Here is a 60948-nt window from a genome sequence, read left to right as displayed (position 1 = left end):
ATGTCAATTATAAAAAGTGAAACAAATAACTAAACGGCTCATATAGGGTTATCCAACTAAAGCAATAAAATGAAATGTCCTAACTAAAATATAACTTAATACACGAATTATGAACTTGCATCTAAATATTTTGTGTTTGCTACTAAATTTTATAAAATTATAATTTCTGACCAGCTCACATAATAAATACTTCATAAAGTAAAAATAAAAAAAATAAGAAAGAAGTCAATTATAGCTCTAGCATGAGTAACAGACAAATAAAAACAGAATTTGCATGGGAGAGTCTCAACAATGATCCGTTAAATTTTACAGTAATAGAAGAAAATATAAATTTGATTTCAGAATGTTTTAGGTTTCTAGATTTCTAGTAAAATATCCACCTTATTAAAATAATCTTTGTTCCAATATTGCTATTTTCCTTGGAAAATAGATACAAACTCTCACAGAAACTCAACTGCTTGCCCCATAATTTTCTTACACCTAAATTTTATCTTTAGAGCAATACATTTACATATTTAACTCCATGTAAATCAAAACCAAAGTCTGCATTTATTTGCGGAAAGAGATGCTACATGTTCAAAGATAAATATGGAACATTTTTTAAAAGCATTCATGACTTAGAAATGTGTGAATTATAATTATACTCATATACTTATTATAATCATAAAATAACCTGTAGTAAAAAAATAATTGCACATTTAAAAATAATTAAAGTGGCCAGGTACGATGGCTCACACCCGTAATCCCAGCACTTTGGGAGGCCGAGGTGGGTGGATCATGAGCTCAGGAGTTCGAGAACAGCCTGGCCAGCATTGTGAAACCCTGTCTCTACTGAAAATACAAAAAATTAGCTGGGCATGGTGGCACCTGCCGGTAGTCACAGCTACTCATGAGGCTGAGGCAGGAGAATTGCTTGAACCCAGCAGGTGGAGGTTGCAGTGAGCCAAGATCGCACCACTGCGCTCCAGCCTGGGCGACAGAACGAGACTCTGTCTCAAAAAAAAAAAAAAAAAAAAAAATTAAAGTGTATAACTGGACTGTGTGTAATACAAAGAACAAATGCTTGTGAAGAATAACTCATTTACTCTGATGTGATAATTACATGTCATATGCCTGTATCAAAATAATCCAAATAAGCCATGAATAGATACACATACTATGTACCTACAGAAATTTTAAAAAATTTAAAATAAGAAAAATAATACAAGTTTATATGGGAGCAATATTCTCCAATTTATTTGCTGTGTAAAGACACTGGAATTAGAGATTACTAGAAATGTCATTCAACTATGTTCCTTGCCAGTATGAATTCGCTTGTGTACAGTAAGGGTTGAGGGCCGATTAAAAGCTTTGCCACATTCTTCACATTTGTAGGATTTCTCTCCAGTATGAATTATCTTATGTTTAGTAAGGGATGAGGACCAATTGAAGGCTTTGCCACATTCTTCACATGTGAAGGGTTTCTCTCCAGTATGAATTCTCTTATGTTTAGTAAGGGTTGAGGATAAGTTATAGGCTTTGCCACATTCTTTGCATTTGTAGGGTTTCTCTCCAGAATGAATTTTCTTATGTTCATTCAGGGCTGTGGACCGAGTAAAGGCTTTGCCACATTCTTCACATTTGTAAAGTTTTTGTTCAGAATGAATGCTCCTGTGTATAATAAGGCCTGAGGATTGGTTAAAAGCTTTGCCACATTCTTTACATTTGTAGGGTTTCTCTCCAGTATGAATATTCTTATGTTCATTCAGGCTTGCGGACCATATGAAAGCTTTGCCACATTCTTCACATTTGTAGGGTTTCTCGCCAGTATGAATTTTCTTATGTTCGTTCAGTGTTGTGGACCGTGTAAAGGCTTTGCCACATTCTTCACATTTGTAAGGTTTTTGCCCAGAATGGATTCTCTTGTGTAATATAAGAGTTGAGGATTGGTTAAAAGCTTTGCCACATTCTTCGCACGTGTAGGGTTTCTCTCCAGTATGAATTCTCTTATGTTTAGCAAGGTGTGAGGACCTATAAAAAGCTTTGCCACATTCTTCACATGTGTAGGGTTTCTCTCCAGTATGAATTCTCTTATGTTTATTAAGGGATGAGGACCAAGTAAAGGCTTTGCCACATTCTTCACATTTGTAAAGTTTTTGTTCAGAATGAATGCTCCTGTGTATAATAAGACTTGAGGATTGGTTAAAAGCTTTGCCACATTTTTCACATGTGTAGGGTTTTTCGCCAGTATGAATATTTTTATGTTCATTCAGGCTCCTGGACTGTCTAAAGGCTTTGCCACATTCTTTACATTTGTAGGGTTTCTCTCCAGTATGAATATTCTTATGTTCATTCAGGCTTGTGGACCATCTAAAGGCTTTGCCACATTCTTTACATTTGTAGGGTTTCTCTCCAGTATGAATTTTCTTGTGTTCATTCAGTGTTGTGGACCTTGTAAAGGCTTTGCCACATTCTTCACATTTGTAGGGTTTCTCTCCAGTATGAATTTTCTTATGTTCGTTCAGAACTGTGGACCGTCTAAAGGCTTTGCCACATTCTTCACATGTGTAGGGTTTCTCTCCAGTATGAATTCTCTTATGTTTACTAAGTGATGTGGACCTATTAAAGGCTTTGCCACATTTTTCACATTTGTAGGGTTTCTCTCCAGCATGAATTCCTGTATGTTGAGTTAGGTGTGACATGTAAAACGATCTGCCACATTCTGTACATTTAAAGGGTTTCTCTCCAGTATGTCTTATCTTATGTTTGTTTGAATTTGAAAATTTACTAAAAACTTTAACACATGTATTACATTGAAATATTTTGCTCTGGGTAGTTGACAAGCACTGGTAAACTCCATTATTAACTCCTTTCTGCACCTTACACTCATTCACACGTTTACAGCCTTTTCTTAATTGTAAATTCTCATGTCCACATTTCTCGTATCTTTTCAGTATAAGTTTGTGGAATGAATCTTCTATCCCCTGCACTGGTGAAAGGTCTTGGCTGAAAGGAGAACATATAGCTGAAAGAAATAAAAATAACAAATTATCCCACTTACTAGATTCATATGAATATACTTTACGAATGTAATATCGAAAATGTATACAAACTGCATTAGTAAGATAGCATAACAAAATATCACAGGCCATAATTTCTTCACAGACATGTAACAAAGATATACAAACCAAAATACCTTTGTGCAAAATCTGTAAATGAGTTAACTGTATGCAACGCCTCAGGTAAGTACAATACTAAGAACCACATGGAACAGGAAGGAAAGTTTGTTATATTTACCCACCACAGCTTTCCTCCTCCCCAATATAGCATTGTGCCTATAGGAGTAAACTGTCAACTCCTGGCTTCTTACTTAGAAGAAAAATACTGATACACATATCCTTACTTCTGGCTTTCTGGGGTCTTTACAAAATCTGGTTTCTGTCTCCAACAACACAGAGAGCTGAGAGAAACGGTGCTATACTTTGGAAGAACAGCTTGGGTCTGCTAAGACCAAACGTAAATGTTTCAGGAGCAGGCTGCAGTGTTAAATACAGGGAATAGGTAGAAGAGTGACTAGAGACCATAAGAAGAAACATGAATAATCCCTTTTCACTGAAAAACAAACACAAAATTCCAGACAAGACACATCCTTAGAACATGTATGAGAGGCTCCCATTATCTCTATCAAAGACAACAGGTTTCAGACTATGTCAGGACAAGGCAACACTGTAAAGATTGTGACAAATACCTTTTTGTTAATGTTCAAATAACAAACAGATGTTACAATATATACAAAATATTAGGGCAACATGGCCCAATTAAAAAATTTAAAACTTTTCAGAAAACAACCATAAGAAATGAAGATGTAGAAATTTTAAAAAATTAACCTGAAAAATCCTCAATGAGCTAAAGGGGAACACATACAACTAAATATAATAAGACAAATGAGGTATCGATGAAAACGTTAAAATATAAAAAACAAATTGTGGATGTGAAAAATACAAAAGTAATGAGTGAGAAAGTTCCAAAAGTAAAATAAGGATGTAAAAAATGAAGAAGCTCAACAAACTTCAACTAGGATACATACACAGAGATTTATATAAGCAAAGTTTCAAAAGTCAAAGACAGAGAATCTTAGGAGTTGCAAGATAAAAGTGATGTGTCATTTATAAGTGTGGTCTTACATAACCAGTGAATCTGTCAACAAAATTTTTTTAGACAAGAGGGAATTGTGATATAGTTAAAATGCTGAAAGAAAGCTTGTAAGCAGGAATACCATAACATGCAAAACTGTCCTAAAAATGAAGAAAAAGTAAAGCTCTTTCAAGATAACCAAATGTTGAAAAAGTGTATTAGCACAACACCTGCCTTAGAAAAGAAATGCTGAAGAAAGTATCTTCCACTGAAAATAATATGATGCAAGAAAACAAAACATAATCATATGAAAATAAGTAACTTTTTGGGAAAGACATGAACATATACAAATGTAAGGTTCTGTACCATTATCATGATAGTGCAGAAAACATTTTAATTATTCTCTAAAATTTTAAAGAGCATAAAAATGATCATAAACTGTTCATCATAATCTGTTAATAAATAAGCAACATAAAAATATAATTAGTGACATTAATAACAAAGTTGAGGGCAGATGTAATGAGGAAGAATTTTCAAACGCAACTGAAATAACCAGTTTAAAATGTATTATTTTAAGAAATTTTATGTAATTTCCAAAATACCAAAAAGTAAGTATCTGTATGGATACATGAAAAAATAAGTAAAAATCTATCAACACAAAAGTCAAAAGGAAGACAGAAAAGAAAATAAGGGACAAAAATACAATAATCAAGTAAAACAATTAATAAAATAACATGAATAAAATAAGAAGTAAAAATCTATCCACACAAAAGTCAAAAGGAAGACAGAAAAGAAAATAAGGGACAAAAATACAATAATCAAGTAAAACAATTAATAAAATAACATGAATAAGCCTTTCCATTTCAGCAAATTATTTAAATATTTATGAAGTAATCTTTGCATTGGAAATACATGCAAATAAATTTATTTAAGAAATCAAAAAACAAGATACAACTTGTTTTTCTTTCTTTCTTTCTTTTTTTTTTTTTTTTTTTTTTTTTTGAGACGGAGTCTCACTCTGTCACCCAGGCTGGAGTGCAGTGGCGTGATCTCGGCTCACTGCAAGCTCTGCCTCCTGGGTTCACACCATTCTTCCACCTTGGCCTCCTGAGTAGCTGGGACTACAGGTACCCGCCACCACGCCCGGCTAATTTTGTTTTTGTATTTTTAGTAGAGACGGGGTTTCACCATGTTAGCCAGTGATCTCAATCTCCTGACCTCGTGACCACCCACCTCGGCCTTCCAAAGTGCTGGGATTACAGGCGTGAGCCACTACACCCAGCCACAACTTGCTTTTTCACAAGAGTCACTTGAGATCTAATGATTAAAGGAGACTGAAAAAGGCAAGATGAAAGAAAAAACTTTATGCAAAGAACCAAACAGAAGAGGTCAAAATTATATTACCCAAAGTACATCTAAAGTCAAAAACTCCCATTTCATAAAACTTATTTTAACTAAAAGCTCATAAGAGACAAAGAAGAACATAAACTATATTAAAAATGTTCATTTACTAGGAAACCCTGAAAAATGTGTGTATATACATATATTTGTGTGTGTGTGTGTATGTGTGTCTTACATTAGGGTTCCAAATATATAAAGCAAATACTGACAGAAGTAAAGCAAGACATAGAGAGCAATATAATTATAGTAGGATATTTCAATAGCTCAATTTCTGTAATGAATAATCAGAAAAGAATACTCAAGGAAATAGAAGACTTCAAAGCAGTATAAAACAATTATGTCTAATAGAATTGTAGAGAACTCTTAAACAAAAGCAGAATACATACCCATCTGAATAGCTCATAAAATATTCTCCTTGATAGACCACCTGTTAGGCTACAAAAAAGTCTTAACAAATTTTTTAAAATAGGAACTTTACAGATTACTTTTAATGACCAAACTGGAATGAGAATAGAAATTAATTAAAAAAAGAAAACTGGCTGGGTGCAGTGGCTCATGCCTGTAATCCAAGCACTTTGGGAGGCCAAGGCAAGCAGATCACTTGAGGTCATTAGTTCGAGACCAGCCTGACCAACATGGAGAAACCCCATCTCTACCAAAATTACAAAATTAGCCAGGTGTGGTGGTGCATGCCTGTAATCCCAGCTACTCGACAGGCTGAGGCAGGAGAATCGCTTGAACCTGGGAGGCAGAGGGTTGTGGTGAGCTGAGATCACGCTGTTGCACTCCAGCTTGGGCAACAAGAGTGAAACTCCATCTCAAAAAAAAAAAAAAAAAAAAAAAAAAAACCACAAACCAAAAAAATGGACTTTTGTAGAAATTAAACAACACAAACTTTAGCATGCTCTTGTTCAAAGTTTCAAATATGAAGATATCTGGACTGTTCGATGTAATCTACAGATTAAATGCAATCTCTGTCACATTTTTAATTAAATTTTTGCAGAAATAGAAATAGCAACCCCCAAATTATAGGGAATTTCAAGGGACAATGAAGCACCCCACAATCTTCAAAAAGAGAAACATGTTGGAAGCACCACAGCTCATGATATCAAAACATATACAAAGCTAAAGAACTTAAAAAATTTAGTATGGGTATACAGGTGAACAGCTAGATCAATAAAATAAAATCCAGGAAAAATACACACTCTTACACATATGGTCAGATGAAGAGTAATTTCTACACTCATAATTATTGTAGCATTGTTAGTGAAAGCAAATAAATGAAAGCAATGCAAATTTCTCACCAAATAAATGAATAAATTAAAAATATTAAAATATTACTCCACCTTGTAAAAAGCAAAAAATATCACAAGTATAATAAAGATAAATCTTGATGACATTGTGCAACATGAAGTAAGTCAACCATGAAGAGAAACTGTATGAATCAACTCACATGAGATATCTAAAGCAGTTTGACTCTAAAACAGAAAACAGAATTGTTTTTGTAAAGGGCCAGAAAACAGAAAAGGTAGTCAGTTGTTTAATGTGTACTGAGTGTTAGCTTTGCAAGATAAACATATGCTAGAGATACAGTGAGTAACAATGTCAATATAATTAATATGACTAAGCTGAATATTTAAAAATATTTAAGATTGTAAAGTTTATGTGTTGACAATCAAAAATAATATCTAAAACAGATACAGTGGTAAGACGGTTTTTGAAATTATCTTCAAATCACAAAAGTGTGTCTCCCACACATAGAAAAACATAGATTTATAAATAAATGGAGGGTAAAATCAGAAGAATTTCAATGACTACTCACCTAGGCAGGGTAAAATCACCATTGTATACAAACAGAACAAGTATACAACTTATAAACAATAAGGAACAATATGCATACAGATAAACAGAGACTCTTATATTGGAAATACACATCACTGACCTATATTTGATTTGTGCCCCATACTTAGTGTACACAGTGAAATATTGTAGTACACAATTATAATGTAAAATGAAAACATCCTAAGTTTTCTGCTCTTGCAGCCATAAAAAAGAATGAGTTCACGTCCTTTGCAGGGACATGCATGAAGCTGGAAACCATCATTCTCAGCAAACAAACACAGGAACAGAAAACCAAACACCACATGTTCTCATTCATAAGTGGGAGTTGAACAATGAGAACACATGGACACAGGGAAGGAACATCACACACCGGGGCCTGTCAGAGGGGGTGGGGGGCAATAGGAGGGAGAGCATTAGGACAAATACCTAATGAGTGCGGGGCTTAAAACCTAGATGATGGGTTGATAGGTGCAGCAAACCACCATGGCGCATGTATACTTATGTAACAAACCTGCACATTCTGCACATGTATCCCAGAACTTAAATTGTCAGGCCTCTGAGCCCAAGCCTGCACGTGTACATCCAGATGGCCTGAGGCAACTGAAGAACCACAAAAGAAGTGAAAATGGCTGCTTCCTGCCTTAACTGATGACATTACCTTGTGAAATTCCTTCTCCTGGCTCAGAAGCTCCCCAACTGAGCACCTTGTGACCCCTGTCCCTGCCTGCCAGAGAACAACCCCTTTGACTGTAATTTTCCATTACCTACCCAAATCCTATAAAACTGCCCCACCCCTATCTCCCTTCGCTGACTCTCTTTTTTGGACTCAGCTCGTCTGCACCCAGGTGATTAAAAAGCTTTACTGCTCACACAAAGCCCGTTTGGTGGTCTTTTCACACGGATGCGCATGACAAAAATAAAAAAATGAAAAATAAAATTTTCTCTTTCCTGTCCAGTATGATATCAGCCATTGACTTGTCATATATGGCCTTTATTGTGTTGAGGTATATACCATCTATATCTAATTTGTTGAGTTTTTTAAGTCACAAAGACATGCTCAAGCAGGGCGCGGTGGCGCACGCCTATAATCCCAGCACTTTGGGAGGCCGAGGCGGGTGGATCACCTGAGGTCAGGAGTTTGAGACCAGCCTCAACATGAAGAAACCCCATCTCTACTAAAAATACAAAATTAGCCGGGCATGGTGGTGCATGCCTATAATCCCAGCTACTTGGGAGGCTGAAGCAGAAGAATTGCTTGAACCTGGGAGGCGGAGGTTGCAGTGAGCTGAGATCATGCCATTGCACTCCAGCCTGGGCAACAAGAGTGAAACTTCGTCTCAAGAAAAAAAAAGACATATTCAATTTTGCCCAATGCTGCTTCTGCATCCACACCATTCACACTAAAAAATAAAGATGTCTAGCAGCAAACAATTAAAAAGGTGAACATTCTAAACTGAAAATTATAAAACATTGGCAAGAAACTGAAAAAGACATGAAAATTTGAAAAACATTTTTTTGCTTATGAATTGAAATAATATTTAAAAAGTGGTTATACTACAGGATCAATGAAATCTCTATCAAAATACCAATGACTTTTTTCAAAGAAATGAAAAAAAAAACTAGCTTAAAATTTATAGGGAACAACCAAAGACCCCCAAATACCCAAAGTAATCCTGAGCAAAAGAAAAGAAAAAAAAAAAAAACAACAAAGCTGGAGATACTGCACTACCTGATTCGAAAATATACTATAAAGCTATAATAAGCAAAACAGCAAAATATTGGCATAAAAACAGACAAAGAGATCAAAGTATCCAGTGAGCCCAGTAACAAATTCATGAGCCTACAGCCAAGTGATTTTTAACAAAGATGTCCAGAACACACAGCTGGAAAAAGACAGTCTTTTCAATAAATAGTGCTAGAAATATTAATTACCCACATGATAAAGCAGGACTTCAAATAGATATTTACACATGCATGTTCATTCATTGTTATTTACAAAAGACAATTCCTGGAAACAGCACAAATGTCCCTTTAGAGATCAGTATCAGATTTTAAAAATGTGACATATACATACAATTACATATTATTTCATTTTAAAACAGAAGGATATTCTGACACATCTTACAAAACAAAGCCTGAGAACATTACCTTAAATAAAATGAGAGTCAAACAGAAACAGACATTATATAATTACACTGAGAAGAATTATAAAATTATAGAAAGAGTAAGTAAAATGGTGTTCTTCAGGAGCTGAAGAGAAAAAAAGGGCAACTTATTGTTTATAAGGTATTAAATTTTACTTTTGTAAGGTAAAATTAATCTAGAGATCCATTGCAAAATAAAGTAAATGTACTTAACACCACTGGACCGTATACTTGAAAATGTTGGCCGGGGGTGGTGGCCCATGCCTGTAATCCCAGCACTTTCGGAGGCCGAGGCGAGTGGATTACCTGAGGTCAGGAGTTCAAGACCAGCCTGACCAACTTGGAGAAACCATGTCTCTACTGAAAATACAAAATTAGCCGGGCATGGTGGTGCATTCCTGTAATCCCAGCTACTCAGGAGGCTGATGCAGGAGGCTGCGGTAAGCTGAGATCGCACCACTGCACTCCAGCTTGGGCAACAAGAGCAAAACTCTGTCTCAAAAAAGAAAGAAAGAAAGAAAATGTTTAAGTTAGCAATTTTAAGTTTTTAATCACAATTAGATATTTACATCTACCTAAAAAGGTTTCATTTTTCAAAAATCACCTTCAAATAACAAAACTGTTTCTCTCACAGAACATATAATCGAATAGGTGGCAATTTTACAGTTTCTTTGATTACTCACGTACACAAGAAAACACTGGTGACCACTCAAGTGAATAAATAATTTACGAACAAAGTAGGGGCAATATTTATACATGCAAATACCACACAGATAACTTTTATAGGCAATAGAAATATCTGATTTATATGTACATTTTAATTTGCTCAAAGTGAAACCCAATGATTTTTATTTGAATTAAATACCACAGGGTCATAAAAGGTACAGAGTTTAAAATTACCAGGCAAACAGAAAGATTAAAACAAAAGGTCGGGCGCGGTGGCTCACGCCTGTAATCTGAGGACTCTGGGAGGCCCAGGTGGGTGGATCACGAGGTCAGGAGATCGAGACCATCCTGGCTAACACGGTGAAACCCCATCTCTACTAAACATACAAAAAATTAGCCGGACGTGGCCGCGGACGCCTGTAGTCCCAGCTACTCGGGAGGCTGAGACAGGAGAATGGCGTGAACCAGGAAGGCGGAGCTTACAGTGAGCCGAGATCGCGCCACTGCACTCCAGCCTGGGAGACAGAGCAAGACTCCGTCTCAAAAAACAAACAAACAAACAAACAAAAAACCCTGAAGACTTTGGTCTCAGCTGTGTATCCTGAAGCAGCCCTATGAATCAGTTCCACACCCTCACAGCTGTGTTCAAGGGTCAGTACTGCTCATCTAGGAGCCTGTCCAATGACCAGGTTAGAGCATTTTGAAACATCCAGCAAGAGCCACACATCAGGAGCCACACCTGCTCACATTTATATTGTATCAGCACCCCCATCTGCATATATAATTGGATTTTTTTTTGTCTCAGGCCAGTCTTATTGATAAAGTTCTTGAAGAAAGTCTAGTCTTTCCAGAAAATAGAATCCACAACTGTCTGATGGCCTGATAACAGGTCTGCCAAACATGAACTTCACTGCAGACATAGTAGTAGTTATGTGACCTGGCTCCAAAGCATTTAATTGCAATCTCAGTGGAAATATCATCAGCCCAGAGATCAAACAGGAGAAGTATTTACCTCCCAACTAGTCTGTAATGACTGAAAGAGGTATTTGCTCCTTCAGATGCAAGGACATCAAAATAAGGCTTCACAGATAATAAAGGATCAGGCAAACATACCACCACCAAAGGAACCTGAAAATTTTCCAGTAACCACTTACAATAAAACACAGATCTAAAAAATGGCTAAGAAGTCAAAATAATTATCTTAAGGAATGTCAATGAGATGAAAAAAATACTAATTTTTTTTTTTGCAAGAACACATGAACAAAATTACAATTATAGCAAAGAAAGAGAACCAAATGGATATGCTGGAGCTGAAGAACGCAATATATAATAAAAAATTTTAGAGAAAGCTTTAACAGGAGACAGTTATACAGAAAAAAAGTCAGCAAAGTTAAAATTAAGTCATTTGACAGTTCCTAATTTAAAAAAAAAAAGAATGAAAGAGTGAATAAAGCATTTGGGCCACATACTGCATAATAAACTGTAAAAATGTACATATTTTAGCATGTTCAGGGTAGAGAGAGAAAAATCTTAAAAATTTGTTTAAAGATAATGTCCTAAATTTTTCTCAATCTTAGAAGGAATACAGACATTCAGTTTTATGAAGCTTAAAATGTCTATAGCAGAAGGAACTAATAACAATTGCCCAGAACACATAATTGAACTGCCAAAATTCAAAGACAAAGAGAGATTCTTAAAAGAAGCAAGAGAAAAGAAATTTTTCTCATACAAGGGAACCCCTATAAGGTTATCAGCAAATTGCTCAGCAGAAACCATGCAAGCCAGATAGGAGTGAGATCATATATTTAAAGTGCAGATGAAGAGAGAAAATGAAAAAAATTTGACAACGAAGAAGAGTATACCTGACAAAACTGTTCTTTAGAAATGAAATATGAATCGAGATATTCTCAGATTAAACAAGTTGAGGAAATTTATAATCATTTGACCTTACAAGAAATGCTAATAAGAATTTTTCAAGTTGTAATAACGGACTTCTAATTTACAACAAGAAAACATATAAAAGTATAAATCTTACTGGAAAAAAATATATATAGTCAAATATAGAAGGCTATAAAACTGTAATTATGGTACATAAATCCCTTTTAACTCTGGTATAAAAGTTACAAAAAAGTATTAAAATATATATAGCCTCAATAATTTGTTAATGGGTATACAATATAAAAAATTATGTAAAGTATGACATAAATAGTGTGTTGAAGGGAGTACAACTGCTTGATTTTTCTACACACATAAGTTAACTTTTGCTTGAGGCCAGGAGGTCAAAACCAGCCTGCTCAATATAGCAGGACCGTGTCTCTAAAATAAATACATAAAATAAAATACGGATCTCAGAAAGCTATTTACTTAAAACAAGTGGCTGGGTCTGATGGCTTATGCTGATAATCCTAGCACTTTGGGAAGCCAAAGCAGGTGAATTGTTTGAGCCTAGAAGTTCAAGAGCAGCCTGAGCAACATGGCAAAACCCTATCTCTACAAAAAATACTGACAAAATTAGCCGGACATGGTGGCATGTACTTGTAATCCTAGCTACTCAGGAGGCTGCGACTGGAGAATTGCTTGAGCCTGGGGAGGTCAAGGCTGCACTGAGCTGTGAATGCACCATTGCACTACAGCCTGGGTTAGAAAGCAAGACCCTATCTGTATAAAACAGAAAGTTAAATTGTTATCTTAAACTAGATTTTATAACTGTGAGATGTTTTATGTAAGTCTCTTGGAAATTCTAAAAAAAAAAAAACAACCAAAAAACCCCCCAAAAATCTGTAGTAGATACATACAAAAGAAAAAGAATGAAAGCATCTAACAAAAACAAAACAGAACTCAAGAAAACACAAGGGAAGACAGCATGTAAGAATTACAAAACAGAAACTACTAAATGGTCAGAAAACAATGAACAAAATGGCAGTAATAAGTTCTTACCAATCAGTAATTCTTTTAAAAATATATAAAGATTTAGTTATCCAATGAAAACACATTGCTATGGTTTGAGAGTCCTCTCCAAAATTCATGTTAAAATTTAACTGCCATTGTGAGAAAATTAAGTGAGACCCTTAAGTTATTAGGTCATGACAGCTCTACTCTCACGAAAGGATTAGTATCAGTATTTCAACAGTGGGTTAGTCATGATGAGAGTGGGTCTATTATAAAAGTGAGCTCTGGTGTACACCTTCTGTCATCCTCAAGCCTTCAGTCATGTTGTGATGTGGAAGTATGATTCTCATCAGATGGGAATGGCATGCTCTTGGACTTCCTGGCATCCAGGATTGTGCGCTAAGCAAACTTTTATTCTTTATAAATTACCAACTCTAGGATATTGTTATTGAAGCAAAAAATAAAGCATTTACAAAATGTTTGAATAGATTTATAAAATCAACCATATGCTGCACACAAGAGACTTAGAGTTAAGGACACACATACGTTAATAGTCCAAGGATGAAAAAGAATATTCCATGTCAATAATAACTAAAAGAGTGTAGCAGTGGCCGTATCAGACAAAAGAGATTTCTAGGAAAAAAAAAATCTGTCATGAAAAAAAGATCTTCACTATATGGTAATAAAAGGCTAATTTGTCAAAATAATATAACAAATAAAAATATATACATACCCAATATAGAAGCACATAAATATATTGTAAAAGGAAAATAAATTTTGGGGCCTCCAAATCACTAAGCTAAAGGGAAAAGTCAAGCTGGGAATTGCTTAGTGCCAACCTGCCTCCCATTCTATTCAGTCACCTCTCCGCCACTGACACAGATGTGAATCTGATTGCCTCCTTTGGAGAGGCTAATCAGAAACTCAAAAGAATGCAATCATTTGTCTCTTATCTACCTATGACCTGGAAGCCCCCTCCTCACTTCCAGTCTTCCCATCTTTGCTTCAAGTTGTCCCACCTTTCCAGACCGAATCAATGTACTTCTTACATATATCGATTGCTGCCTTATGTCTCCTTAAAATGTATAAAATTAAGTTGTTCCCCGACCACCTGGGGCACATGTCTCCAGGACTTCCTGCCACAGATGTGTGTCCTCAACCTTGGCAAAATAAACTTTCTAAATTAACTGAGACCTGTCTCAAAAATATGAACATATATTAACAGATGTAGAAAAACAGACAAATATGATAATACTAGGGAACTTTATTGCCCTACTTAATACAACACATCATTCAGACAGAAAACAATGTACTTGCATAGCACTAAAGAACTACACCTAAAAGACATATATAGGTAACATTTCACCCAACAGTATAACTTATATTCTTCTCAAACACACATGGAACATTCTCCAGGATACATCATAAATCTGGAGAGCCTCAACATCCCAGCCTTCAAGTGATCCTCTTGCCTCAGCCCCAGCTGGGACTACAGGTATGCACCACCTTGCCAAGCTAATTTTTTTTTATTTTTGGTAGACATAAGATTTCACCATATTGCCCAGGCTGGTGTCGAACCCCTGAGCTCAAGCGATCTGCCCTCTGTGGCCTCCCAAAGTATTAGGATTACAGGTGTGAGCCACCGCACCTGGTCTGATATCTTTATTCTAACACCAAATATATGGAGTTTGCTGAACACCAACCAAACTTCTATCACCAACTGGGTGTCCAACAACTCAATTCTGACAACACCACGGTCAGCACAGACCCCACCGTCTCAGGGCTCAGTTCCACAATATTGCTTCCCTCCACATGCCAGTCACAAGCCCCAAGGACCCATCTATACTTCAGAGCAACTGTCTATAAATCATGGGCTTCCAGAACTCCCTCCCTCAAGTTAAAGGATTTGATAAAACTACTCACAGAACTTAATGAAAAAACTTTACCTATGTTTACCAGATTACTAATATTGGATACAATTCAGTAAAAGCCAAAGGGAAAAAATATATAGGACAAAAGAAAGTGCGGGAAAAGAGGAGGTGGGTTAGTGAATCTTGGTAGTTATAACTATGGTCTCTCCAATCCTTTGTGCCCTATCAAAAAAGCTTACTGCTAATAAATCACCTTTTCATTGACTTTGATGATGCTCCCTCTTTAGATATCTCAAATTCACCGATTCTAAATTCTCATTTTTCCCTCATAAACAAATAATTTTGTCTTCAGTGTTCAGAACAGAATACTTGTTAACCAAACTTTGCTTAAGTTTCTCTCCTTTACCCAGGCCCCTGGACTCTGCTCCACCTTCAGTCTGAGATAGCATACAACCCCTCTTCATGTCCCTCCCAAGAACAGGTTGACGTCAGGGTGAAACATTCTCCAATCCTGAATCTGATTTTGCCATTCTCCATTCTGCTCTCTCCCTCACACCTACTTTCTAATCTTGTTTGCTCCTCCGTATGACAAATAGCCCTTTTCTGCCTCATTTTGGAGATGCTTGCAGGTCTTATGCTTGGTGCTTTCCCCAATGCAATATTCCTCAGAATAAAGTCACTTCTTACCTCATTGGAATTTATTTGACAATATCTAGGAAGAGCCCCATGACAGTAACAATTACACCCTCTCAGAGGACATCACAAACAACCTCCCATCCCAACTCTCACTGCATCTGCCTGTGGATCCTCAGCTTTCCAGAGTTCTGTACCTTCTCAGTGTAAAGGCTCCTTTCATGTCTAATTTGAGCCAGGCTGGTACACCTGCAGGAAAGGTTCCCCAGTAAGTAACAACTGGGCTACTGATTACATCCTTTGACAGTGTCAAGATTGGCCTTACCCTGCAGTTAATGGGCTTAGGTCTGATTCCCAGTCAAGGTTATTCCCTTCATTTTATACAAAAGGAACTCAGTGTTTGAAGAATCCAGCAGAATTCCTCAAACTCAGCACTTATGTTCACAGGAGAAATGGAAATTGGAAGGCACTTACATTTCATACTTCAACAAGAAAAGCCAAAATATCCATTTCAGACAGCAAATGTCATTTAGGTATTATTTCCATAATAACAAATAATTAAGCAATCATTTATGAGCACTTCCAGGAATGTCAAGTCCTAGTCCATAGAATTTAACATTAAACTCAAATATGCAGATAACAGGATAACAGAGTAGACTTATCAACTATTGCAAATTCTCCACCATGCAGAAAAAAGAAACTGATGTTTTGGCAAATCTCTATAAACCACCAATGTATCTACCACGATTTCTTGTGGAAATGTATTCACTTTTCTGCAGCCATAAAAGAAGAAAATTTTTCCTATTTCTTTTCACCCAGTAATATTTTTATAACTAAGCCCTGAGATTCTGTGTGAAATAGCTCCCAAAATGTACAGATTTCAGAAACTTACTACCCTTGCTCAGGGAAAAAAAAAATGAAAATAAGAATTTTTAACAAATGAAATACATCACTAGATTTTTTTAAAATTCACATTTGTATGCCTCTTTGAGAATATTTTTCTATTTTTCAAGCTCTACAAATAGAATGCATTGTGCAGTTAATAAAAATGAAAGCTGAAATAAGTAAACAATCTTTTCAAGATGACAAACCCAGGGAGTGGCAGTACTGGCCGGAATGGTATGTCTGACTCAAGTGGCAAGTTAGGCCATCCTATGATATAGATCCTCCCACCCCCATCCTGCTCATTGAAATACTCAATGACCACCCTCCCAAGGGCCTCTGCACTGTGTGCCTCTGTGTGCCTGGAGTACATTTTTTTTTTGCAGGTCCTTGTATCACCTTGCTAGAATGAACATTCAATGTTGTTGGGGATACTTTTTTCCCCTTCCACAATTCTGAAAAAATCCAGATGGTAGGAATTATTTCTGCCTTTCCCATCAATATCAGCTTTCCATTGGCTGACCAGCAATGTGTCTCTAAAACATGGAAACTGGATTTGGAGAAAGAAAATCTTAATGCCATAAGGATTTGGTGTTTTGGATGAAAAGTAAACAAGAAGAGTGCTTTAGCATCAGGGCACTCAGCTGCTCCCGTGAGGCTCTACCCTATACCTCAGGCTGCCCACCATGAGGATGTGATGCAGTAGCTGTCATTCCCTAGACATTCCAAGAGACATGGCCACCATAGGCATCTGTGGTCTTCCCAGACAGTTCTGAAACCTAGGACCAGGAAAAGACAATAGGATGTATGAGGATGAATTACCTTGTGAAATTGGGAACCTAAACCCAAGGGCATTCTGATAAGGTGTCTGCACCTGAAGAAGACAAAAGAAGAGGCACAAAAGATGCATACTTTCACCACTGTTATTCGACATAGTATTGGAAGTGCCAGCCAGAACAATTTGACAAGAGAAAAAAATAAAGGGCATCCAAATTGGAAAGAAAGAAGTCAAATTATATCTTTGTTTGCAGATGATGTAGTTTTATATTTGAAAAAAACCTAATTAACTAGAACACTATTAGAACTAATAAATTTAGTCAAAATATAGCATTTAAAAATTAGTAGTGTTTCCATATGCCAACAGTGAACAATGTGAAAAAGAAACCAAGAGTAATCCCATTTACAATAGCCACAAATTAAAATTAAATACCTAGGAATTAACATAAGCAAAGAAGTGAAAGGTCTCTACAATGAAGACCAGGAAATACTGATGCAAGAAATTTAAAAAGACAAAAAAAGGAAAGATATTTTATGTTCATGAATAAAAAGAATCAATACTTTCTAAATGTCAATACTACCTGAAGCAATCTACAGATTTAATGCAATCCCTATCAAAAGATCAATGACATTCTTCACAGAAATACGAAAAACAATTCTACAATGTAGACAGAACCACAAAAGACTCAGAATAGCCAAAGTCACTGTAAGAAAAAAGAAACTGGAGGAATCATCCTATTTAACTATAAATGATTCTACAGAGCTACAGTAATTAGAACAGCATGGGACTGATCAGTAAAACAGTAGAGAGAACACAGATATAAACCCATACATCTACAGCAAACTTATTTTTGACAAAGGTGTCAAGAATATTTATTGGAGGCTGAGCATGCTGACTCATGCCTAATCCCAGAACTCTGAAAGGCTGAGACAGGTGGATCACTTGAGATCAGGAGTTTGAGACCAGAGTGGCCAACATGGTGAAACTCTGTCTCTACTAAAAATACAAAAATTAGTCAGGCATGGGGGTGCACGCCTGTAGTCCCACCTACTCCAGAGGCTGAGGTGGGAGAATTGCTTGAACCTGGGAGGCAGAGGTTGCAGTGAGCCAAGACTGTACCACAGAACTCCAGCCTGGGTGACAGAGCAAGTCTCTGTCTTCAAAAAAAAAAAAAGGATATTTATCGGGGAAAGTGCTACAAAAACTCAATATTCATATTCAGAAGAACGAAACTAGACCCCTATCTCTGGCCATATAAAAAATTAAATCAAAATGGATTAGAGACTCAAATCTAAGACCTCAAACTGTAGGGATTCAATCAAGCTGGTGGGAAAAAATATTAAAGATAATTATCTACCGTTGGTGCTTTCTACTTGGAAAGTCCACAATGTCAATTACTCTTTAGTAGTGTTGACTCAAGCCTTTGTCAATTAGTCTTTACTAAATAAATGCGAGTCTCACTAGCTGGTCAGGGTCACAACTGTTTACAGAACTCTCTGGGGAGTCTGTAAGTGGCCCGGACATCCAGCTGGACTGGCAAAACAGAATATCTGTGTATCAGTGTACTTTATTCATCTGTCGTTTGGGTCACGGTCTGTGGGCAGACCCCCGCATCGAACTATGAAACTACTGCAAGAAAACATTGGTGAAACTCTTCAGGAAATTAAACTGGGCAAAAATGTCTTGAATAATACCCCCACAAGCACAGGGAGCCAAAGCAAAGATGAACAAATGGAATCACATCAAGTTAAAGAGCTTCTAAACAGCAAACGAATCACCATAAAGAGCTTCTAAACAGCAAATGAAACAATCAACAAAGTGAAGAGACAACACACAAAATTAGAGAAAACATGTGCAAACTGCCCATCAGAAAAGGAACAACCAGAATACGTAAGGCACATAAACAGCTCTATAGGATAAGATCAAATAATCTGATTATGAATGTGCAAAGAACGTTTATAGACATTTCTCAAAAAAGGGCATACAAATAACAAAAAGGTATATGACGAGGTGCTCCACATCAATATCATCAGAGAAATGCAAATCAAAACAACAGTGAGATATTATCTCACCCCAGTTACAATGGCTCTTATCCAAAAGTCAGTCAATAACAAACGCCAGTAAGGATGTGGGGAAAAAAACTCTAGCATTCTCTTGGTGTGAATGTAAATTAGTCCAACCACTATGGAGCACAGCTTAGAGGTTCCTCAAAAAATGAAAAATAGAGCTACTATATTATCCAACAATCCCATTCCTAGGTATGTACATAAATCAGGACATCAAAGAGATATCTGCACCTCCATTTTATTGCAGCAGTGTTCACATTAGCCAAGATTTAGAAGCAATCTAAGTGTCTATCAACAGATGAATGGATAAAGCAACTGTGGTACAAATACACAACGGAGTACTTTTCAATCATAAAAAAGAATATGATCCTGTCATTTGCAACAACATGGATAGAACTAGAGGTCATTATGTTAAGAGAAATAAGCCAGGCACATGATGGCAAACTTTGCATGTTCTCACACATTTGCTGGAGCTAAAAACTAAATTGATTTAATTCATGGAGATAGAAAGCAGAAGGATTGTTATCAGAGGCTGGAAAGTATAGTGAGGGGTTCAGGGGAAGTGGGGAAGGTTAATGGATACAAAAATAATTAGGGTAAGATTTAGTAGTTGCTAGTACAACAGAGTGACTATAGTCAAAAGCAATTTAATTGTACATTTTTAAGTAACTAAAAGAATGTTATTAGATTGTTCGTAAAATAAAGAACAAATAGTTGAGGCAATGAATAACCATTTATATGATGTTATTTTTGTGCATTTCATGCCTTCATCAAAATCACTGATATAATCCATAGATACATATAGGTACTACGTACTCACAAAAATTAAAATAATAAATAAAATATAAATTTAAAATGAAAAGCGTAAAAACAAACACCACTGGTCCTCGTTTCTTCATAGATATATGAACTTAACACCACGCTGATCACATTGCCTTTGTGAGAATTCCTGAACATAGTTAAGAATTTGTACTACTTCAGTTGAGCACAATGCCAAAAACATGTAGAAGAGAAGAAAAAGCTTATTAGATATGCCCAGCGCAGCCTGACCTCCTCCCAATACAGCATGGTGCAATCCAGGAGAAACTCCCAACTCTATGCTTCTTCCTCAGGAGACAAAGAGAAATGTGGAATATATGTCCACATTCCTGTCTTTTGAGGGACTGTCCGAAGAGGAATTTTGTCTCCCCTGACGTGCCTCCTCTGACGTAGAGTGCTGAAGGGAATGGTGGTATACTTCGGATGACAGCTATGCATATTTCGCATTAACATAAGACGCAATCCTGACGTGGTGCAGTGGCTCACACCTGTAATCCCAGCACTTCGGGAGGCCGAAATGGGCGGATCACGAGGTCAGGAGATCGAGACCATCCTGGCTAACTCAGTGAAACCCCGTCTCTACTAAAATACAAAAAATTAGCCGGGCGTGGTGGCGGGCACCTGTAGTCCCAGCTACTAGGGAGGCTGAGGCAGGACAATGGTGTGAACATGGGAGGCGGAACTTGCAATGAAACGAGATGGCGCCACTGCACTCCACTCCGCCTCAAAAAAAAAAAAAGAAGCAATCCTAAAATCATATCAGAACTGAAGAGACCAGAAGTGCTGAACAACTGTCAAAAAGAGAAACAACATCATAAGCACCATACCTCCTGATTTTAAACACCTATTATAAAGTTATAGTAATTGAAATACTTTATAACTCAATTTTAAAATACCAGTGAAACAGAATAAAGAACACAAATAGTCCCTTGCATATATTATCAAATGAAGAGTAATTTACACATCCATATTCACGGTAGCATTATCTACAAAAGCAAGTAAGTGAAAAGAACTTTTCTTAATAAATAAATGAATAAAGACAATTTCAAATATATAAATAATTAAATATTACTCAGCTTCTTAAAAGCAGAAAATTTTGTTAAATCCACAATAAGGATACATTTTTAAGGCTTTATTTATGTGGAAGAAGCCCAGGCACAAAAGGACAGAAACGATATAATTCCACTTATGTAAGATACCTAAAGTAGTTAAACTCATAGAAACAGAAAGAAGACTAAACTGTGTCGGGGTTAAGTGGAGAAGAAAATGAGTAACTGTTGTTTCATGGACAACCTGTTAGAATGCAAAACAACCCCCCCACCCTTTTTTTTTAAACTTTAAGATCAGAGTATATGTGCAGGTTTCTTATACTGGCAAACTTCTGTCATGGAGGTTTGTTGTACAGATTATTTGGTCATCAAAGTATTGAGCGTAGTTCTCATCATACAACACTGAATTATACAACACATCCTTTCATACCACCTGTAATAAAACTGGAAATCAAAAGCAGAAGCAAAATTGCCAAATCCAAAAACCTGTGAAACTCAACACACTCTTGAACATATTCTTATCTGTGTCAGTTGATTTGATATTGTTAAATGACCATACTACACAGTGATATTCAAATTCAACGTAAGCCTAATGAAAATAAAAATAATACTTTGTGAAAAAGTATTTTTTACAATTCTTAACTTTTACATGGAATTTCAAAGGACCACTGATAGCCCAAACATTCTTAGAAAACAAGAACAAAGTTACATGCACAACGTTTCCTGTTTTTAGAACAGATAACAAAGCTAAATAAAAACAGTGTGGTACTTGCAAGAAGACAAATAGATGATGGAACAGAACACAGAACTCAAAAACAAACCACTGTGTATATGTTCAAATGATCTTCAACAAGGTTGCTATAACCACACAATAAGAGAAAGACAGTCTCTTCAATAGATGGTGTTGGAAAACTGTATATCCATATGAAAAAACTGAGGTTGGATCCTTCCCCTGAACCATATACAAAAACTGTCTTGAATGAGTTAAATATTTAAACGTAAGAATTATAATTATACAATCTTTAGAAGAAAATATAGGAAGATTATGACATTGATCCCAGCAATGTTTTCTTGCATGTAACATCAAACACATGAGCAAAAAATTCAAAAGCACAGAAAAGTAGGACTACATTAAATTTATCTCTCCACATTAAAGTTTTAGTAAGAGTCCCACCTAAGCAGCAGAAAAGCCAAAATATACATATATTTGACAGAAGATAACATCCAGAACAACTCCAAAAAAAAAAACAAAAAGTTACATGACTAATAGACAAGAGATGAAAATGTTTCTCCAAAGATGAAATACACAATTATTGAAAAAAAATTCTAATCTTTAGAAAAATGTAAAGAAAAACCACAATGAGGTATTACTGTGTATTAAGATGGCCAATATCAAGCAAACAAAAAATAATATATATTGTCAACAATGTAGAGAAATTGAAACCCTTGTACACTGTTGGTGGGAAAAACGTGATGCAGCCACCTGAAAAATGTATGGAGGTTCCTCCAAAAATTAAAAATAAAGTTACTGTATGACCCAGTAATTCCACTTCTGAGCATCTATTTAAAGTATGCAATGTATACCTGAAAGAAGTATTTGCACATCCATATTCACTGTATTAGTTTATTCTTGCAGTGCTATAAGAAAATTCCTGAGACTTGGTAATTTATTTTAAAAAGAGGTTTAATTGGCTTATGGTTCTGCAGGCTGTACGGCAAGCATAGCAGCTTCTGCTTTAGGGGAGGCCTTGAAAAGCTTCCAGTCATGGCAGAAAGAAAAGGGACAGAGAGTCATCTCACATGGTGGGAGCAGGAACAAGAGAGCACGAGAGGGAAGGTGCCACATGCTTTTGAAAAATGAGATCTCAGAAGAAGTCACTCACTATGGCAAAGACAGTACCAAAGGGGCTGCTGCTAAACCATTCGTGAGAAGCCAACCCTACGATCCCATCACCTCCCACCAGGCCCACCTCCAACACTAGGGACTGCAACTTGACATGAGATTTGAATGGGGACCCAGATCCAAACTATATCACTTACAAAAGCCAAAAAGTGAAAAAACTCAAACACCCTTCAATAGATGAATGATTTAAAAAGATGTGGCTTATACATACAATGAAATATTCTTTAGCATCAAATGAAAATATCTTGTCAGATGCTACAATAAGGATAAATCTTAAAGCCATTATTTTAAGTGAGATAAGACACCAACAAAGTGACAGTGTATGATTCCACGTATATAAGATATTTTAAATAGTAAACTCCTGGAAAACGGAAGTAGAAAGGTGCTTGCCTATGGTTAGGGTTGTGAAACCTCAGTGGTGCCAAAGATCAAAAAGGGTTATTTGGGAAAAGCAGGCCCTCACCCAGGTGGCCAACTCAAGGGCCCACAGACATGGCTACAGACAAGGAAATGGGGCACCGAGCTTGGTCTTACTGAAGATTACAAAGCAGTTCTGCAACCTCTCTCAAACTCCTTCAGCTATAGTCCAAAAGTGGTCCTTCCCATCAAGTGACCTGCAGGGAAACACACCCAGCCATGGCCCTGGAGGCAGGCCTGCAGATCTTGGCCTCAACTGTGCTCCTTGAAGCAGCCCTGTGACTCAGTTCTAGCTCTCACAGCCACAGTCCATGGCCAGTTGTACACACTCAGGGACCCACATGGAGACTTGTGAAACCTGTTCCCAGGTAGTTAGTAGAAGCCAATCCCATTCATACACATGGTATTTGGGCCATCATATGCAGACAAACTGTAAAACCCTACCCTACTGCCTGCCATATAGATTAATGTCCTCAAGGATATTTAATCTTTCCATGGCCCAGAAAGAATCCATGACTGTCCAAATCTCTGGTAATACAACCATCAAAGGCAGACCCCATATCACTCAAACACAGATGTATGGTAAGTTCTCACTTAATGTTCAAAATAGGTTCTTGAAAACTGCATCTTTAAATGAAACAATGCTGCTATATGCCATTTAAACAACAGACCTAGCAGCACCCTTGTGACACAATGGCCAGGCTAGTCTGGAACTCCTGGCCTCAAGTGATCTCCCCACCTTGGCATCCCAATGTGCTGGCATTACAGGTGTGAGTCACTATGCTCGGTCACTTTACATTTATTTTGATTAAGTTCCTTATTTTTATACTATTGCAATTGGAAACTTTCTCTCTTTTTTGGAAAGTTTGTTGTTACTATATGGAAATGCAACAAATATTTGTATGTAGGGTCAGGTGCAGTGCCTCATTTCTGTAGTCCCTGCACACTTTCAGAGGCTAGAGGCCAAGGAAGGTGGATCACTTGAGCACAGGAGTTTGAGATGAGCCTGGGCAACAGAGTGAGACCCTATCTCAAACAAACAAAAAAACCCCACAAGTATTTTTATGTTGGTCATGTATCCTGATACCTTAATGAATGCATTTATTAGTTCAGTTTTTGTTGTTTCACTCTAGGGTTTTGTATATACGCATAATTATATTATCTACAAACAGTAACATTTTTACTTTTATTCCAAGCTGGAAAGCTTTGTTATTTTCCTTGTCTAATTGTTCTGATACAAACTTTCAGTAATATGTTAAGGTAGAAGCTGTGGCCCTGGAGGCATGCTTGTGGATCTTGGCCTCAGCTTTGGTCCCTGAAACAGCCCCATGTCTGTATATTTGAAGGATCTAACAACTCTTAACAGTTTCTATAAACTATGGCAAAACCCCATCTCCACTAAAAAAAACTATCTTTGGCAAGTAAAGATCTCCTTTTATTGGGTCCCCAGGCTGATAAGATTACCTCTGGGGTTGCTGAGAAGAAAGGTCATAGCTGGGTCACAAGGGTGCTGCTGGGTCACAAAACCCCATCTCCACTAAAAATACAAAAAAATTAGCCAGGCATGGTGGTGCGCGCCTGTAATCCCAGCTACTCGGGAGGCTGAGGCAGGAGAATCGCTTGAACCTGAGAGGCGGGGGTTGCAGTGAGCTGAGATTGTGCCACTGTACTTCAGCCTAGGGAACAGAGTGAGACTCTGTCTCATAAAATAAGTACATAAATAAAATAAATTTTAAAATGTAAAGGATGAGATAAAAATGTATACACTAACACAGTTAAGATATTGATGACAGAAATTGAAGTAGGTAAAAATAAATGAAAACATATTCCATTAGGATAACTAATATTGTCAAGGAATATTATCCAAAGTGATATGGAGATTCAATGTCATCCCTATCAAAATTTGAGTGGCATTTTTCACAGTAATAGAAAACACAATTGTAAAATTTAAGTGTTATCTTAAATAACTTAAAATAACCTGAGCAATCTTGAGAAAGAACAAAGCTGGGGACATCATACTTTCTAATTTCAAACTTTACTTAAAGGTCATGGTAATCAAAAGAGTATAGTATATTCATAAAAACAGATACAAAAACCAATGCAACAGAATAGGGAGCCCAGAAACATATCCATGCATACAAGGTCAACTAATCTTTGACAAGGCCACCAATAATATACAATGCAGAAAGTATAGTCTTGTCAATACATGGTACCAGAAAAACTGGATATCCACAAGCAAAAGAATAAAATTAGACTATACCATAAATAAAATTTTCTTATACCATACCCCAAAATTAACTCAAAATAAAAGACTTAAATGTAAGACATAAAAGCTTAAAACTCCTGAATAAAACATATGGAAAAACCTTGTTGATATTGGTCTTGGCAATTTGGTATGTCATCAAAAGCACAGCAACAGAAGAAAATACAAAAGAGTGGGACTGCATCAAAGTGTACAGCTTCTGTACAGTAAAGGAAAAAACCAAAATTTTAAAAAATCCTACACAATAGAAAAATATTTGCAAGCCATATATCTGATAGTTAATATCCAAAATGTGTAAGAAACTTCTGCAATTCAAAGCAAAACAATAATGATGATAACCTATTCAAAAATAGGCAAAAGGTTAGTTTTGTTTTTCCCACAAAGAAGACATACATACAAGGGAAATCCTGTATGCCACTAGTGAGATATAAATTGATAAAGTCATCATACAAATCAGTAAAAAATAAAAATGAAAGCATCACATAATTCAGCAATACCACCTCTGGGAATACTACCAAAGGAAATAAAATTAGTACCTCAAAGAACAATCTTCAGCCCCATGTTCATTTTAGTTTTGCTTAAAATAGCCAAAAAAATTTATATATATACACACACAGTAGAATACTATTCAGCCATAAAAGAGAAGGAAATCTAGCCATTTACAGCATTGATAGACCTTGAAGACATTACGCTAAGTGAAATAAGCCAAACACAAAGAAACTGCATGTTCTCAGTTAGATGAGGAATCTAAAAATGTAAACTCATAGGAACAGAGAGTAGAATGGTGGTTGTTAGTGCCTGAGGGTGGGAATATGAGGAGATGCTGTTCAAAGAGTACAAATGATTAGTTGTAAGTTGAGTAAGTCTGAGAAAGCTAATGTACATTAGCATTAGATTAGCAAAATAGCATTGTCTTTATAGTAATACTGTAAAGTATGCTTACAATTTGCTACAACAGTAGACCTCAAGTGTTCTTGTGACAAAAAAAAAAATGGTTATCTATGTGAGGTAATAAATGTGTTCATCAACTTGACATTTTGTTTCAAAATGTATATGCATATCAAATCATTACATTGTACAAATTAAATATAGTTATATAATTTTATCAGAAAAATCCGTATCACACAAACACAGATGTATGTTAAGTCCTCATTTAATGTTCAAAATAGATTCTTGAAAACTGCATCTTTAAATGAAACAATGTTGTTACATGCCATTCAAACATAACTTGTTTTTATTTATTAAACTCTGGTAAAATTAGTTTTCTTAAACAATATGTTGCTTTACTTACAGTTTCCAAGAACCTATCAATGATGTTAAGCGAGAATTTCCTATACACATATATGACTCATATAGGTATGTGTATGTGTGTGTGACACACAGTTCTACATATAGATGGATTATAGCTCAATGACAGAATCCCAGGAGGCTTCCTACTAAATAAGACAAAATTATAAGATAATAGTTTATCAAGAAATAAGGTAACAATTGAGAGCTTAATATACACTTAGGAATGTTCTAAGCCGGTTAATGACATAGTGCATTTAAGAAATCTAGAAGGCGGGCCAGGCACGGTGGCTCAGGCCTGTAATTCTAGCACTTTGGAAGGCAGAGGTGGGCGGATCACTTGAGGTCAGGAGTTCAAAACCTGCCTGGCCGACATGGTGAAACCCCGTGGCGGGCACCTGTAATCCCAGCTACTCAGGAGGCTGAGGCAGAAGAACCATTTGAACCCGGGAGGTGGAGGCTGCAGGGCAGCAGAGGTTGCAGTGAGCCGAGGTCACGCCACTGCACTCCAGCCTTGGTGACAGAGCAAGACTCCGTCTCAAAAAAAAAAAAAAGAAAAAAAGAAAGAAATCTAGAAGGTGAGTAGATACTTTAAACCAGTGGTATCCAATCCTTTGAGTGTGAGGACGTTTTTGCTTATCTGTGGTGATGGGTATCAAAAAAATTATTCACAAACCTATTTCTTGTTTCTTAGCTCATCGGCTATCATTACTGTTTGTGTATTTTATAATTTTAAGTGTGTCCCAAGACAAATCTTCTTCCAATGTGGCCCAGGGAAGCCAAGAGTTTGAAAACCTGTGCTGTAAACTATATTGTAATTTGAAAATTTGAATATATATAGAGTTCAAATTACAAATTTCAGTTTATACAAAATAACATTTTGAAGTAAAATAACATATTTTTTCATATTTGGAAAAACGCTTATTGTTCTGATAAAATTGCTGAGTAAGAGTTTTTGTAGAATTACATTTGCAACCTCTACAGGATTAAAAATCACTAAGCAGGGTGATGCACACCAGCATGGCACATGTATACGTATGTCACTAACCTGCACATTGTGCACATGTACCCTAAAACTTAAAGTATAATTAAAAAAAAAAATCACTAAGCAGAAAAGATGCAACATCTGTCCTCGGTGTTCCTAAGATTTCTAAACCAAATCCCATTATGTCCACTACTCACCTTACGTATTTTAGGCATGATGCGAAAATAATATTTGAAAAAATACTTTAACATAGAGGTCCTCAATAATACAAATACTCCTATGTCTCTAAAAGCAATGGAACAGCAGTCAGATTATGCAGCCCATTATAAGCGATAAAGTGGACATTGGCTCTCCTTGTAAACTTGGAGATCACTGAAGAAAAAAAGGAAATTCTTAGAAGATTTAAGAGCATGGGACAGAAGATGACCCTATTTGTGAATAAGAGAAAAAATGCAGCCTTTTCGGAAATTATTTTTATTGGCGCAGTTTCCCAGACTACATTTGAAGGCCTGGCTTCCTTCCTGACCTCTGGCCTCCTAGCCTGTGTCCTCTCCTTCATTCAGTCTCACCTACCTGGGGGTTTGGCTGCTGTCTCATGTATCTTCAAATTGCAGGGCTCTTTTATTTGCTCCAGACAGGTGACCAGGTCTGGGTTAGAGATCACAAAACCTGTTTTATTAAAAAAAAATTAACATGACTATTGCTGGGGATACTCCAATGACCAATCTATTACTATGCTAAGTAGAATAAAGAAATTATGGAAGACTCCAGAAAATTAATCCAAAAATTGTTTCCTGACAGAATCTTTAGAATACTGAAATATTTTAAATCTGTGGGTTCTAAGTTCCACTACCCAGTACTACTGAATCAAAAATAAGTGGTGCAAATTAGATTTTAGATGTGGAAAACAATATTTTACATCACTGAATTTCTAGAATTACTACTATCCTAGAGTGAAGGACACAAATTAGCTCAAGAAAAGAGATGGTTTATGCAATGATGAAACATCCTAAAGATTTTCTTTTTACACCAGCAAATCCCAATTTTTTTCTTGTAGAAAGGCACTGAAATTAATTAATGCAAAGCAGAAGCACCCAAGAGACATTCTGCAAAGAAAGAAAATGAAACTCTGAGGAAGTATTAGGAATTATGTATTGAAGTTATCCTCACCCAGGGAGACCAGGTTCCTGTAGTTCTCCAACATCACATCTCTATACAAATTCTGCTGGGCAGGGTCCAGACATTTCCACTCTTCAGGGGAGAATTCTATGGCCACATCCCTGAATGTTACGAGTTCCTGAAAACACATATTTATCATGTGACAGAGTTCTTAATTTGACTATAAGTGAAATCAGAGAACTAGTTGTGACTTATGGGGCTGACTGGAATTATCTGATAAAATAACTTTTAACACAGTAATGTTATCTAAAGTATTGTATAATTCTGAAGAAAAAGGAGGGCATGCCAGCAATTTTTGTTGCTGCAATGGAAATATGGGCTACACTGATCTGTCCCTACCAAAACCAAGCAAAGCAGGTCCTGTGACCTCCTTGAACAAAGGGTGAACTCACGTCTCATTAAAGTAACTGGAAGCCCTCATGCTTGACCCTGGCCTCACTGTAATGTCACACAAGAAACTTAACAGGATCTGTGGGGAGGGAACAGGTGACTGTTTCTCTTCAAACTGCCATGTGATCCTACTGGAAGACTGGGCTGAGAGTCACTTAGCTAAACATTGCCTCTCAAGCTTCAATGTGCACATAAATTTGGTATTCTAGGCCTCACTGTAAGTAACAAAATTCTGCAGGTTTGAAAAGGGTCCATTAATCAGCTTTTTATAGCCAAGTCTCCCATTAATGCTCATGCTCCTCCTAGACCCGTTATAGTACCACTCAGCTAGAGAAAGCAGACACAGCACGCAGAGTCCCTTACCCCAACACCCTTATCACAACACAAATACTTTTCATCCGAAGACAAGACCAGCAATCAACATCCTGAAACGTGGCATTATCTGCAAGCCCTTTAAAGGTTACAGAGGCTGGAGATGGTGGCAATGTCTGAGTAAGTCTGCATTTGAAAAACAGCACATCCACATGCATTAATGCGATATTTGTGGAGCATGTACTATGTGCTCAGGAGTATGTCACAGAGCACTGTGCTGGGAAGCTCACATTATGTGTGTTAATTCTCACAGCATCCTGGGAGGTGGGTACAAAGTGTGTGATACTTCCCAGGATTTAAATGCAGGGCCCAGCATTTCTATTTTTTCTTCTGTTTTCCTATCATTGATTTTTAAAAAATATATAGAATAATAGCTCAATGTAGATAAATGGGAGAGACACAGAAGAAAGTTTTAAGTACAATTCGGGAATTTTTTATTTTTGTGTTTATAGTTACTTTGAGACTTGTGAAAAATCCACTGAAACTGCAAAGATGGAGAACAGGTTGCTGGATGGGATGTCTCTAGAAATACTGGTTTTAATTTTACATAAAATAATTTAAGTACATTAAATTCAAAGTACATTGCCTTTCTCCATTTATCAGCTTTTGTGTTTCAGGAAATTGGGAGCACCAGCTCTGGAGAGGCAGTAGGAATAGCTACTCCAAACTCTGATCTTCTCTAAGCAGTTCTGTGAGGTATTTCAGTGTGGGGTCAGACCTGGACAAGGTTCAGTAGAGGGGGGATCTGGGCAAAGTTGGGACAGAAAATGGGCCCTAGGCTTCTGCTCTCTAGGCCACTAAGTAGTTTCAGTTTTGTCTTTTCTAAGCCTGCCCAAAAGAAATTTGATTCCCAGAGTTTGTGTAATTTTTATCTATTTTGCCACTTCCCCATCTATAACATACAATAACAAGGAATTTAACCAAAACCCTTTTGTTTTTCCAGACCAATTATATTTGAAGTTAAATATTTATTCTTAGCAAGGCAAAAACAATACAAATAATGACTTCTCTTCTGTCCATAAACAGCCATGCAGGTGGTGGTATCAAAACTCACAAAACAATAAAAGGGAAGTAACCCAAACGAAGCTTAAGTCTCCTGTACAGTTTTCATCTTTGTACTGAATACATGACGCTGAATTCCATCATTTATTAATGTGCTCTAGAATGCAAGTTCCTTGATGGTAGGGACCACGACTATTTCATCTCTTTTTCTAATGTCCATATGAAACACTGACCCAGTCTGCACAGGACATCCTCAAATGTCTCAAATACTCACTGATGCTGCTGAGAGTGTCCCCAGTGACCCTGGGCTGATGCCCCCATAGTGATCCAGGCAGGAGACTCAGGCTGACTTTCTGGGGTGCAAACAGAAAATGGAACTGCCCTGATGGAGCTGCAGATCCTGGATCTGGATGTGATATCCCCTGTCCCTGATCAGCTAACTCTGAGGTAGGCGAAGGAAAAAAGTACTCTACTCCAGTAACACAGGGAGGCATAGTTGGCATTATGGCTCTGGATATTTAGTGGCCTTGACTTCCCACTGCTAAGGTGCTTGTTTACACTTACAGATTCTGCCACAGTATTGTGTTCACACCAGAAGCCTCTTACTCAGCTGTAGCAGGTCACTGGACAAGATCTGGAAAACTCAAAGGGCTCCACTCTGAAAGTGGGGCTTATGTCTATGCTGACCTCTCATGATGCAGAAAACACCTTCTGTGACTTTTCTGTATCTCTTCAACCCAAAGTCTGGCCCTGTCTTGTGAATCCTGGGCAGAAGCCAGCTTTTATGTGCAGATTCTAGGTGAGATCAATGTGTGCTGCATTCTTGAGTTACAGGAAACAGAGTAAAATCAGAGGAAAGACCTTCTCATGAAGCCTCCTTCAACATATTCTAAAGAATATTTTGAGCTAAAGGGAAAAAGCTGGGGTAAACATAAGTAGAGAGTTTATTTGAGCCAAAGCTTGAAGACTGCAATCCTGGAGTATAAAGTTGCCCTGAATATACACTCCAATTAGAAGCAGTTACAAGCATATTTTTACAGGCAAAAAGGAAGTCAGAGAGGAGATTGATAGAAAGGTGTCAGAAATTCTTATTGGTTTATAGAAGTAACATTGGTTAGTGATTGGCCATATACATAGTTAAGCTATAGGGTATGGGTCATAGTGTCCAGTGTGGCATTATTAGGTTAATTTACAGCCACTTGTGGCAATAGCAAGCAATTTCAAAAGACAAATAGTTCAAGGAGGAGAACAGTATGTGAGTGTGGTCTCATTTTAACACATCTCTGGGTCTGATAAATCTAAAAACTTGTATTTCTCAAATAAAAGTTCTTTTATCAAATCTCAGGACATAAATTCAGAATTTGGAACTGCACATTTAGGTCTTGGAGGGCTGGTGAGCTATGTTTGTGGGCCACAATGTGGCCCATGCCAAATGTTTGTGGGCATGTGGGCAAGGGGAGGTGGGAGGGAGCAGAATTTCTCAGGTTTAATCGATGCGTATGTGTGAATCTGGTTAGGTTTATGGGCCCCATATCTCTGAAATCAGTGTCAGAACGGAAGATGCCAGGAGCACTGAAGGCGGTGAAATAACTGACTGCTGTCCTGAAAAGTTATTTTTGTAGAAATTTAACTGCTCTAGAAAGGACTGTAGATGCCAAGAGAGAGACCATTCTGTTTGCAGATTTAGGAAATACTTTGCTGCACTTTGCCGCACAATTGCAGGTTGTGACTGGAATCCTGAGAAAGAATGTTTTCTCAAGTGAAGTCTGCTCGACATTTTGTGTATAACATCTGGTAATTCTGGACAGTGTGTGGAAAATATAACTAAAAGCAAAATCATCTGCAATCCTAAAAAAGTCTCCACAGTAACAGAACTGCAAGAAAATGTTTTGTTGTATAATTAAACCAAAATATGATGTGCATCACAAGCAATCTAAGAAAATGCAAACACAGAAAGTCACCATAATTAGTTCTCAAGTAGAAGCCTTGAAAGCACCATTTGTCATACACAATTTATTATAATTTCATCATGTAATTTGAGAGGTCATCTGGGTTTTCTAATTTTTTCTAATCATTAAAGAAAAAATAAACATCCACATCTTCGTGACAGGATGTAGATTTGCAATGTGGAGCTAGGTACCTGCTGAAGGCAGCCTCCTAGTCCCCTACAGAAACTGTGAAATAGGGTGTATATTCTTGCTATTTACATTTCAAAGCAATAGTTCCCAGGTCCCAGATGAAGACAATTTTGAGCCAAAAAAGACAAATGACCTATTTAACTGATAAAAATGATTTACATATATTTCAAAGAAGCAGAGAAAATATTTAAATATAAAAGTTCTCAAACTAAATGCTTTAAGAAAAAGGAGAAGAGCAAAAATTCTTCCCTCGTTCTAAAGAGAAAGCATTAAGCCTCTTCTAATTTGTGTTTGCTCCTACAACAGCCAGGCCAAAAGGCCTGGTTTCGAACTCACTAACGTCTGAATTCTCATAGGCACCTGAGGGATGGACTTGGGCACACCGTGTACACAGAAAAGAGAATTTGTGGGGAAGGAAAAAGCAGAAGAGAAAGGAGCTATCAACAGCCATGGGTGGGAGGCCGGGCGCGGTGGCTCACGCCTGTAATCCCAGCACTTTGGCAGGCCGAGGCGGGAGGGCTCAAGGTCAGGAGATCCAGACCATCCTGGCTAACACGGTGAAACCCCGTCTCTACTAAAAATACAAAAAAAAAAAAATTAGCCAGGCATGGTGGCGGGCGCCTGTAATCCCAGCTACTCGGGAGACTGAGTTAGGAGAATGGCGTGAACCTGGGAGGCGGAGCTTGCAGTAAGCCGAGATCACGCCACTGCACTCCAGCCTGGGCAACAGAGCAAGACGCCATCTCAAAAAAAAAAAGCCATGAGTGGGAGCAGGGCAGGACTGACTAAAGCACTGGTTTGTGCCACAGGTACAGGCCGAGGCAGGGCTACGCTCTGATTCCATGTCTACAAAGACAGAAGGGATTAGGATCAGGTGGTCCGGAAGCCTGGGTGGGTGAAGGAAGCAGGTTCCTGCTGTAGATCCGGTCTGCGGTTGAGATGAGCCAGGAGACTTCTGGGCACTGCGTGTGTTTTTGGCAGAAAACGCTAGGCGCAAAGCTGCCATGGGCACAATTCCTGAGGTGGAATCCTGTACTGGGAAGAGTGGGGCAATGCGAATGCCCGGTGGGCGTGCTCAGGAGTGGACTAGCATTGGGTGGGGGCTGGCAGCAGGGTGCAGGGAAGGGATGTTTCTCAGAACTCCTTTCCTCTTTGTTCTGGGTCCCCTCTCTCCCCGGAAGGAGACCTGGAGGAAAAGGACAGTGCCCAGCGGGACAGCACATATGCAGAACCCGGCCGCGCCTCCCGCAGACACCAGGCATCTTTCTCCAGCCCAGGCTCAGCCATGTCTTTCTTCTGACAGAAAACGTGCGGAGTTTCCTCAACACCAGTCAATGCTCCAACCCCAACGCGGTGTCCAGCAACTCACTAACGACACCACCCAGAGTCAGCGCAGACCCCACAAGCTCAGCGCTCTTCCCACAACTGCTCCCGCTGCAGACGCCAGTCCCTGCCTCTGGACACCCGTCTTCATTTCTGAACGCCTGTCTACAAACCAGGGGCGCCCACACCCTCAAGTTCAGCAATGTGGCAGAACTACTCACAGAACTGAGAAGCGCCGTGCGCACCGACACCAGCGTATTCTAAAAGATGTTACTCAGGAACAGCCACGCGGAGGAGGTGCACAGGGCAAAGGGACTGGTGGAATAGTTGGAGCGGGCGGGTGATTTGCTTCGCTTGCTCACACACCTCACAAAAGCCTTTCCTTCAAGACCCGCTGGCAGTCCCCAAACCAGGAGCCGCGGCCGACGCTGTCCCATTAATGAGACCCCGTTTGCTCACATGAACTTTGTTTCGATGGGGCCTCGATCTCATTCCGAACAGGGTAAAGTAGGGACCGGACCCCCGGACCACAGCTCCTCCCAGGCGGGCACCTCGCACGCGGGCGCCGGCGTCTTCCAGATGAGCTCCTCCTCACCCCGCGGCCCAGGGAAGGTGCGGGGCTGCGGGCGCAGAACTGCACAAGGAGGGCCGCAGGCTGGGCCAGAGCCGCCGTGCGGGGACCGACAGGAGCCCGGTCCGTCACCGGAGGGGACTGAGGGCTGAGAGGCGGCAGCGGGGACTCCGTTCGCAGACTCGGTCCCGCCGCCGCCATTTCCCGCCGGTTCCGATGAGGCCTCCCCAGCCTCCGGACGCCCTGCCCCGCACACTCACCATTTCCCGACTTCAGGGTATCCGGGAGTCTTAGCTACAAATTGTCCAATACCCTCAGGTCACAGAGCAACGGGAGGCAGAGGCTGTGGCTGAATCACCGAGGCCTCCCGGAGCCGAGAACGCAGAGAGCTGAAGCCCTAAACCAAGCCCTCGCAGGAGCCAGAGGAAAACGCCGCGCCAGATCCCGGAAGCCAACCCCTCCTCTCTGGCTGCGGGCCTGATTGGGCAGTTCTCATTCCGACACTCTGATTGGATATTACTCCAATCCCCGCCCTCGGGCCTTGAGTAACAGAATTTGCAACCATACACTCCACTGATGTGGCAAGAGTGACAGGCTGGGGCCTCCAGGCCCTTTCAGGCGGGGCTTTCTCTCCCGGCTTGGCCTGACGCAGCCCAGGGGTGTTTTTTTTAACCTTGTTGTGTGTAAGGTTATGTCCACTTGTAAAATACACTTACACACAGACGTGCACACACGCGCGCACACACACGCGCGCACACACACGCATGCACACATGCATGCACACACACTTTTTCACAAACGGAAGTGATATAATGACAATTATTTTAATATTTTAGATTTCATAACCCTTCTGGCCGCTAGTCTTTTGAGTAGGACACCTGAGATTTTAAGAGGGAAGCAATCCTTTAAAAAATAAAATATTAATTTGTGAATTTTGCGTTTTTATTAGCCACGTCAAAAATAATATTTAAAGAGTGAAGTTGTTTGTAATAATTTTTAACTCATTGTATCAAAATATTGTTTTAATATGTGATTGATATATAATTAGAAATAAAGTATATTTCTGATCTAATTCTTCTAAACTCACTGTGTATTTTATGTATTTCTGATCTAATTCTTCTAAACTCACTGTGTATTTTATGTTTGCAGCACATTTTACTTCAAACCAGTCACATTCCAGGTACCCAGTAGCTACATATGGCAGGTGGCTGCCACATTGAGCGCAGCCATGAGGGCTCTCTTCCCTTAGGGAAGTGAGGGCCTGAACACCTCTTTTCTGCTGGAAGTAAGGGACCAGCCTCTCTACCAACTTTTCTCCTCAGGCTCAAGGGTGGGTGGGACAGTGCCCCTAGAGAGAGCAGGGGCTGCAAGCTGAGAGTATCCACGTGAAGACCACGGTTTCCCAGTTGCTGTTTGGTGGAGGTGTGGTGGTCTCCTCGGTTCAGCCAGGTCGGGACTCTTGTGCCACGACCAAAAAGAATGAAGCACACGGATACCAGAGAGTGAGCAAGGCAGAGTAGGATTTATTAAGCAAAAGGAAAGCTCTCAGAAGCAAGAGGGGACCTGAAAGCAGGTTGCCAGAAATGAGGCTGAGGTCTGGGTCTTTTATGTGGCAAGAACAAGTATGTCTTCTGTGGGTTCTGCCCAAATGGGAGGGGTAAAGTTCCTCACTAAGGGTGTTGCATCTGCGCATGCCTGGGATTGGCCACAGTGACTCCATTTTGGTTATTACCCATGAGTGCCTAAGCGAAACTTACACGAGGAGAGCCAAAACCACAATGCTAATGTCATGTTAATGACCTTATAATGAGCTGGGTCAAGTTAAGGACATTTGGGTTGATTTATTGCGCCTGTGCTAAGTTGGGACAGTCCCTTTGGAGCAACATCCTGGCATAAGAGGAAGTTCTTAACCACATTTCTTCCTGCTAGCTACAGAGGTGGTGCAGGTGCGGTCCCACACGTGTTTTTCCTCTCCCCAGGCCCTCTCTCTATCTGCCTAACCAGCGTCCGACTGCCTCCTCTATCAAAGGTTCCTCTTCCTTTCAAATATCAGACAGCAAACAAAGAATGTTGGGGCCACACAAGCAGAGAACACCATGTCTTCAGATCTCTTCACAGCCTTGTCCTCCAGAGTTTAGAAGTGGAGGGAAAAGATTAAAGGCAATCTTCTTGTTTTGCTATTTGTCCTTGGACCTAATCTGGACCTAATTTGGACACACAGGCTGTAACTATGTGTTTTTCTCCTTTGGTGTGGGGCACTGTGAGTTTAAGCACCAATCACATGCATCCACATCTAACTGCACTTCTGTTCCCAGAACGAAGGCCGTGAGTGTGAGTTGTCCAGGTCCTTGGCAACAAAGAATTGAACAAAATGCACAAAGTAACAAAGGAACAAAACAGAGGGAGGAAGCATCAAAAGCGGAAATTTATTAAGGTAAGAAATAGGGTGGGTATGGGCTTGAGCAAGTGGCTCAAGGACCCAGTTACGAAGTTTTCTGGGTTTTTAGTACTCCTTTTGAGGTCCCTATCAGCTACCACTGATATGGATTAAGGATTTGGTCTGTGGCTAATTAAAGGCTTAGGAGAATTGGCACGCTATGCGGATGAAGGAATGCAGGTGCTTGGCCTGCAGCCACTCCAAGGCACTTTCCCTTTCTACCTGAGAAGTGGTAGAAAGGGGAGGGTTGTAGGGACAGTAGCCTTTGATCCTTTGCTATTCAGGTGTGGGGAGATGGGACTTTTTCTTTTGGTTTAGCTGTTGGAAGTTTGCCTTAATTGGCCTTAGGTTTCCTGCCTCCAGACCTTGGTGTTTTTTCTTTTAGGAAGTCAGCACAAATTGGCCTTAAGTTCTCTGCCTCCATACCCCATTCTCCTGCCTCCCTTCTGTACAAACCATTTGTTATACATAGTTCATCTTAAACTCACCTGGTAATTGGGGAGGCCTTCTGTGTATGCTGGTTGGTTATATGCAAAGAAAAAATAAACTTCCAACATCATGATAGGAGGCAGTTTTGCAACTTAGAGCCAGGTGCCTGTTGCAGGTAAGCCTACCTTACCTTCAGCTGTAAGTGGCTCTAAGTGGCTCTAAGTCACCCTCCATCTCGTACAGAAAGAGTGAGATAGGGTACTATCATCTTGGCTATTTATATTTCTTTTTTTTTCTTTTTTTGAGACAGAGTCTTGCTCTGTCGCCCAGGCTGGAGTGCAGTGGTGCGATCTTGGCTTACTGCAAGCTCTGCCTCCCGGGTTCACGCCATTCTCCTGACTCAGCCTCCCCAGTAGCTGGGACTACAGGTGCCCGCCACCACACCTGGCTAATTTTTTTGTATTTTTAGTAGAGACGGGATTTCACTGTGTTAGCCAGGATGGTCTCGATCTCCTGACCTTGTGATCTGCCCGCCTTGGCCTCCCAAAGTGCTGGGATTACAGGCATGAGCCACCGCGCCCGGCCGGCTATTTATATTTCAAAGCAATGGATCCCTACTCACTAAGCCCTGGGCTGCAGCAATTCTGCTTGCCCTCTCCTGGTGGCCTGTGTCCTCTCCCAAACCCTGCCATCTACCACTGAGGCACAGCCCACAGCTGGCAGCTCACATTTTACATTAGAGAGTGGGGTCCCCACATTTTACATTACAGAGCGGGGTCCCTGAGCTGCAGGAGGAGAGCCTGCAGGGCTCTTGGGTAGAATTGCACTTTTGCAATAAGGGAAACGGGAGCAATGTTTCAGCCTCAGTTTCTATTTATAATACTGACACAAAAAGAATATTGCTGGATACATAGCATGGATCTAGATAGAGCAGCTCCAGGAGTTCTCACGGTGACAGCCCCCCTCACTCACAGACACCATGTGATATTAATAGGGCTTAGACACAAAGCACTGAATTCCCAAAGCATTGAAGAGAAAGACAGCTCTCAGTCTGAGTAAAACCGTATTGAGAGAAGAAAAGAGGTTGAAAGAATCTTAAAGACAAATTCAGATTACATGTAACATTGGTCAAATTGACCAGAAAATATTCTTCCAAAGAAGTTCTTCTCTAAACACCAAAAGTGCACAGCTACTCTCAGCATGAGAAATACAAGTATTATGAGAAAGAGGGCTTATTCTGAGCAGAATTTCCATCTCTGCTGCTCTCCCATCTGCCGGCCGTTGGATTGGGAATCTATACTGGAACACACCTGACAACCTCCACCAGCACTTTTTGATGAAGAATTGGAATTCACTCTATTCACATAGTAGAATTATATCAGAGATTGCAAGATAGCTAACTGAAGAGCTACTATGATTCTTGGGTGGCCACATCACCTGCATTTATTTGTCCGGGAATAGTGGCATTCCTAATTTAGTAAAATAAAAGAATAGACTGTAAAATTATGCTGACCTATAATTATACCTATAGGATCAATTAATAAACATGTCAGGTTAATATCTACTGTAGCAATGTGGTAGTAAATTTTCTTTGGGTATTAAATATAAATGTGTACATATAAATAATTTTGGTATATTAGTCATAATGTATATATTTTAAAAATTATCTGTAAGCTTAATTACAATATTTTATAATACTTTATATTTCAAACAAATTAATGCTTATATTAAAGTTATATAAACTTAATTCAAACAAATTAATACTTATAATAAAGTTATATAAACTTAAAGTTATAATACTTTATATTTCAAACAAATTATACTTATATTAAAGTTATATAAACTTAATTCAAACAAATTAATACTTATAATAAAGTTATATAAACTTAAAGTTATAATACTTTATATTTCAAACAAATTAATAACATTAATATTAAAATTACTATTTAAGAAGTTTATTCAAAATAAATATTGTGGCCTTATATTCACACAATTGTAGAAAATACTGTTTAATTTACATGGATGCATGTTGTCTACTAAAGACTAAACAAAACTATGCTAATTTTTCTGAAGTAATAAGTAGAAACCAAAGCACAGCTAAAAATTCCATTGCTCAGTTTATACACTAACAGTTCTAGCTTTTGCAGTGTTAAATACTTTAGGCTCCAGATATTATCACCTTTGATATAATCGCCTTGGATGATTAGTTTTCTGTTGGAGAAACTTAGTATCTTTTACTCTTCATTACTCTGTATTGCTGAATTGAATCCTATCCTTTGTGCTCAACTTTTGTGTGATCTTAAAGTGAGCTTTATCATTCTAAACAAATCTGTGTCTACTTTAAAAGACTGAAAATGGAAAAAAAAAAACTTTGCCAAATCAAAAGCAAAAACAAAGTGGTGGTTCTCAGGTCCTAGATAAAGAGAATCCTGAGTCAAAAAAAAGAAAAAAAGGTAAGTTTTATTTAGCTGTTAAAATAATTTAAATATATGTGTGTATTTCAAAAAAGCAAACAAAAATGTACGTGTAGGCTAAATGCTTTTTAAAGAAAAGCAACAGCTGGATTAAGGACATGATCTTGAACTTCCAGACATCTGAATTTCAGTACACACTGGATTTAGGTATCTAATGGGTGGTCCTGGACACACTGTGTACACGTAAAAGAGAAACTGTGGGGAAAAATGTAGAAAACAGAAAGGAGCCACCAAAAATCCATGAGTGGAGGACAGTAAAAGGTAGGTGGACAGACTGGTTTGTGTTAAAGATAATGGTCTAGAAGGGGCTATACTCAGAATTATTCCTGTGTCCGTGCAGGCAGTTGAGATTATTAACAGGTGGTGGAGAGAACAGGTTGCTGTTGCAGATTCAGTGTCTGAGGGTAGAATTATACTAGGAGACCTATAGGCACTTGTGTAGGTTTTTGGCAAGAAACTAGAAGAGAAGGCACTGTGATGGGATTCCTAAGGGTGGTACTTACTCCTGGGAGGGGCATGGCCACATTAATACCTCCTAGGAGTATGTTTATAAGTGAGTGAAAAGTATGTGATGGTAGCTGTAGGCTAAGGGGGTCTGTTCTGAAGTTTTTAGTCCCCTCTTACCTGGGGAAAAGAACTGAAATCACAGGAGAATGTGCAGTGTGACAGCCTATATACAGGAGAAGAGAGCCTTTCTTCTCCAGACACCCAGTCTTTCTCTAGCTCAGGCCCCTGTCGTCGTCGTCGTCGTCTTCTTCTTCTTCTTCTTCCTCTTGTTCTTCTTCCTCTTCCTCTTCCTTCTTCTTTCTTCTTCTTCTTTTCTTTCTTCTTCTTCTTCTTGTTCTTGTTCTTCTTGTTCTTGTTCTTCTTGTTCTTGTTCTTCTTCTTCTTCTTCTTCTTCTTTGTTCTTCTCCTTCTTCTTCTTCTTCTTTTTTGAGATGGAGTCTCACTCTGTCACTTAGGCTGGAGTGCAGTGGCACTATCTCAGCTCACTGCAACCTCTGCCTCCTGGGTTCAAGTGATTCTCCTGCCTCAGCCTCCTGAGTAGCTGGGACTACAGGCGCCTGCCAACATGCCCAGCTAATTTTTGTATTTTTAGTAGAGATGGGGTTTCACCGTGTTGGTCAGGCTGGTCTCAAACTCCTGACCTCATGGTCTGCCCACCTCAGCCTCCCAAAGTGTTGGGATTACAGGCATGAGCCACCATGCCTGGCCGATGTCTTTCTTCTAACACTACATCTGTAGAGTTTGAGGAATACAAAGCAATTCTCCAACACCAACTAGTTGTTTAACATTTTAAATCTCACACCACCAAAGTCAGCACAGGCCCTAGAGTCCAGAGCTTAGTCCCACAACACTGCTCTTACTGCAGATGCCAGTCAGAAACCACAGGTACCCATACGTACTTCTGAGCTACTAAGAAGTGAGGACTCCCATAACCCCTTTCTCAAGTTTGAGAATTTGATTAAAATACTCACAGAACTCAGCCAAACACTGTACTTGTGTATAACAGTTTGTTATAAAATATACAACACAGGAACAGTTGGAAATGGAACAGGTGTATAGAAGCTACAGAGCCTGGGCAGGCTGGGGACTTGTAGGCAGATGCAGCTGGGGATAGGATGAAAGGGGATTGGGACAAACTTTCTGAGGATACAATTTTTATTGTCCTGGGGTTGTTTATAGACTTTGTCAAATAAAACAAATTCAGATTTAGGGAAGATTTAGATACACATGTAACCTTAATATTATATACCTATTTTTGTAATACTTTATAGTTTATAATGTGTTTTACTGGCAATCTAAGTTGAAATCTAGTTTACTTTTAGCTACAAATACCCTCCAGGAAGGCAAGTTTTATAACTACATATTTTTGTTAAGTTGTATGTGGTACTATAAGGCACAACATGCCTCTACTTTGAAAAGAATAGCCACCAAGTCCTGAATGGAAATGCAAGAATTGTGAAAGAATTCAGTCACCTAATTTGTTGATTGGAGAGGATTTCTTTTTTTTTTTTTTTTTTTTGAGACAGAGTTTCACTCTTGTTGCCCAGGCCAGAGTGTAATGGCGCAATCTCAGCTCACTGCAACCTCTCCCTCCCAGGTTCAAGTGATTCTCCTGTCTCAGCCTCCTGAGTAGCTGGGATTACAGGTGTCCGCCACTACACCCGGCTAATTTTTGGTATTTTTAGTAGAGAAGGGGTTTCACCATGTTGGCCACACTAGTCTCAAACTCCTGACCTCAGGTGATCCACCTGCCTCGGCCTCCCAAAGTGTTGGGATTACAGGCGTGAGCCACCACTCCCAGCCAAGGATTTCATTTCTGTAGGTACCATCGGCTTTCTCACTTCTCCCTATCTGTTGAACATGTTCCACATTTTTTCCCGCAGCCTTTTCACCAAATCATAACCCAGGAGAATGGTGAAGGCACAGAGAGTGATAAGCTGCTTCATGACAATCTTCATTTCAGAACTAAAAGCAAAAACTGCACTATTTAGGTATCTGTGAGTTGTGAACGTTCTGTCTATGAGTTACAACTGTCTATTTTAACTTAGAAGACTCAATCTTCAAAATTAATAATTACTTTTTAGATGTATACAAAAGTAAAATATTCCAGCATTTTGGGAGGCCGAGTGTGCAGGGGTGGATCACTTGAGTTCAGGGATTCAAGACCAGCCTGACCAACATGGTGAAACCCTGTCTCTACTAAAGAAGTACAAAATTAGCCGGGCCTGGTGGTGTACTCTGGTAATCCCAGCTACTTGGGAGGCTGAGGCAGGAGAATTGCTTAAACCTGGGAGGCAGAGGTTGCAGTGAGCTGAGATCATGCCATTGCATTCCAGCCTGGGCAACAAGAACAAAACTTTGTCTCAAAAAAAAAAAAAAGTAAAATATTGTCCTTAATTTTTATCTTATAAAACTATATTATATTCTATAAACAGTCACATAAATTAATTTTTCTTCAGCCATGTTAAAATGTACTATTGTTTTCACGTCTTAAGAAAGAATAAGTATGGACACAAGAGTTTGTTTTCCTTTTCCAGACTTAAGATTTGTGATATAAAAGTTAACTGAAGTGAGAGCGTTTCAACTGGGTTTCCACATCATTTTCCACAGTGGAATCATCTGAGGCATAGAATTCAGTGCACCCACACATAGCTTTGAAATATAGTCCTCTGACTATGTCTGGAGAATATGCCAAGCTTTCCAACAGCAAGCAAGACTGAGGCATCAGCATAGAGATTAGGCCTGGCTGAAGAGCTCTTGAAATACGTGTGCCTTATACAAAACACCTGGGAATGTCAGACACCATGGTATAAAAATCACCAAAGTAATTAGGCCAGTGACTGTGTCATTGATTGTAACTACCAGTCAATGTCTAGCTAATATTTAACTAGTGGCAGCAATGAATATAACATTCAATGATAGATGGCGAGGGTAGAAAGTCTGCTCTCCAAAGAATGTCATCCTTTTCTCAATTCAGAAAAGTCCCTCAATTGCATTTTTCTCAGCTGCTTATACATAATTCAAATCTACTCTCTCGTATGTCTTATGTCACAAGCAATCACAAATGCAGTTATAGTCAAATTGAAAAGAAACTTGGAGTTGGTAGATCTGGGTTCAAATTTCACCTCTGCCACTTATTATGTGTAGCCTTGATGGGGTTCAGTTCCTTCTTCTGTAAGAAAGGGTTAATACCTACCTCATAGAATTGATGTGTTTTAAATATAGTTGAGCATTCACATAAAGAGGTTTTTGAAATTTTCTTCACTTTTCCGTAAGTTATAGCCAACTCATCTTTTTGTTCCAGTTTCTCCCTCATGATATTTGGTATATATGGCTTCCAATGGTGACTGCTTTAAAGGCTGGTGTACATTCAAATGCATATACATGTTCTTGTGTTAAATTTTTAAAAACCAAACTCCTGTCCAGGCGCAGTGGCTCACGCCTGTAATCCCAGCACTTTGGGAAGCCAAGGCAGGCGGATCACCTGAGGTCGGGCGTTCGAGACCAACCTGACCAACATGGAGAAACCCCATCTCTACTAACAACACAAAATTGGCTGGTCATGGTGGTGCATGCCTGTAATCCCAGCTGCTTGGGAGGCTGAAGCAGGAGAATCGCTTGAACCTGGGAGGCAGAGGTTGCAGTGAGCTGAGATGGCGCCATTGCACTCCAGCCTGGGCAACAAGAGTGAAACTCCATCTCAAAAACAAAACAAAACAAAACAAAACAAAACAAAACAAAACAAAACTCCTTTTGTTGCTTTACACCTTCTCTCACATGGTATGATATACTGATAACACCTACACTTTTTTTGGAAGTGTTTTCATATACTTCCTTTGGACCAATAAAAATGAACCTTCTGAGATGTGGAGGATATGGGCTATTACCCCAATTTTAAAGGAAAAAAAAAGTTCAGTCAGAAGTTGAATGTCCCCATGAGGAGTAACAGAGGTCATTCCTGATTAATCTAATTTAATCTTTATAATTCAAGGATCCTCCCAGCCAAAACAATCTCAGGTATCCGATTTTATGCAATTCATTTTGTGAGTAACATCACAGAAGGATTGAGTAGGATACTGGTTTAACCATGGGCATAACATTTTTTTTTTCAGTATTGAAGAGTAAAGCTAAAGTTTGTTCACTAAGATGTTTAATTCAAGCCCCAGTAACAGAGATACACAACTGCCAAAGTCAGCTCTTAGGGGTGTTGTACCAGGAGGTGGTGTAAACAGATCTGGACCCAGAGAATTAGAAAGAAAAGGCAGAATGAAGTTCACAACAGCAGCTGCTACATTTAAAAATGTTAGAGCTGTTTTACAATTATTTTCACTTCCCTAGCTTTCTGAGCCTGTAAGTCTCTCTTCCCTATTTCAACATTCATCCTAAAGAGTTTTCAATTAGTATGTGAAACCAAAAGGTCAGAGTGTTTTAGTCTGATACAAATCATCCCTAACTAAAATGATTCCAGTATGTGCTTCCATTTCATTAAAACTGTTCTGTGAAAATTTGGATATCCTCAGGAATGCATTATTACAGAATAATTTAAAGCATTAGCTATGCTTCATCTGCATGCTACTATATTTTAGAATCTCATTTTTAGGAATTACTATATAAATTGATTACATATTCTTTTGAAGAACCTCAGTAATAGGAAATCTATGGCCTCTGAGAGTGGATTTACTTTTTGATAACAGTCAAATCCTATGACTATTGTGTAAAGGTGAGGGACCCAGCTAGGCAATTCTGCTTGGGGTTAAAATAATAATAAATGTACCTGAAAATAAGGAGGTTGACTTCTTATACAGCAGCTACACACCAGCTCCTCAAACACACCTACCTCAGGACCTTTGAGCTTAATGCTCTCACTTTGTGGAATCTTTTTATAGCATGTTCTTTTTCACTGATATGAGTTACAGGTCACTTAAAAAAGGCCTTTCCTGAACACCCTAATGGAGAGTGGTCCACAATCACTCTCAACAACCACATTTGTCTAAATCAATGTCATGCTTGCTTTTTTATCAACTGTTATCACCATTTATTAATTTTTTGTTATTTTTCATCTCTTCTTCTGACCCATGCTGTCCAACACAGTAACCAGTAGATTAAAATTCCAATTAATTGTAATTCAGAAACTTAAAGAAAAAAATGGAAAAATTGTATTTCACCAAAAACAACTTTGTTCTTTGAAGGAAGCATTTAAAAGAGTAAAAAATGGTTTTCTGGTTCCAAGATGGCTGAATAGGAACAGCTCCAGTCTACAGCTCCCAGCATGAGTGACGCAGAAGACAGGTGATTTCTGCATTTCCAACTGAGGTACTGGGTTCATCTCACTGGGGCTTGTCAGACAGTGGGTGCAGACCACAGAGTGTGAGCTGAAGCAGGGTGGGGCATCACCTCACCTGGGAAGCACAAGGGGCTGGGGAATTCCCTTTCCTAGCCAAGGGAAGCTGTGACAGATGGTACCTGGAAAATCGGGACACTCCCACCCTAATACTGTGCTTTTCCAATGGTCTTAGCAAATGGCACACCAGGAGATTATATCCTGTGCATGGCTTGGAGGGTCCTATGACCACAGAGCCTCGCTCACTGCTAGCACAGCAGTCTGAGATTGAACTGCAAGGCAGCAGCAAGGCTGGGGGAGTGGTGTCTGTCATTGCTGAGGCTTGAGTAGGTAAACAAAGCGGCCAGGAAGCTCGAACTGTGTGGAGCCCACCACAGCTCAAGGAGGCCTGCCTGCCTCTGTAGACTCCACCTCTGGGGAAAGGGCATAGCTGAGCAAAAGGCAGCAGAAACTTCTGCAAACTTAAACATCCCTGTGTGACAGCTTTGAAGAGAGTAGTGGTTCTCCTAGCACGGAGTTTGAGATCTGAGAGTGGACAGACTGCCTCCTAAAGTGGGTCCCTGACCCCCGAGTAGCCTAACTTGGAGGCACCTCCCAGTAGAGCCTGACTGACACCTCTTATGGCCAGGTGCCCCTCTGAGACGAAGTTTCCAGAGGAACACTCAGGCAGCAACATTTGCTGTTCTGCAGCCTCCGCTGGTGACACCCATGCAAATAGGGTCTGGAGTGGACCTCCAGCAAACTCCAACAGACCTGCAGCTGAGGGTCCTGACTGTTAGAAGAAAAACTAACAAACAGAAAGGACATCCACACCAAAACCCCATCTGTACGTCACCATCACCAAAGACCAAAGGTAAATAAAACCACAAAGATGGGGAGAAACCAGAGCAGAAAAGCTGAAAAGTCTAAAAATCAGAGTGCCTCTTCTCCTCCAAAGGAATGCAGCTCCTCACCAGCAATGGAACAAAGCTGGATGGTGAATGACTTTGATGAGTTGAGAGAAGAAGTCTTCAGACGGTCAGTAATAACAACCTTCTCCAAGCTAATGGAGGATGTTTGAACCCATAGCAAAGAGAGATCAGACTGTTACTGTGTCTATGTAGAAAGAAGTAGACATAAGAAACTCCATTTTGTTCTGTACTAAGATAAATTATTCTGCCTTGAGATGCTGTTAATCTGTAATGCTAGCCCCAACCCTGTGTTTGCAGAGACATGTGCTGTGTTGACTCAAGGTTTAATGGATTTAGGGCTGTGCAGGATGTGCTTTGTTAAAAAAGTGCTTGAAGGCAGTATGCTTGGTAAAAGTTATCACCATTCTCTAATCTCAAGTACCCAGGGACACAATACACTGTGGAAGGCTACAGGGACCTCTGCCCAGGAAAGCCAGGTATTGTCCAAGGTTTCTCCCCATGTAATAGCCTGAGAGATGGCCTTGTGGGAACGGAAAGACCTGACCATCCCCTAGCCCAACACCCATAAATGGTCTGTGCTGAGGAGGATTAGTGAAAGAGGAAGGCCTCTTTGCAGTTGAGATAAGAGGAAGGCATCTGTCTCCTGCTCGTCCCTGGTAATGGAATGTCTTGGTGTAAAACCTGATTGTATGTTCTGTTTACTGAGATAGGAGAAAACCACCTTAGGGCTGGAGGTGAGACATGCTGGCGGCAATACTGCTCTTTAATGAACTGAGATGTTTGTGTACGTGCACATCAAAGCACAGCACCTTTCCTTAAACTTATTTATGACACAGAGATCTTTGTTCACATGTTTTCCTGCTGACCCTCTCCCCACTATTACCCTATTCTCCGGCCACATCCTCCTCTCCGAGATGGTAGAGATAGTGATCAATAAATACTGAGGGAACTCAGAGACCAGGGCCAGCGCGGGTCCTCTGTATGCTGAGTGCTGGTCCCCTGGGCCCACTGTTCTTTCTCTATACTTTGTCTGTGTCTCTTATTTATTTTCTCAGTCTCTCATCCCACCTGATGAGAAACACCCACAGGTGTGGAGGGGCTGGACCCCTTCACATCCACACCAAAACCCCATCTGTACATCACCATCATCAAAGACCAAAGGTAGGTAAAAACCACAAAGATGGGGAGAAACCAGAGCAGAAAAGCTGAAAATTCTAAAAATCAGAGCATCTCTTCTCCTCCAAAGGAACACAGCTCCTCACCAGCAACAGAACAAAGTTGAATGGAGAATGACTTTGACAAGTTGGGAGAAGAAGGCTTCAGACGATCAGTAATAACAACCTTCTCCGAGCTAATGGAGGATGTTTGAACCCATCACAAAGAAGCTAAAAACCTTGAAAAAAGATTAGTCAAATAGCTAACTAGAATAAACAGTGTAGAGAAGACCTTAAATGACCTAATGGAGCTGAAAACCACGGCACGAGAACTACATGATGCATGCACTAGCTTCTTTAGCCAATTCAATCAAGTGGAAGAAAGGGTATCAGTCATTGAAGATCAAATGAATGAAATGAAATGAGAAGAGAAGTTTAGAGAAAAAAGAGTAAAAAGAAACCAACAAATCCTCCAAGAAATATGGGACTATGTGAAAAGACCAAATCTACATCTGATTGGTGTACCTGAAAGTGACAGGGAGAATGGAAACGAGTTTGAAAACACTCTTCAGGATATTATCCAGGAGAACTTTCCCAACCTAGCAAGGCAGGCCAACATTCAAATTCAGGAAATACAGAGAATGCCACAAAGATACTCCTCGAGAAGAGCAACTCCAAGACACATAATTGTCAGATTCACCAAAGTTGAAATGAAGGAAAAAATGTTAAGGGCAGCCAGAGAGAAAGGTTGGGTTACCACAAAGGAAAGCCTGTCAGACTAACAGCGGATCTCTCAGCAGAAACTCTACATGCCAGAAGAGAGTGGGGGCCAATATTCAACATTCTTAAAGAAAATAATTTTCAGCCCAGAATTTCATATCCAGCCAAACTAAGCTTCATAAGTGAAGGAGAAATAAAATCCTTTACAGACAAGCAAATGCTGAGAGATTTTGTCACCACCAGGCCAGGCCTGCCTTACAAGAGCTTCTGAAGGAAGCACTAAACATGGAAAGGAACAACCGGTACTAGCCACTGCAAAAACATGCCAAATTGTAAAGACCATCGATGCTAGGAAGAAACTGCATCAACTGATGAGCAAAATAACCAGCTAACATCATAATGACAGGATCAAATTCACACATAACAATATTAACCTTAAATGTAAATGGGATAAATGCTCCAATTAAAAGACACAGACTGGCAAATTGGATAAAGAGTCAAGACCCATCAGTGTGCTGTATTCAGGAGACCCATCTCATGTGCAGAGACACACATAGGCTCAAAATAAAGGGGTGGAGGAAGATCTGTCAAGCAAATGGAAAGCAAAAAAAGCAGGGGTTATAATCCTAGTCTGTGATAAAACAGACTTTAAACCAACAAAGATCAGAAGAGACAAAGAAAGCCATTACATAATGGTAAAGGGATCAATTCCACAAGAAGAGCTAACTATCCTAAATATATATGCACCCAATACAGGAACACCCAGATTCATAAAGCAAGTCCTTAGAGACCTACAAAGAGACTTAGACTCCCACACAAAAATAACGGGAGACTTTAACACCTCACTATCAACATTAGACAGATCAACGAAACAGAAAGTTAACAAGGATATCCAGGAATTGAACTCAGCTCTGCACCAAGCGGCCCTAATAGATATCTACAGAACTCTCTACCCCAAATCAACAGAATATACATTCTTCTCAGCACCACATCGCACTTATTCCAAAATTGACCACATATTTGGAAGTAAAGCACTTCTCAGCAAATGTAAAAGAACAGAAATTGTAACAAACTATCTCTCAGACCACAGTGCAATCAAACTATAACTCAGGATTAAGAAACTCACTCAAAACCACTCAACTACATGGAAACAGAGCAACCTGCTCCTGAATGACTACTGGGTACATAACAGAATGAAGGCAGAAATAAAGATGTTCTTTGAAACCAGTGAGAACAAAGACACAACATACCAGAATCTCTGGGACACATTTAAAGCAGTGTGTAGAGGGAAATTTATGGCACTAAATGCCCACAAGAGAAAGCAGGAAAGATCTAAAATTACACCCTAACATCACAATTAAAAGAACTAGAGAAGCAAAAGCAAACATTCAAAAGCTAGCAGAAGGCAAGAAATAATTAAGATCAGAGCAGAACTGAAGGAGATAGAGACACAAAAAACCCTTCAAAAAAGCAATGAATCCAGGAGCTGGTTTTTTGAAAAGATCAACATAATTGATAGACTGCTAGCAAGACTAATATAGAAGAAAAGAGAGAAGAATCAAATAGATGCAATAAAAAGTGATAAAAGGGATATCAGCACCCATCCCACGGAAATACAAACTACCATCAGAGAATACTATAAACACCTCTACACAAATAAAGTAGAAAATCTAGAAGAAATGGATAAATTCCTGGACACATACACCCTCCCAAGACTAAACCAGGAAGAAGTTGAATCCCTGAAAAGACCAATAACAGACTCTGAAATTGAGGCAATAATTAATAGCCTCCCAACCAAAAAAAGTACAGGACCTGATGGATTCACAGCTGAATTCTACCAGAGGTACAAAGAGGAACTGGTGCCATTGCTTCTGAAACTATGCCAATCAATAGAAAAAGAGGGAATCCTCCCTAACTAATTTTATGAGGCCAGCATTATCCTGATACCAAAGCCTGGCAGAGGCACAACAAAAAAAAAAGAGAATTTTAGACCAATATCCCTGATGAACATCGATGCAAAAATCCTCAATAAAATGCTGGCAAACCAAATCCAGCAGCACATCAAAAAGCTTATCTACCATGATCAAGTTGGCTTCATCCCTGGGATGCAAGGCTGGTTCAACATATGCAAATCAATAAATGTAATCCATCATATAAACAGAACCAAAGACAAAAACCACATGATTATCTCAATAGATGCAGAAAAGGCCTTCGACAAAATTCAACAGCCCTTCATGCTAAAAACTCTCAATAAACTAGGTATTGATGGGATGTATCTCAAAATAATAAGAGCTATTTATGAAAAACCCACAGCCAATATCATGCTGAATGGGCAAAAACAGGAAGCATTCACTTTGAAAACTGGCACAAGACAGGGATGCAACCTAAGAAATGGGAGAATGAATTCCAGGAACAGGTGATCCATGCAGGAGAGAGGAGCAGCATTGCTGAGAGCCAGGGGTGAAGCAATTCAAGCTGGAGACACTGAGACAAACACAGGGGCGCCTGGCATTCTCCGAAAGGCAGTACAGTGGTTCTCACCACTCAGTAAATGTGGTAATTACCTCTTATCTGGTTACAATGCGTCTTCCCAGGCCTGCCAGCAGGGATTCTTAATCCTGATGCAAATGATGTGGCAGCACTTGTGGTTATAGACATGGGTGTTTGAATCACAGATCTATGTCCAAACCCAAATCCCCTCAGTAATTAACTGTAAGCTGTCAGTCAATTACTTAATCTCTCCAGCATGCCACTTCCTCAGGCCAATTCATATGGGAATATGAATTCATAGGAGTGTTATAAAGGGTAGTTTATACAATGAGCTCATGACTATGAAATGCTTAGCATGGCATCCAAAAAGCCCTGAATAAGTGGTGCAACAATACCTTTTTATTACGGAAAAGACACCCAACCTAGAAAAGAGTGTTCATAGGGGATTAAGAGAAGTAAGTACAGTTAGTGAGCAGAGCAAGCCAGCGTGGTGAGGGCCTTTCCTAGGTGAGGCATCCACCACATTTGAAAGTGGGATGCAGGGCAAGAGCTCAACATCAACCAGGATGGGCAGGAATGAAGTAAATAGCTCACACCTGTTCCTTCATGGGTCAGTTCCTTTCATTTTCACTTTTGACTCTGATGCAAAATTAGAACTCTTCTCTGCTCAAATGTTACTATTCTTAATAAAGTAAAGTAAATAAGTAGGGTCCAAAAACTTTAATTGCGTAAAGTACATGCTCTTGTTATTACAAGGCAAATGGGATATATTTTGCAGTTGGTCATTGCCATCACAATAACACAAATTCTAAAACTTACACTGTTTACAACTGAACCGCACCCTCAAATAATCAAAAAATGGTCCCTCCCTAACCTCTCTCCCCAGGAAGAGAAGGTCTTTGGCTGCCCCAACCTGAGCAGGAGAGCAGGTGGAGAGTGGGAGCCCACAGCTGCAGTGGCAAGAAGCCTGAGGGCTGATGGCCTAGACCAAATAATAGGGAATTGGGCTGAGTTGTTTGAATCATTTTCCAATAACTGATTTATAAAATCGATCAGACTCATTGAAGGACCTGGGGAATGGGAGCCCACCCCTCGGTCTCCAGCCTCCCCAAACTATGTGTTTCTCCAGAGTAAGCTTGAGCCTCTCCCAGCATGGATTAAAACCCATGGCTCTTCCAGATCTAAAATCTGAGGCTCTACAATTTAAGTCATAGTTAGGCACTTGCATACCTGTAATGGTAACATGCTTAAATACTCAGTCTATCATTGTTTAATATTGAATGAAAGACACATATTTTGTTTACTTATTATGCAGCAGCTAGTCTGTGTTCACCTGCATTGTCTCAGGGTTAGCTCTTTATTTCCAAGCATCCTGTCCCATTTCCTGGAGCCTATTGACCAGGGGAAAGATATGGTCAAAAGTTAAAGGTATGTTGGGCAAAGCCTTAGGAATAGCTTTTCTGACAAACAAGCAATGGGGAAAAGACTCCGTTCAATAAATGGTGCTGGGATAACTGGCTAGCCACATGCTGAAGATTGAACTGGGCCCCTTTCTTACACCATACACAAAAATGAACTCAGGATGGATTAAAGACTTAAGTGTAAAACCCAAAAATATAAAAACCCTGGAAGACAACCTAGGCAATACCATCCTGGACATAAGAACAGGCAAAGATTTCATGACAAAGACAACAAAAGCAATAGCAATGAAAGCAAAAATTGACGTGGGATCTAGTTAAACTAAAGAGCTTCTACACAGCAAAAGAAACTATCAACAAAGTAAACAGGCAACTTGCAGATTGGGAGAAAGTATTTACAAACTATGCATCTGACAAAGGTCTAATATCCAGCATCTATAAGGAACTTAAACAAATTTACAAGAGAAAAACAACCCCATTAAAAAGTGGGCCAAGGACATAAAGAGACACTTCTCCAAAGGAGACAAACATGTGTGCCGGGCGTGGTGGCTCACGCCTGTAATTCCTGCATTTTGGGAGGCCAAGGAGGGTGGATCACAACGTCAGGAGATTGAGACCATCCTGACTAACATGGTGAAACCCCGTCTCTACTAAAAATACAAAAAATTAGCCGGGTGTGGTGGCAGGCACCTGTAGTCCCAGCTACTTGGGAGGCTGAGGCAGGAGAATGGCGTGAACCCAGGAGGCAGAGCTTGCAGTTAGCTGAGATCGCACCACTGCACTCTGGCCTGGGTGACAGAGCGAGACTCGGGCTAAGAAAAAAAAAAAAAAAAAAAAAAGCAAACGTGGCAAACAAGCATATGGAAAAAAGCTCTAGATCACTGATCACTAGAGAAATGCTCATCAAAACCACAGTGAGGCACCATCTCACACCAGTCAGAATGGCTATTACTAAAAACTAAAAAACTAACAGAAGTTGGCAAGGTTGCAGGGAAAAGTGAACATGTATACACCATTGGTGGGAGTGTAAGTTAATTCAACTGTGGTGGAAAGCAGTATGGTGATTCCTCAAAGAGCTAAAAGCAGAACTACAACATTTGACCTAGCAATCCCATTACTGGTTATATACCCAGATGAATATAAATCATTCTACCATGAAGTTACATGCATGCAAATGTTCATTGCAGCACTATTCACAATAGCAAAGACATAGAATCAACCCAAATACTCATCAGTCACGGATTGGATAAAGAAAATGTGCTACATATACACCATGGAATAATATGCAGCCATAAAAAAGAATGAGATTATGTCTTTTGCATTAGTATGGATGAAGCTGAAGGGTATTATCCTTAGCAAACTAACGCAGGAACAGAAAACCAAATACAGCATGTTCTAACTTATAAGTGGGAGCTAAATGATAAGAACTTGTGAACACAAAGAAGGAAACAAAAGACACTGGGGTCTACTTGATGGGGGGAGGGTGGGAGGAGGGAGAGGAGCAGAAAAGATAACTATTGGATACTGGGCCTAATACCTGGATGATGAAATAACAGGTACAACAAACCCCTGTGACACGTATTTAACTGTATAACAAACCCTCCCGTGTACCCCCTAACCTAAAATAAAAGTTAAAAAAAAAGAAACACAGCTTTTTATTTTTTTTCTTTTTAATCCCATAAAGGTCATGGGCCATTTGCCACCTGAACAGTCAGTAACACATGAGTGGAAAGAAACTGAACACCCAGGGACACCAGAGACCGTTCACTGTAGAGGAAGGAGGCAGGTATAACTCATAAGGTGAACTTCCTCCAGTCCCAGAGTTGTTCCCCTCTCCTTAAATGTGGGTCCCATGGAATTCAGACTAGGAAGTAAAGCAAATGAGAAAGGCCTACAGGGGAGCAGTTCAAATGTGTGGAAAAGGATAGAGCAGCCCCAATGAGGAAGGAAGGCTGGACAAGCAATGGATTTGTAGGGAAGACAATGTGCACCCATCGGAGCTCTGATTCCTTCATTTTCACTACCCTCCCCTGCCCACTAACATAAAAAAAGTATTGATGGCAAGTGTTGGGCCATAAGACATTTCCTTGCTTTATAATCTGGATTTGGGGGGTTACATTTCAGAGATAATGAAAATCTCCTCCTTTAGTTAACTTTTAATTTCATAATTCTAACTTTGTTTTTACAGATTTGTGAACATGTAAAACAAAGAAAACAGCATGGGAGTAATTTATAATCAACAAATATGTGTTCACTGAGTGACACTCACATGGCATATGGCATATGGGCATCCTGAGAGTAGGATCGTGGGGCATCCGATGGTGATTGTCCTTAGAGTTGGTCGGAGCCCAGCCTTCCACGGTCTGCGCACTGCTGTGTGTACAATCGGTGCCTTCTTTAAGTTCACAGCAATGCCACAAGGCAAATAGCACTGTCTTCACTTTCTGTGTGAGAGAACTAAGGCTGGGTGAGAGTATGCAGAGCTGGATCATGGATTTGTTTGGCTCCTTCTAGTTTCAAAACCTGTAAATATTTTGCTGTCTCTAATGCTAATCTTAGCACTATATTTGGAATAAGCATATAAACATATAACCACAATCCACTCAGGTAATAGGCAACCAAATTATAAATAAATGCTCAACAAGATTATGAAATGATTGAATGAGTTATATATAAGAATAATAACTGGTGGAAGTGTTATTCATAGGATAAAGTAGAAATCATTTAAATGGCTAACAGTATAAGGAGGGTTAAATCAAGCATCCAGGTGTGGAAATAGTTGATTTACATATATAGTTTATGCCATGTAAGACGTTTATGATCCAATATTGGATGAAAAAACAGAAACATTTTATGTACAGTATAATCTAAAATTTCTACATTTCATTAAAAGTGCAGGAATATAATTATCAAAATTTGAGTGATAAAATTATGAATTTTTCTTTTTCTTATAACTCATTTTATATTTACCAAAGATCCTCCAAAGAGAATACACACTTTTATAATTAGAAAAAAAGTTATTTGTTAAAGAGATCATAAATGACATAATATTTTACAGAAGTTAAAAGCTGAGATTGTGAGGATTTCCAGGGACTCCTGCCACCAGCCCATCTCGCATCATCATTTACATGGAAATGTTGGGACTGAGGTGACTTCATGCCTCTCAATTCCCAGCCAGCTTTCTCTCCCTCTGGCTCCTAGCCAGCCTGTTAACCAGAAAATAATCAGTAAGACAAAAAACACCCTAGTGTTCTAACAAGTTACACATAATTGCTTGCTTACCAATTGCCTACCTCAGAACTCTGTTTCCCTCATAGAGTCAATATAATCATTTATTTTAAATTCAGCTTCTGCCATTTTACAGTCTGAGATGCAGGACTTTGCATAGGGCATGGATGGGTTTCCACAGTCCACAGGAGGATGGGAGGAGAGCAGGGCAGATCCAGCCGCACTCAGTGAGAGTTCTGGCTGGAGTTACTTGGGTGGACCTCACTCCAGAGAGAGGAGACCTTCTTCTGGACCAGCTACCAAGACAGCCCCTAGTTGGAAAATCTTTTCTTCTAAGGTGAGATGCAGCCCCCACTGGAGAGGAAAACACCAGAGAGTATTTAAAAAGGAAAAACCAAGGTAAGCTGAGGAGATTCTTGACAGGAGACACAGCAGAGTCCACCCAGCTGGGGTGAATCTCCGCAGTTCCCCAACGGGACAGCAGGTGGGAGCCCCAAATCACTGGCCCCTGCAGCATGGGAGCAGCATGAGCCATCTGCAGTGACATTGTCTCCTCCAGCAGCAGCCTCCATCCAGAAATCCATCTCAGGGTCTGTCCTCACAGTAACCTGATGCCAGAGCTGTGCACTCAAAGTATTTGGACGCAGATATTTTGTGGAACTGAGCATTTTCCAGGTCTTGCTGGAGTTCATTCCGCGTGAACTTGATGGAGATCTTTCTCATGGGCTTCTTTATTTTTTTCATTCTTTTTTTTATTATTATACTTTAAGTTCTAGGGTACATGTGCACAACGTGCAGGTTTGTTACATATGTATACATGTGCCATGTTGGTGTGCTACACCCATTACCTCGTCATTTACATTAGGTATATCTCCTAATGCTTTCCCTCCCCCCTTCCCCCACCCCACAACAGGCCCCGGTGTGTGATGTTCCCCTTCCTGTGTCCAAGTGTTCTCATTGTTCAATTCCCACCTATGAGTGAGAACATGCAGTGTTTGGTTTCTTGTGCTTGTGATAGTTTGCTGAGAATGATGGTTTCCAGCTTCATCCATGCCCCTACAAAGGAAATGAACTCATCCTTTTTATGGCTGCACAGTATTCCATGGTGTATATGTACCATATTTTCTTAATCCAGTCTATCACTGATGGACATTTGGGTTGGTTCCAAGTCTTTGCTGTTGTGAATAGCACTGCGATAAACATACGTGTGCATGTGTCTTTATAGCAGCATGATTTATAATCCTTTGGGTATATACCAAGTAATGGGATGGCTGGGTCAAATGGTATTTCTAGTTCTAGATCCTTGAGGAATCACCACACCATCTTCTACAATGGTTGAACTAGTTTACAGTCCCACCAACAGTGTAAAAGTGTTCCTATTTCTCCACATCCTCTCCAGCACTTGTTGTTTCCTGACTTTTTAATGATCGCCATTCTAACTGGTGTGAGATGGTATCTCATTGTGGTTTTGATTTGCATTTCTCTGATGGCCAGTGATGAGCATTTTTTCACGTGTCTGTTGGCTGCACAAAATGCCTTCTTTTGAGAAGTGTCTGTTCATATCCTTTGCCCACTTCTTGATGAGGTTGTTTGTTTTATTTCTTATAAATTTGAGTTCTTTGTAGATTCTGGATATTAGTCCTTTGTCAGATGGGTAGATTGCAAAAATTTTCTCCCATTCTGTAGGTTGCCTGTTCACTCTGATGGTAGTTTCTTTTTCTGTGCAGAAGCTCTTTAGTTTAATTAGATCCCATTTGTGCATTTTGGCTTTTGTTGCCATTGCTTTCGGTGTTTTAGGCATGAAGTCCTTGCCCATGCCTATGTCCTGAATGGTATTGCCTAGGTTTTCTTCTAGGGTTTTTATGGTTTTAGGTCTAACATGTAAGTCTTTAATCCATCTTGAATTAATTTTTGTATAAAGTGTAAGGAAGGGATCCAGTTTCAGCTTTCTATGTATGGCTAGCCAGTTTTCCAAGCACCATTTATTAAATAGGGAATCCTTTCCCCATTGCTTGTTTTTGTCAGGTTTCTCAAAGATCAGATGGTTGTAGATGTGTGGTATTATTTCTGATGGCTCTGCTCTGTTCCATTGGTGTATATCTCTGTTTTGGTACCAATACCAATCTGTTTTTGTTACTGTAGCCTTGTAGTATAGTTCGAATTCAGGTAGTGTGATGCCTCCAGGTTTGTTCTTTTGGCTTAGGATTGTCTTGGCAATGCAGGCTCTTTTTTGGTTCCATATGAACTTTAAAGTAGTTTTTTCCAATTCTGCAAAGAAATTCATTGGTAGCTTGATGCAAGTGGCATTGAATCTATAAATTACCTTGGGCAGTATGGCCATTTTCATGATATTGATTCTTCCTATCCATGAGCATGGAATGTTGTTCCATTTGTTTGTGTCCTCTTTTATTTCATCGAGCAGTGGTTTGTAGTTCTCCTTGAAGAAGTCCTTCACATCCCTTGTAAGTTTGATTCCTAGGTATTTTATTCTCTTTGAAGCAATTGTGAATGGGAGTTCACTCATGATTTGGCTCTCTGTTTGTCTGTTATTGGTGTATAAGAATGCTTGTGATTTTTGCACATTGATTTTGTGTCCTGAGACTTTGCTGAAGTTGCTTATCAGCGTAAGGAGATTTTGGGCAGAGATGATGAGGTTTTCTAAATATATAATCATGTCATCTCAAATTATGGGCTGCTTTTCTAAGTGTGGGAGAGCATGGCCTGCATGACTGCTGGCTTCCAGCACATGGTGTACAAACCCATGCCAGGGTGTGTAATTCACTGTAGCCCTTGACAGAATATCAGGGGATAAAGGTTGTTTTTTAATCTTCTGTTTATTACCCTCAGCCAATTACCTTCTATCTATAGTAGAAGATATTTTGCCAATTTTTTTTCAAAATGGAAAAATACCGTGCTCCTTAAAAAGTCTTTTAGAAGCACAGAGTTTTCAATTTCATTACATTAAAATCACTAAAAGAAAAAAGTGAACTTCACATATCTAAGAAATTTTCTTTTGGCAAAATACTCTGTTTTGGTTTGAAATGTTTGTGAATTTTCCATGCATGTGTCCAGATGCATAGGGAGTTTATTCATTCAATTAAGTTAAAATATTAGATAACATGGTAAATTCAAAAAGTAGTGAGGACACATTTTGTTTCTGTCTCTTTAACTGAGAAAACTGGCTGATATCTCCTGTGTGCAAGCACTGTGTAGCTGATGCAGATACAGAAACCAAGGTTTTCTTACTTGCTGCTGCTTGCCCTGGCACTGGAGGTTGGCTCCGGGAGGGCAGGGTGTCTGTTTTTATTACCACTCAGCAAGTGCTACACAAATACACACAGGTGTCTCTGCCCTCTAGTGGATCCTGGCAGGAACTGGGAGCAAACATGACTATATAAAAAAAATGAAAGATTTAAAAAATACTCATTATCTCCAGAGGGGATTTAATTCTAACAGGAGGCTTTTTTTTTTCTTTTTCAAATGGGCTGATGGGTAAAAATAATACAAGACTGGAGATGTTGGAAAAAAGCACACTGCATTTGCCTTTCAGCATCTGTGATGACTGAGTCCTTCCTCAGCGCTGCCACAGGGAGCACATTCACACATGTGTCACACATATACCAGGGTTAGGTCAGAAAACCAAGTGTTACCTGGAGGAAACCACAAAGGCTATGAGACCAAGCCTTCACCTAGAAGACACTTGATAGTTTAGAAGCTGAGATCCTGTGAGGTGTCTCAGAGAGCTCAGCTGTGACCCTGCACTGTTTGGAAGGGCGGGCAGTGGGGCCCAGGCAGGTGAAGAGAATTGTCCACTGTTGAGCATCATCAGCCTAAAACCCACATGCAATGCTGTTGCTGCAAAACCTTTGACTGTTGAAGCCACAAACCACAGAAACAGACTCCCTTTATGGTCCTGACTGTGTAACTGGTGACTTTTCAGAAGATGAAGATTAAACATATTAATCATAAATTCAAAGTGTCAGAAGAAACACTAGGAGATTTTCTAACCTCTGCTACCATGACTTTTTTTTTTGGCAAGATTTGTGAATTATTGTAAATAAGCTCACAGAGGCTGAAGTGCTCCCCTGAAGTCATCCAGAAAGAGGCAGGCTGCTAATCCCCATGTCTGAGACATCTGTGTTTTCTTAGGATAATACAAAAATTAAAGATAAAGGAGAGAGAGAGGGACAGAAAGAGACAGAGAGACAGAGAATTGGAGCTAAGAGGAAACATTTTCACGTTTTGCCCCCCAAAATTCCCAGTGAACATTTCCATTGCCAGCAGATGAAATCCAAGGCCCTGGCTCCAGGATCCTGCTCTTTCCTGTGGCGACTCTTGTGCAGATTTGGCATAGAAACAATATGGAACTTGTTACACTTCTCTGGACAAGTCATTATGCTTTTGGCTCACAGGCTCCACTTCCCTGGACACCCCTTCACCCTAAGCTTCAAGTAATTCAGCTTCACCCTTCAGAGAAGAACTCAGCTGTCACTTCTTCTAAGGACCCTCCCTAGCTGCCTCTCCAGCAGAAGAGCCCCCACCTTGCTCTTTGCACCTCCGTCCCTCAAGGTGCTGCTGTCCTCTGTGGAGGGTGGGACCCCGGGAACTAGAGCGCCTTTCATGCTGGAGACACTTGACACTCAGTAAGTGTGTGCTGAGTGGATACAAGTGCAGCAAGCTTGCACAGCCTTACAATGTATACTATCATGTCTGGAATAGATCCCCATTTTCATTCTTGGTAAAATGAGTAAGTGGGGCAGGGTGACCCATACTCTCTTTTCAACTCAGAAGCCCACATTCAGCCTGACATCAAATAGCTTCCCAGCCAGCGCCAGGCCAGGACCCAGGTTGTTCAA

The 60948-nt window shown here is 39.5% G+C and overlaps 1 protein-coding gene and 1 pseudogene across 4 annotated transcripts, besides 2 other annotated features; one reads left to right on the top strand and one right to left on the bottom strand.

Moving 5' to 3' along the window:
* Positions 527-35414, bottom strand: ZNF595 (zinc finger protein 595). 4 transcript variants are annotated; one of them, NM_001286054.2, is made up of 5 exons: positions 35244-35414; positions 29179-29305; positions 28582-28677; positions 5347-5447; positions 527-3004 (listed from the first exon to the last, which is right to left on the bottom strand). In NM_001286054.2, the coding sequence occupies exon 5, from the start codon at positions 2679-2681 to the stop codon at positions 1284-1286; it is 1398 nt and encodes a 465-aa protein (NP_001272983.1). In that variant the 5' UTR covers positions 2682-3004; positions 5347-5447; positions 28582-28677; positions 29179-29305; positions 35244-35414; the 3' UTR covers positions 527-1283. The 4 variants fall into 4 exon arrangements, with proteins under 4 accessions (NP_001272983.1, NP_872330.1, NP_001272981.1 ...); NM_182524.4 differs by lacking the exon at positions 5347-5447; NM_001286052.2 differs by lacking the exons at positions 5347-5447; positions 28582-28677.
* Positions 33671-34611: an enhancer, noted in NCBI's record as "H3K27ac-H3K4me1 hESC enhancer chr4:54018-54958 (GRCh37/hg19 assembly coordinates)". NCBI's record gives its function as "activates a minimal SCP1, AML or CMV promoter by ChIP-STARR-seq in naive H9 embryonic stem cells {active_cell/tissue: H9 hESC(naive)}" and the evidence as "EXISTENCE:reporter gene assay evidence [ECO:0000049][PMID:30033119]".
* Positions 34612-35553: an enhancer, noted in NCBI's record as "H3K27ac-H3K4me1 hESC enhancer chr4:53076-54017 (GRCh37/hg19 assembly coordinates)". NCBI's record gives its function as "activates a minimal SCP1, AML or CMV promoter by ChIP-STARR-seq in naive and primed H9 embryonic stem cells {active_cell/tissue: H9 hESC(naive and primed)}" and the evidence as "EXISTENCE:reporter gene assay evidence [ECO:0000049][PMID:30033119]".
* Positions 37214-39839, top strand: LOC105374377 (BCL2/adenovirus E1B 19 kDa protein-interacting protein 3-like; annotated as a pseudogene).

Source organism: Homo sapiens, chromosome 4 (genome assembly GCF_000001405.40).
Source record: "Homo sapiens chromosome 4, GRCh38.p14 Primary Assembly".
NCBI classification, from domain to species: domain Eukaryota; kingdom Metazoa; phylum Chordata; class Mammalia; order Primates; family Hominidae; genus Homo; species Homo sapiens.
Note: the sequence above shows the minus strand (reverse complement) of the source record. Positions and strands in the feature narration are given on the sequence as shown.

Bases quoted from the DNA above. Each gene is read 5' to 3' on its own strand.
- ZNF595 (NM_182524.4), bottom strand. The intron at 28,678-29,178 runs GTGAGGATAACT...TTAATAAAACAG, and splicing joins CAGGAACCTGGTCTCCCTGG to GTTTTGTGATCTCTAACCCA. The intron at 3,005-28,581 runs GTAGGTGAGACT...TATTTCTTTCAG, and splicing joins GACAGCAGCCAAACCCCCAG to CTATATGTTCTCCTTTCAGC.